General features: G+C 41.4%; 3 protein-coding genes across 3 annotated transcripts; all 3 read left to right on the top strand.

The window, feature by feature from the left end:
• The first annotated feature begins 19061 nt into the window (after positions 1-19061).
• LOC121986581 (wiskott-Aldrich syndrome protein homolog 1-like) lies at positions 19062-19997 on the top strand. The gene has a single exon (XM_042540542.1). The coding sequence runs from the start codon at positions 19062-19064 to the stop codon at positions 19995-19997; it is 936 nt and encodes a 311-aa protein (XP_042396476.1).
• A 15425-nt stretch (positions 19998-35422) lies between these two features.
• LOC121984280 (thaumatin-like protein) lies at positions 35423-36371 on the top strand. The gene is made up of 2 exons (XM_042537142.1): positions 35423-35503; positions 35603-36371. The coding sequence occupies exons 1-2, from the start codon at positions 35443-35445 to the stop codon at positions 36277-36279; spliced, it is 738 nt and encodes a 245-aa protein (XP_042393076.1). The 5' UTR covers positions 35423-35442; the 3' UTR covers positions 36280-36371.
• Positions 36372-36544: 173 nt separating this feature from the next.
• LOC121984279 (splicing factor ESS-2 homolog) lies at positions 36545-38365 on the top strand. The gene has a single exon (XM_042537141.1). It carries the CDS (start codon positions 36636-36638, stop codon positions 38178-38180), a length of 1545 nt encoding a protein of 514 aa, XP_042393075.1. The 5' UTR covers positions 36545-36635; the 3' UTR covers positions 38181-38365.
• Positions 38366-72089: the final 33724 nt, after the last annotated feature.

Here is a 72089-nt window from a genome sequence, read left to right on the forward strand (position 1 = left end):
GGCGAACCAAGCACAAGAATCTCAAGGTCGCTTGGGAAGAAAGTTTTTTATCCGAATTCGAGATAAAGACTAGCACTGATGGCTAGTCACAAAGAACCGAGCAACTCGGAAGCTAGAATCGATGAAAGGGGATCCACATCAGATGAATACAGTGATTTGGAGGAGAATCCACTTTTAGATCTGACATGGTAAGTGAGGTATGTCTCTTACCTCCTGATCAACTATATTTAGGAATAAAGTCTATGTCCAAATCTTTATGTAAACTTAAAACTAAGAATATAAATTTGAAGCAGGAAAATATGAATTTGAAAATAATTTTAGCTAAAGAATGCCCACTAGAAGAATTTGATAAAGTTAAAATTTAAAATGTAAAATTAAAAGAATAAATAAAAATTTTAAAAAATTCTATATGTTCAAATATTACTACTTCAAATTTAAGAAATTATCAAGGGCTAAATTGATATTATAAATTCCAAAAGGGTCAAATCAAAAAAATAAAAAGTACATTTTAAGAAAATTTCTGATTAATCCAGTAGGTAGGAATCTATATTAGGTTCTAAAATCATACTTAGGTTAAATTTTTATGCACGTTTTAATTTTAACTTGCTTTAATATTTTTAATTGCATGCTTAAAATTATCTAGCTCTTTCAAATAATTTTTTTTTTTATCTTTTCTATTCGAAATTAATTTAGATCTTAACTTTTTGGTCAAAAAATAATTTTATTTCTTATCCATAGAAAAATTTTGAAATTTTGTGATCGTTAATTAATTTTCTATGAATTTTTTTATCAAAATTTTAATTTTTAATATTAAATTTTTTTTCAAAAAATAAATCATCAAAAATTTATTTTTTCAATAGATATGCTTCTTATTTTACATACTTAAAAAATTTTATAAAATGTTTCAAGCTCACAATCTATTTTTAAATATTTTTAAAAAAAATATATCTCTCTATATAAAATAATTCATTACTGTCTATATTAATTTTGTTTATTCTTGAAAATTTTATCATAATTCTATATTATTGTGTGTATTAGTGACAAATATTTTTAGAATTTTTAAAAAATATAATCAATTTTTAAAATTATTTTTCTAAAAAATTAGTGTTTAATCGTAAAAATTTAGATTTACAAAAAATAAATTTCACATATGTTTTTAAGTTGTAGTCATTATTTAGGCAACCCTTAGAATTTTTTTATCCCAAATTTTAATATGATTAAAGGAGGAAAGAAAATTTTAAATCTAAAGAGATATAATTTTTTATATTAACCATCAATTTTTGTACTAATTATTTCAATTTTTTTATTAATTGTTTCATTTTGCATATTAAATGTTTTAACTTGCAAATGTATTTACCTTTTTTTTTTTTTACTCTAACTTAACTTAGATTGTTTCATATAAAATAAGAGAGATTGTAAGTACCTGTAGTGATTTTGATGTGATCAACTAAGTCAAGTTAGGTCCTGTGTATTTGATCCTTGTGTTTAAGTATGTAGGAGCTTACGATCACATGAAGTCAAGCAGAAGACACGGTAGACAAGAAAGATGATATGAGAATCGAGTCGATGGGTTCGATGCATTCGAGCGACAAGAAGTTACTGAAGAGTACACTGTTGGAGCAAGAAGGATACATGGAGTGCTTCTGAGAGACGAGAAGCTAGAGCGGAAGACTATTTGTGGAGAATGTCAGAGTTGGATTCAGATGAACTCAACTTTAGAAGGCTAGAGGATTACCCAAGTGACCGGAGAAAGAGCCAACGACCGGAGAGTCGTTGAACAGTCAGCCAGAGGCTAATTGCACCGGGTGCTCGAACATTCAATGATTTGACATTTGGTGAGTTAGAGTCAGCACTTGGAGTTGGCAACGACTCGACATTCGACAACTCAGTATTTGACAATCGATGACTTGACATTCAACAATCAACAACTCGACATTCGACGGTCAGAATTTGCCAATCGACAATCAAGCATATAAGATAGTCCATTTCTCCAACAAACACCGTCATCTCAAATAGTGTTTCTTTTCTGGTTTGACAGTCTAAAATTATCAGGTTACTCAATAGATAAATTTGGACTATTTTCCCTCTATCAAGATTGGGCAACATGAATTTGCAGGGAAGGCTTCCACACAGGTAAAGTCCTTCGTGCAGCTGCTGTTGTGCGTGCGTGTGGGTGTGTGAGAGAGAGATCGGCAGCTATTTCTTAAGCTGATTGTGTGTCTGCCAGTGTCATCGTCGTACTTGACCCAAGGTCATCACGAGGGAGGTAAATCATAATATCCTGAGCTAGCTTGTGGCAGGTGGGGTGAGTTGTACAGGGACCGGAGATTTACGCCCCGACTACCCTGTGTTTCGACCCCGCAGATGCTGTTGTGTGTGTGTGAGAGAGAGAGAGAGAGAGAGAGAGAGAGGCTGCTATTTCTTTAGCTGATTGTGTGCCTGCCATGGTAGTTTCGTCTGATAATGTTCTCAGAACATGGTAAAGTTCAGACTTTTTAAGAAACTCCACTATGGGAAGACAGTGAGCCATGGAATGCTTGAGGGCTAAAACCAAGTTTCTTACACTCGATATATGAAACTTGTTCCTGGAGGTCTCACAAAACTTGAGTGAATTCTGAGGAATATCATCTCTAGCAAAATCCCTTGTTGGATGACGAAGGGATTAGAAATATTGACCTTGTCAACCTAGATTCCATGTGAAAACCCCTTCACTTGGTCAAAGTAGACTATATGTGGCACCTTTCCAACTCGGTTAAAAGCATTTGAAATCGGCTGAGTCTAGAAGAGTATTCAAATGAAGTCAAGTTTTTCTGTAGGAGAAGTCGGATGTTCATAAGGAACTCGATAGTATTCAAAGTCATTTGACCTACTTGGTAAAAGACTCGGCATTGCTTAGGTTTGCTTGGCCCAGCTCAAAGGTAGGTCAGTAGGAAGTATGAGAATTCATCCGAGTCGGAAGGCAGCTTCATCTAACAAGACATTCAAATAGAATTCGGACTTGATGGAGCAAAGAGTATGTTAAGTACGGAAGATATGTCAAATAAACAGTTGAAGTTATTTGCGCGAATGACAAGGGTAAGGTGTGCCGCTTGCAAATACAGGAAGAGACCACTGTTACAAATGTGGAAGTTAATCTTTTTCTAAGAAAATAAGTTTTCCTCGTTCTTGGGAGATATCAGTACAACTCATCGACCGGCCACCGACTGCTGACTCAACCCCTATCGACCCACTAGCCCTGACAGATGACTCGTCAATACCTGACTCATCCATACCTGATCCGCTAAAGCTCGACTCATCAAAAATCAACCCGGTTAAAAGACAATAACTGATTCATCAAGAAAGTCGACTAGATACAACTAGGCAAGAAGCTCATCCTCGTTCTTGGACTAGAGCATTGGACAAAACTTATTTGAAACAGCCTCTCGGTTAAGCTGTTAAGGAGGAGGATGACAAACCTACAGAGCCTAGGAAGATTTTGTAGGGTCGATTGTACGTGAGAGGGAGGTATTTTAAAATTTTCTTTTCAGTTTTAAAATTGAGTGCACAACCAAATAAAACTAAGTATAAAAGTAAAAAATAGAACACAGTTGATTTTTTCTTGGTTTAAAATCTTTGGTGACTTCTATTCTAAGACTCAGGCCCTTTGGATCTATTGACGAGTAATTTACTATCAAGCCATAATTGAATACACAAATCGAAGGAGAAAGTGTAAGAGCACCTACACTTTTCTTTATACAATAATTAACTATAAACAGAATGTTACTCAATACTTAGACAGAGATCTGAATGTACTCATGTGTTGATGTTGGTCCGTCTGCAGTAGTCAGATGTATCAGCGTCGCAGCACAACAGTCGATGTCGAAGCAACCAAATAGTCAAGGATTAGCGTAGAAGATTGATGTATTTTTCACATCTAACCTCCTTTTATAGATGAACATGTTCTTATCAGTTCCATTAAATAAATTTTTCGATTTTAGATCTCGCGGATAATTTTGTAGAGAAAACTAATTAAATAATTCAGATCTTATTCATTGCTTCGTTCGGTCTGATTTGGTTCGATTTGGTTCGGTCTGGTTCAGTTCAATCCGGTTCGGACATATTCAATTTGGTCCGATCTGGTCCGGTTCGGTCTGGTTCAATTCACTTCATCCACTTGAAGCGCTTCCAATTACTAGTTCGACACAGCAATCTTTTGGAGGTCATATCTTTTGACTCCGAATTCAAAATCATGCTCTGTCAGTGGTCATGCATGTAGAATTTGAAGATCTGTATATGTATTTATGGCACAAAGTTAAAAAATATATATATACACACAAATAGTTTATTTATGAGTTAGATCCTGCCTTATCAAGATCAGGATCTAGTCATAGACTCAGCTTAGACTTCCAAAATGGATCTAAGCTAAAGTCCCGCTGGGACTCGTCCTCACTGGATCACTCTCCTCCAGTTAACTTACCTCACTTACCATTTGCAATCTCTTGACTTGCTTTTGACCCATCAGATCTTCCTGCCAGAATCACACATGCATCCAGACTTCAGACAGTCATCTAGAATCGAACATCTCGACTGGACTTCAACTAGCTATCAGGTCCTGCAGATCTAGTTGAACTTCCTGCCAGAATTGCACATTTGAACTTTAGCATGGTGTCAGGTCCTCTAGACCCGCCAATTCCATGCACACTCTATAAAGAGGTTAGACACACATAACATCTAATTTTAAATTATTTATCATTCATCAAAATCTAAGTTTGATCATTGATACTTACTATACTAACAAATTTAAGGAACAAGTGCTTGCAATTTGGATGGTTTCACTAAAAATTGATTCGACAACTTTGTTTGGTGTATGGTGTTTGTTTAATGATCTCATGACTTTCAGGAGTGTGTTTTAATGATAACAAAGAAAGTAATTATGGAAAATAATCTCGAATTGATTTCAATCAATTGAGATTTATCATATTTGGCATTATAATCAAAGATTGACAACAAAAGATAATATTTCCAAATTTATTATATTCACTACTACGATTATTATTATTATAATTGTATGTCATATTTAATATTTTCATTATTAATTAGACAATTTGTATAAATAAACCTTTGGCTTTATCAATATGATCATCTAAAAATAATTATTCTTTATTTTCTTTTATTTTTATCATGGTATAGAATCATGATCTATTATACATATTTCTTCTTTCTGCATGTTTCTCGACATTTATTTCTCATCTTCAATATCTGAATCTCTGTTTACTAATTCTTTTCTTTCAATTTCCCTTACATTCTTTTTCTTTCTGTCTTTTTTTCTCTCTGTCTTTGTTTTTCCTCTATTTTTTCACTTCCATTTTTTTCTTTCTCTATTTCTATCCTCTGTTTTGGTTTTTTACTCTTCTCCTTTCCATATTTTTTTACCTCTATCGCCACACCAAACAATAAGGTGTTCCATCGCCACCCCTTCTCCTGCCGTCTAGCTCTACCAGTGAGCCAACCCATCAACATCACTACCTAGCAGCTTTGGAAATTACTAGACGGTTTCTACCACTGCCTAACCAAGAAGTTGTGATCTCCTTGTGCCACCGGACAACAAGTTTCCAGCTGCCAAAATTTCTTCTAGCAAGCCACAGCCGCAAACAAGGTATATTACTATCAAAGGATGAGTTATTTTATTTTCGATGTCAAATACTCAATGACATCATGGTAGTCAAAAGTAAAGTTCAGACCGATGTCAAATTTATCACCTCATTGGTCATACTGGTATTTATTGTTCTAAAAGATTTGATTGGTCTTATAGTCAAAGAAGATATCAAATTTGTCTCAAAGTTGGGCATATTGGTATTCAATGTCCTAAAAGATTTGACTCAAATTTTTCTGGTGGTCTTGCAATATTAGGACAACCAACTATTTCACAAGAAAAACTTGCATCTTCAAATCGACCATCTTCTAATATAGTTTCATCGACTCTTGAGAACCCAGGATGACATCCGGATTCAGGAGCAACTCATCATATTATACCAGAGTATGATATTCTCGCAGAAGCTTCACCTTATCATGGACCTGACATGGTACAAATAGGTAACGACTCAGGTTTGCAAATTATTCACCTTGAAAACACATCCTTTCACTCATGTGGTCGAACTTTTTGTATGCACAATACTCTTCACGTTCCTTCTATGACCAAAAATTTATTTTCTGTACGTCAATTTGCTTTTGATAATAATGTATTCTTTGAATTTCATCCTCATCATTATCTTGTAAAGGATCCCATGACAGGAACTACTCTACTCTACTCTGAGGAAACATAAAAGAGGGCCTCTATCATCTTCAACCCACTTATACTAATGCTTTTGTTGGAGAACGCACCAATAATTTTCTTAGCATGCATGTCTTGGTCATCCATCTCTACGTTTTGTTCAGAATATCATTAATCAGTATGATTTACCAATTTCTTTAGTATTCTCATCTCATTTATATGAAGCTTGTATGAAAGCAAAATCTTATAAATTATATTTTATGTCTACTCGCACCTCTAGTTTTCCTTTAGAAATTATTCACTCTGATGTGTGGGGTCCTACTCCTATTCTATCTAATCAAGGTTTTCTTTATTATGTTATTTTTATTGATAATTTTAGTAAGTTTACTTAGATTTTTCCTATGAAAAGAAAGTCTGATCTCTTTGATATTTTTTTTATCATTTTCAGAAGCATGTTGAGCGTTTTTTTATCGTAAAATACTCTCTCTTCATTCTAATTGGGGAGGAGAGTATCAAGCCCTTCATCATTATCTTACCTCCTCGTGCATCCTTCATCGAGTCTCTTGTCCCCACACTCCTGAATAAAATGGATCCACTGAGAGGAAACATCGTTATATGATTGAAACTGCTTTAGCACTTCTTAATCATGTCTTAGTTCCACTTAAATTTTGGGATGACGCTGTCTAAACCTCAATATACCTTATCAATCATTTGCCCACTCCAATACTTCAAAACAAAAGCCCATTGGAAACACTTTATAATCGCTCTTCAGATTACTCTTTCTTCTATATCTTTGGTTGTGCATGCTATCCTTGGTTGCAACCTTACTCTAAACATAAATTAAACCCTCGGTCTCAACAATGTGTTTTCCTTGGTTATAGTAGTTTGCATCGTGGGTATCGTTGCCTTCATATATCAACTGGGCAGATATATATTTCTCAACATGTTGCTTTTGATGAGTTTCTCTTTCCATTTGCAGTTGTTCCCTCGGACACTCCCTCAGATAATCAAAGTATTTTTTTGATTTCCCCTAATAGTATATCAAAACTATCGCAGGTTGCTCTTGTTAGTACGGGAAGCATCCAACGATCGAACCTGAGTTTTGATAATGACAAAGGGTTCAAAGTTAATGTTATTTGTGATCTAACGAGTCTGCATGATATTGCAGGAAAGTCCTAAGTGTACTTAGGTAAAAGTCCTAGTTGCGGTTAGGAAGGTGGAAAACCCTAGGGGCGATAACCCTAGGTCCTAGGGGGTGGTAACCCTAGACGAAAAGTCTTGGCAGGTCAAAGGCTTCGGGCAAAAACCCTAGAGGCGAGGACTCTAGTTTGAAATCTTGGTATCGCGAAACGGGTGGAAGACTGGACGGGTCGTGGAAAGAACATCCAATAGAAAGTCCTGGAGATTCAGACACTGAGCAAAAGTCCAGTTGGTCTCGAGGATCAATCTGGAAAACAGGTAAACTCTCTTGAGTGAAGTAGGTGAGGACGCGTTCCCCGATGAGGGAACAGTAGCGTCGATTCGACCTAGGGTTTCCAGAGGTGAAATCCAAAGTTAGAACCGGACAATCCGGAGACTGTCAAAATAACTTTCTATTTATCCTATTTTTTTGTATGAATCTTGTTTTGCAGGGTATACTGTGTTTGTAAACTAACATGCCTTGCAGGACGGAAATTGCACAAGAAAGCCTCAGATGAACAGTCCCTAGGCGTCCTCCATGGAGCTTAGAGGCACCCTGGACGCTGCTTGGAGGGCGCCCTCCATGGAGCTTGCCAGCTTGGAGGCGCTCTAAGGCGGATAAGCAAAGAAGATGGAGAACTTATTGACGCTGCGATTTTGGTGGGATTGGGGGTGCCCTCCATGCTGTTGGAGGCGCCCTCCACGGGCTATATAGGCCTAGTTTGAGCAGCAGCTTAGACAACACTTCAAATCGCAATCCGTCTTCCGTGTGCTGCTCAAAGAACGATCCGACAAAGCTATAACTCGACTCCGACGACTAGAAGCTTCAAATATTCTATTTTTATTGTCGATATAATTTTCGTTACTGCTCTAAATTGTACTTCAAAGTTGTATTTTCCGAATTGATAGTGATTGCCCGAAGTAACACTCAATGAGCGTGGGCCTTGGAGTAGGAGTCACCACAGACTCCGAACCAAGTAAAACCCTTGGTGTTTCAGTATGTTTGTGTTTTAATTTTCCGTTGTGTATTTACTCTGAGTTTTTTCGAGATGAATGAATAAGTCACGAGCACTATTCACCCCCCTAGCGCTTTCGATCCTACAACTCCAACAAGACATAGTCAAAGTACAAGGGAAGATGGAATTTTGGGCTCTGCTCTATCTCCACCAAATTTTGCAAACTCAACATCTAGCAATGTTCTGCTCTCTAGTCCTAATTCCCATTAATGACCACTCATCTCCGAGTAGTTTTGATAATGATTCTCCTCGTCATATGCTTCCTCTAAGCGAGATTTATGCTCAATGTTCACCAGCTTTCACCTGCTATCCTCTTCCACATACTCTAATTGCTTCTTCAAGTTTTGTTGAACCAACTAACTTTACACAGGCAGTCAAAGACCTAAATTGGCGTGCTGCGATGATGACAAAGTTTGATGCTCTTCTCCGTAATTAAACATGGGTGTTAGTTCCTCGTACTCTATCTATGAATATTGTAGGCTCTAAATGGGTTTACCGAATTAAGTATCACACAGATGGATCCATTGAACGCTATTGTTGCAAAAGGTTTTAGTCAACAACCAGGCATTGACTTCAATGATACTTTTAGTCTGGTCGTCAAAATTACAACTATCAGATTATTACTATCTATAACTGTTAGCTCCAATTGGTTGATACAACAATTAGATGTTTCCAATGCTTTCCTTCACGGTCAACTTGAAGAAACTATTTTTATGGAGCAGCCACTAGGTTTCATCCACCAGTAACTTTCAATCCATGTTTGTAAACTTCAAAAATCTTTATATGGTTTTCAACAAACACCTCATGTGTGGTTTCATCGTCTATCTAATTGGCTTCATATTCAGGGTTTTTCTGGATCAAAAACTGACTCTTCGCTATTCTATAAATGTAATAAAAAATTTACCATATTTTTCCTAATTTATATGGATGATATTTTAATAACCGGTAGTGATCAACAAGACATCTCTTTTTTCTTCCATCTTCTTAATCAAGAGTTTCCGATTCGGGACCTCGGGAAGGCTCATTTTTTCCTTAGCATTGAGTTCCTTCCACATGCTGAAGGTTGTCTTCTCTCTCAGAGGAAATATATCACTAGACTCCTTCAACGAGTTAAAATTGATGGCACGCGTCCTATCTCCACACCAATCATTGAAGGAGGTTTTAATGCTCCTTCTTCCTCTCCTTTAATGGCTAACCTTCAGATTTACCGAAGTATTATTGGTGCCCTATAATATGTCACCATTACATGACTTGACATTGCTTTCGCAGTTAATTATGCCTGTCAATTTATGCATTCTCCCACCGAGTATCATTGGGAATGTGTTAAGAGAATTCTTCGTTATCTTAAATGCACGATTTTACATGGTCTTCTTTTATATCGTTAGTCCTCACTAGAGTTGAATGCCTATAGTGATGCAGATTGGGTCAGATCTCCTAAAGACAGATGTTCAATTAGTGGATATGCAATATTTTTTGGACGAAATATTATTTCTTGGCTCTCAAAGAAGCAATATACAGTCTCTCGTTCTAGTATTGAAGCTGAATACAAAGCTATCGCCAATGCGACATCCAAAATTATTTGGCTCCAATCCATTCTTTCAGAATTACATTTTTCTCCAGCCGTTATACCTAAAATCCGGTGTGATAATATAGGAGCAACTTATCTTGTGGCAAATCCAGTCTTTCATGCTCGTTCCAAGCACATGGAGATTTATTTCCATTTTGTTCGCGAGCGTGTGGCGACTCGACAACTTTTGGTTTCTTATGTCTCTACGGAAGATCAAATTACTGATATATTCACTAAGCCATTATCTTGACAATGTTTTACTAAATTAGCAATTAAACTCAACGTTCGAACACTTCCGTTAAGTTTGTAGTAATGACAACTGATCCCGTCTGGAAGCTGAGTCGGATGAAGGCGGGCCTCGATGTACTGGAAGTTGACAGAAAGTCGTCGCGGCGTCGGATCTACCTGGCACCTCTCGGAAAGGTTCGCACGGGCGGATGACGAAGGAAGATGACCAGGATGATGACACCGCGGCTCTGCGCACACTCAGATGAGCCCACGAGTTGTTAGAGACCAGAAACCAGGGAAAAAGTCCCCGGGTCAGACTCTCCGACGCTCAAGTCAGGTACTTTTTCCCCAGAAAGCACAGAGAAAGGATGAAAAGTAAAGACTAGTGAGAAATGACGAGTAAGCGTCCCTGCATAAGGGACAAAGCATCTCTTTTTATACTGCAACAGATGTTTCTGAGGTCTGGCAGATGTCAGGGAATGTCGGCTATCAGGCTTTATCTAGCGGTGAATGACACGCGGCACCTCCTCATAGGCTAGCGACATAACCAAAGGAGTAATGAGCCCCAACTGTTAGCATATTCCCTGACACACTGATTATTCTCTGACAAGCAGTTACGATTCCCTGGCGTGTTTGTCCTATAGTGCCTAGACGCCCGGTCTACATTCCGCGGTATGTACTCCGGCCTGCTTCTATATGATGTTATCTATGGTTCGTACATCCCGACCTGTACGCCCTACCTGTATCCCGACCTGCTTCTGTCCGCTATTATCCATGACTTGTACATTCCGACCTGCACGCTCAGGTCTATCTCCCGACCTGCTTCTGTCCGCTATTCTTCATGGCCTGTATGTTCCGACCTACATACCCAGGTCGGTATCCCGACCTGCTTCTGCTGTTATCCATGACTTGTACGTTCCGACCTGCATGCCTAGGTCTCTATCCCGACCTGCTTCTGTCCGCTATTCTCCATGGCCTATACGTTCCGACCTGCACGCCCAGGTCTGTATCCTGACCTGCCTCTGCTATTATCCATGACTTGTACGTTCCGACCTGCACGCCTAGGTTTGTATCCTGACCTGCTTCTGTCCACTATTCTCTATGACCTGTACGTTCCGACCTGCACGCCCAGGTCTGTATCCCGACCTACCTCTGCTGTTATCCATGGTTTGTCCGTTTTGACCTGCACGCCCATGTCTGTATCCCGACCTGCTTCTGTCCGCTATTATCCATGGCCTGTATGTTTCGACCTACACGCCCAGGTCTGTATCCCGACCTGCTTCTGTCCACTATTCTTCATGGCCTGTACGTTCCGACCTGCACGCCCAGGTCTATATCCCGACCTGCCTTTGCTGTTATCCATGGCTTGTCCGTTCCGACCTATACGCCCAGGTCTATATCCTGACCTGCTTCTGTCCGCTATTATCCATGGCATGTACGTTCCGACCTGCACGCCAGACCTATTTTGCGCCAGAGGCATTCTTTCACTTACCTTTACCTGGCCGGTGGGCTCAGTCCTCAGCTGTACCTGGCCCGTAGGCCCATCGCTATCAGGGCTGGCTCTTGTCTGACTTGTAATCTTAACCTTTGACTGCTCCATCAGCTAAGACTTTGACCCTGGCCACGCAAGCTTGACTTTTGACCACTACGGGGGCAGGACTTCGGCCCTCCACATAAGCTTGCCTTCTGACCAGCCACGCAAGCTGGACTTCTGACCTCTACGTAAGCTTGACCTCTGACCAGCCACGGAGGCTGGACTTCTGACTTCCACATAAACTTGACCTTTGACCAGCCACGGAGGCTGGACTTCTGACTTCCCAATAAGCTTGACTTCTAATTATCCTGTGGTCTTGACTCCTAACCACATCATCTTACTGACCCCACAATCATGCGCCATATCACAAGCCTCCCCCTCAAGTCTAGTCGAAGGAGGCTCTAGTCCGACTGACTAGACCCAAGTCTCTTTGTTACCTGACCTGATTCTTTTATCCTCTGCCGACCTGTTTTCCATCTATCTTCAGAATTTCTTGCCTTCCTCGGAGATAAACTGGATGGTTCTGCATGCATATTGATTCTCAACTTCCGCGCCTACTTTCCTCCTATAAATTTTACACTGTTTTCCAACCGTCCACTCAAGTTCCGAGGAAATCCCTTCACCTTATTTTTCCTTATAAAAGGTCCAAGCACACTCTTCTCCTCTCGGCCTCAAGTTATCCTCTTGTTACTAAAGTATCTTGTCTCCATGGAACCTGCAACAGAACCTAGAGAACTTTCTTCTTTGCTTCGGCAAATTACCCACCTGATGGAGTTATTGGCTCAGAAAAAGGAAGCCTCGCTTCAGCAAATTACCCATCTGACAGAGTTGCTGGCTCAAAAAGAAGAACCCCTGCTGGAGATGACTACGAGCAGAGATCTTCAAGTGTCCCTTATTCATGAAATGGAAAGCCTTTGGCTGGCCGCCAAATCCAGAACACGGGCCGAAGTTGCCCTCAAGCTGAAAGCTCAATCGGACTTCCAGAGCCAAGTTCACTATATTATCTATTTGAAGATGAAACACGAGGACGAGATGACTCTCCTGAAAGAGGAAGGACAGATCAAAGACGAGACCATTGGGCAACTAAAGCGTGTCATCGATCTTATTAAGGAAGATCTAACTAGAGCTCAAGCTCATATGGCTAGAAAGGATCAAGCTTCTGGATCTGGAAGCAATGTAAACCCTTAAAAAATGTACCCCTGATTAACGAAATAAAACCTATTTCTTGAGTTCCACTCATGGTGTAGCCTCACACCCTATTGTTCGGGTATTATTATGTTTCTATAGAACACCTACGTTTCTCTAATATTTCTAGCAAAAATAGCAAAAATAATAAAGATAACTTGCTTACCCCATCTTCCTCTTACCCCATAACATATGAGCCCCCGTTTGGAGCAACTGAGACGCTTGAGAATGTGTCGGCAACTTGAGAATGTGCCTGTGAAATTTCATATTTAGCAAGAACCCTTGAAATATGGCTTACCGACCAGTCAGGCACGAGAACTTGGCTTGTTGAATTTTGCTTCGGCGAATATAAGGAGTACTGACCGAGAAAATCATTGTACCGATCGAGAAGGTCGTTGGGCGTGAGAGCATAGCTCACTTATAACTCGCACTGGGGCGAGAGTCTGGGACAGCCGACCGGGAAGGTCGTTGGGCGTGAGAGCCTTGCTCACTTATAACTCGCACTGGGGCGAGACTCTGGGACAGCCGACCGGTAAGGTCGTTAGGCGTGAGAGCCTTGCTCACTTATAACTCGCACTGGGGCGAGAGTCTGGGACAACCGACCGGGAAGGTCATTGGGCGTGAGAGCCTTGCTCACTTATAACTCGTACTGGGGCGAGAGTCTGGGACAGCCGACCGGGAAGGTCGTTGGGCGTGAGAGCCTTGCTCACTTATAACTCGCACTGGGGCGAGAGTCTGGGACAGCCGACCGGGAAGGTCGTTGGGCGTGAGAGCCTTGCTCACTTATAACTCGCACTGGGGTGAGAGTCTGGGACAACCGACCGGTAAAGTTGTTGGGCGTGAGAGTCTTGCTCACTTATAACTCGCACTGGGGCGAGAGTCTGGGACAGCCGACCGGGAAGGTCGTTGGGCGTGAGAGCCTTGCTCACTTATAACTCACACTGGGGCGAGAGTCTGGGACAATCGACCGGTAAGGTCATTGGGCGTGAGAGCATTGCTCACATATAACTCGCACTGGGGCGAGAGTCTGGGACAGCCTACCGATAAGGTCGTTGGGCGTGAGAGCCTTGCTCACTTATAACTCGCACTGGGGCGAGAGTCTGGGACAGCTGATCGGGAATTCTTATGAAAACCCGTTCAGGACCATATGTTACCGACCTGAGGGTGATTTCCCGACCAGGACAGATGTTGTCAACCTGGGGGTGATTTCCCGACCAGGACAGATGTTGTCGACTTGGGGGTGATTTCTCATATAGGGATTGCTTGTAGGGACCGCTTCGACCTCGTCTGCAGGCAAGGGATATACAGCATCAGATGTATTGTGAAGATAAAAATATTAAAATTTTACTCAGCCCCTGGGAAAAGGAGGTCTTGTGACCTTGCCACATTCGAATTTATTTCCCGCCACTTTTCTTCATCGCTTCCCAAGAAGATCGCATAGCAGACGTTTCTGTACGCCCGCTTCCTCTCATGATTTTCTTATCACGTCTATCATTAATACGCTTCCTAGAGGGGTGACACATGTCCCATGCCTTTATTGCTTATGTTGTATGACGCTGTCGACTCCACTCCTTTTTGTACACGAATTCCCATAAGGGCATGTCATTCTGTGATCGGACGGCATTGGGCGCTTACCCAAAAATATACTCGACTCATCGTTTGATATTCCCTAGGAAAACCCTCTTTATAAGCCCTAAAGGCAGTCCGTCGTCGTTGCCTTGAGCGTTTCGACTACCCTCGTCTCCTCGTTGCTTCGCTGTCTCTGGTGTCTCAGCCCTTCCCCTTCTCGACTCCTTACGCCTGGTGCTCCTCCTCCTTTCGACTGACCTCTTCTTCGACCTTCCTTATCTTTGATAATGGCGGACGGTAAGGCCTCCTTTTGGTATTCGTGCTACATTTCTGACATAGATGACCATGACCTGTCTGTGATTCAGTCTAACCTGAGACTTAGTGAGGATTACGAGCTTCGAGTTCCCACACCTAGCGAACATCCATCATCCCCTCCTGAAGGTTTCATGACTATTTTTAAAGATCAATTTCTGGGAGGCCTTCGTTTTCCCATACATCCCTTTATCTCCTCCCTGAGCCGCTACTTTGGTATCTGCCCCTCTCAATTTGCTCCCAACTTCTTCAGAGTTGTATGTGGCACTGTTATTCTATGTCGCATATACCAAATCCCCTTGACCGTTCAGCTATTCCATCATTTTTATTCTTTCAAACGCTCGGAACCAGGGGTATTCATGGTACAGACTAGGCCTGGTTATAAGTTCTTTTCTGACATGTCCTCTTCCAACAAAGGGTGGAAATCTCGTTTCCTCTTTATTAGATCACCTGAACCCTTGGTCGAGCCGACCCAATGACGCTCTGACATTCCTTCCAACCTCCCTGTACACCAACATCAGCCTTCCTGCGACGCCGCTTCAGAAAAACTTCAAGGCGTGAGCGTTCGCTTGTCTATAATACTGTTGGAAGACTTTTTGTATTCTTTCGGACTCAGCCCAGTTCAGGCAGAGATAGGGGCTCTGTTAGGTAAGACCCTGTTTTCCTTCTTGTTGTTCTTCGCTAACTGAGGTATTTTTCTTTTACTTTGTAGAGGCCACTATGCTTCGTGCCTACTCCTCAAACGTAAAATATCAATCTCTTGCTGTTTTGAAAGCCTTGAGTGCGGAGTTGAAACAGGGCTTGACTGCTTCATCCCAGTCTGCCCCTTCTACCTCACAATCTGCCCCACCTGCGCCAGCTCGGGAGGAAGCTTCCCCAACTCTTCCCCTGGATGCTGCTCCTGCGGAAGACCTTGTCACCTCGGAATAGGCCGAGGAAGAGCGAGCTACTTCTCCCCCCTGCTAAATGTCTACGCCTCCAGTGTAAAAGGAAGAAGGTTACTCCTGCGATTCAGGAGTCTCCTCCACCTCTTCCTTCAAGCCAGCGTTCATTCGTGACCTCTCAATCTTCAGAGGCCAAGGCCATTACTCCCGACCGGGAAATGACTCTGGGACCAGAGGTTCCCACTCTATCGCCTCGAATATCAGCCCAAACACCCGATCGGGCTCTGACCCCTTAGCAGGCCTCTCTTCCTGCTCAGGCTTTCTCTTCCGGGCAGATCCCTTTTCCTGTATTAGACCAGCCCGGGAGCTCGGCCACTGTATCTGCCTCGCTTCTTGTAGCCACTCCGGCCTCCACTTCTCGATCTCAGGGGAGAATCCCCAAAAAGTATTCCTTCACCACTTCCTGGCATCTGCCCTCCTCCGTCGAGCCCGATGCTGCCAAAGAAACTGCAAAAGAGGCTCCTCCCACTATTGGCCTGGTTCAGATGCAGGGCGAGTTGGCCGCGTCCTGGCGGTCTAACAATCGGAAGTTTTGGAATAATCTGCCGATGGAGGGGTTGGATCACGCCTCTCACCAGATAGTCTCTGTGAGTTTTTCTTTTCTCAAGGCTCTTCCTCTAGAATTCCTTATAATCCTTCACTTTGCGTCTCATGCAGGCCTGCTCCACCGGCCTAAGTGCGATTCAGTATGCAGCAAAATTGCAGAGGGAGCATGAGGAGATGAAGGCTCACTTTCAAGAATTGGAGCTGCCGCTCACACCTCGCGATCCACTCAACCCGACCTCCGGGGATCTGGCGGGATATTTACGCTTGATTGGGGAGTCTGCAGAGTCCGCCCGAAACATTTCCCATGCGGATTTTGATAAGATAAAGACCTTGGAGGCGTCTCTACAGACCAGCGAGTCCAAACTGGCTTCTGAGGCGGAGAGGCGTCGCTTGCTGGTAGTTGAGTTGGATGAAAAGGACGCCCGATTGACCACCCTATCCTCTGATCTGAAGAGTCTACAAGAAACCCAGGAGACTCTTCAGAAAAGTTTAATAGATGTTCAGGGTTAGCTAGCTTCCAGTGCCGACCGGGAGAAGGTCATTCAAAGTCGTTGGGAGGCCAGCCAAGCAACCGTCCAATCAATGCAGGTCGATATTTTGAAAGCCGAGGAGAATGCTTCCCAAAGTCAGAAAGATTTGGCTTTGGCCCAAGCCGATGCTGAGAAGGCTCGGGCAAAGCTGGCCAATTATCAAGCAGGAGAAGCTGATCGTCTAAGAGCGTATAGGTTATCCTACGTCTCATCTCTTTTCTTCCTGAGGAAGATTGGAGGTTTGATGAACCTTATGCTATGCTGTGGCACAGCCGGCGGGGCTCGTCAAATGTTTGAGCAGGATCTGCTTCGCTCCGCCCCTTCAGAAGACTTCTTGGATACTGCTCGCCTGATGAACGAGCTTCCGGCTGGGTCACTTCCTTCATTCAAAGATGACGACGACTTATTTCTCCTTCCCGAGCCTCCTGCTGATACTGAGCCTTGATGTGGCACTGTATGCTGAACTTTAATATAAAAATGAAACTGCCAAACTTTCGTCCAAACTATTTTCTTTGTAATTTCGGATTTGTCTTTGCCTTGGACTATTTAACCTTCTTATAATATGTTGACCTTCTTATGATATGACATGACTACTTGTCTTCGATCTTCCCTTAGCTCGTTATCTTCTTATCAGTTGTCTTGTATTCTTCCAGACCGATATGAACCATGGCAATATGGAGGTGTACTTCGACCCTCTAGTTCAAGTTTTATCTAGCCCCGATCGGGATTCCCTTTTTTCTCTGGTTCAAATTTTATCTTGCCCCGGTCGGGATTCCCTTTTTTCTCTGGTTCAAATTTTATCTAGCCCCGATCTGGATTACCTTTTTTACCCCGACCTGTTTTCCTTGTCTTTTTCTGCTTACTGCTCAACTTGGCTTAGCAAATCACCCTGGTCTGCGTTTATATCCCGACCTGTTTAACTTGCCTTTTTCTGCTGACCACCATGTGTCAGCCACACCTCCCGGTCTGTTCTTTCCACCGTAATCCAGGTCAGGATAATTCCAGAGCGGGAAATCAAGGGTTAAGACCAGATCGGGAAAGCGAGGACACTTTTCCATGAGACATAACCGTTGCGTCTTTTCCCGAAATCCATCTCCTCATACTTCGCGCCGACACTTTTCTCGATATACCCTTGGGCGTTATTTTCAAAGAAGATCCATCAGCCCTCTTTGCTCCCGCCAATTATTATGCACCAGTGGATGATGCCTGACGAAATTGCCCCTCTGCTCAGCGGCTATAAATAATCTCCTCTCGCTTTTGCCTCGAGACTTTTCACGTCTTCTTTTTCTTCTCGCCTAAATCCCTTACTACTCCTGAATCCCTGTTTTTGCGTCGATAGCTTCCCGCTTGATCTTTTCTCCTTCTGTTTCTTTTCACATGACATCCTCCTCTCTTCTGTCTTCTCTAGCGGCAACATATTTTCCTGGCTCATCCACTTTCGACAAACTAGATCGGGATGACCTGCGATATACCTACGGAGTTGGGGATAACGCACATGTGATCATTCCCACTGGCATACACCAATTTTTTGCTCCTCCTGATGGATATTGCACCTTCTTTAAAGAACAATTTGTGGTCGGCCTTCGTCTTCCTCTTCACCCCTTCTTTTCTAACGTGTGCCGCCACTTCAAAATTCCACTAGGACAACTGACGTCGAATTCTATAAGGATCCTCTGTGGATTTGTAGTGCTCTGCGACGTATGCGAGCTCTCCTGGTCTGCCCCTTTGTTCCGCTATTTCTTCACCCTCCGGCAGCATAAAGAAGGAACGTTCCGCTTCCAGCCTCGTCTTCGGACTGCTTTTTTCTCACCCCTACAACCTTCTGAACCGAACTGGAGGAGCAAATTCTTCTTCATTCGATTTCCCCATGAGGTAGAGTGGTCCCTGCACTGGCAATCGTCACTTCCCCCGAGCCCGCCACTGGGGGATTTTCACCTTGATACATCCTATATAGAGGCTTCCTCTCGCTTTGCGGGATGACTATTGAACTTAACACGCTTATTGTCTGAGGAATTGCCATCATATTTCCGTCTGAGCTATCTTACTCCTGAGATGCCTCACTCCCTGGTTAAGCTTCTCTTCTAGTTCTCTTATAACTTCATGCACTTTGTTTTTCTTACTGTAGTTGACCTCCTACTCTATCTTATACAGCTGAGGTCTTAACCCGTGCTTCAGAGGTTCAACCTCTTCCTATAAGTGACATGGAGATAATGAGGCGCGGTCGAGTTATTTTAGAAATGAGATCGCTCCCCTACTCGACCTCAACCCATGTCGGTGTGGCTTCTCCTACAAATCCCCGACCTCGCCTTCCTCGCAGAGCCTCATCTACTGTCCGACCTACCTCCTCTGCTCGCCCTACTCGTCCCAGGACTGCACCTACATCCCGGCCTGTCGCCCTTGTTCGTCCCTGGGCCCCGCCTATAGCCCGACCCTTCACCCCAACGCCTCTTCAATCAATTAATCCTTCTCGACCAACCTCTAGCCCTGGTCGCGGCCGCGGTCGAAGGTCAGCCAACGTACCTTACGCCAGCCCTGCCTTTAGAGAAGCTTCTCAGGCGGCTCATCAGGCACGTTCTGTAAACGACCGCTTGGATCGTGATGCCCCTTCTTCTTCTCGGCGTAGGATTCGGCTACCTTCTGAAGATTCTGACTCGGACGATCAACCCTTGGCTCAGAGACTTCGCCGCAGAGCCCCCGATCCCCTCCGAGACGTGGGCCCTTTCGATGTTCCTCCGCCTCCTGTTGCAACCACCACCCCTCCTTCGCCTCCTATTGCAACCCCGACTCCTATCCCGAGCCAGGCAGATGCTCCTCTTGCTCCCCCTGTGGTTCCGACCGAGCCTCTGCTAGCTCAACCTTCCACCTCGCAACAGCCTCAGAGCACTGAAGCTGGCCCCTCACATCGCCCTTCACCAGCTACTTCACCTCTAGAGCTTTCTCAGGTGCCCCCCTCAGCTCCTTCTGGGTCAGCTACTGGGCCTTCTAGCTCAGCTGCTGGGCCTTCCCAACCACCACCACTTGTTCCTCACTATTATCATACCACTGCTCCTTTTGAGACTGAGTTAAGGTCCCGGCAAGATGTTCTCACCTGCTCCTTGACAATGAAAGGTCATTTTTGTTGGATCGAGACGCGCTAGAGGGGGGGTGAATAGCGCTCGTGGCTATTTGTTCGATTATCGGAAAACTATCGGAGTAATTAAAATGCAGCGGAATAAAATAAACACAAAGAAACAAAGGGATTTATTTCGTTCGGAGCCTAAGGCGACTCCTACTCGAAGGCCCGCGATCCTTGATCGCTTCCGGTGGGCAACAACTATAAGCTCGATAAGAATTACAGATTACAAAATGTAACAGCAATTAGAATAACTTTGTACCGACAACTTAAAGAAGAGAAAAACGAAGCTCCGGGTCGTCGGAATGTTGCAACAGCACTTCGGAATGACTTTGTTAGCAGCACGTTGAAGAAGGAAAGCTCAGAACTTGATTCATTGAGATGCTGGTCGAAACCCCCTTATAAAGGGTGTTCAAGGCGCCTTGAAGGCTGTTCAAGGCGCCTTGAAGGCTGTTCAAGGCGCCTCCATGCTGCCTAGTCTTCCACGTGGATCAGATCTAAACTGGTCGAACTTCATCCCTTGGAGGCGCCTTATACCCTGCTCAAGGCGCCTTCCAAGGCGCCTTATACTCCCTTCAAGGCGCCTTCGATGAACTTTCGCAGCCAGCTCAGCTTTAGCACCCGAGGCGCCTCCAAGCTCCATGGAGGCGCCTCGGACACTGTTCATCCGAGGCTTTAGGTTGCTCCTTTGCACCTGCAAGATACGTTAGTCCCAAACAATATCCTGCAACACAAAGTTATCACAATAAACATGATAAATGAAGTATAGACAGTCTCCGGACTGTCAAGTCTGACTGCGTTTCCATCCAAAACCCTAGGTCGACCAACGCCTATTCCCTCTAGGGAACGCGTCCTCACTTACTCCACTCGGGAGATTACCTGTTGCCAGTCGATCCTCCGGATCGACTGGACTTTTCGACACGCCTTCGGACTTGCTGGACATCCGCTTCCGGCTAGTCCAGTCTTTCACCTGGTTCGCGACACCAGGACTTTCCACCTAGGGTTACCACCCCTAGGATATTGGTTACGCCATCGACCTGCCAAGACTTTCCGCATAGGGTTACCACCCCCTATGACCTAGGGTTACCGCCCCCTAGGGTTTTCCCTTTGCCTAACCGCAACTAGGACTTTTCTCCACCTAGGGTTACCACCCCCTAGGGTTTTCACCTGCCTAACCGCAGTTAGGACTTTCCTGAAATACTCATTCAACATGTTAGATAACAGATAATCTTAACTTTGAATCCCTTTGCCATTATCAAAACTTAGGTTCGATCGTCGGATGCTTCCTGCACCAACAATCTCCCCCTTTTTTATTATGGCAACAAAAATTCAAAGTTAAGAAAATAATGCCATTAAAAGATAAGCATGAAAATACAAGCATAATTATAGTTAAGTGCAGAGCTAAATTAAGTGCAGAGCTCCCCCTTAATATAAAGACTCCCCCTTAATAAAAGCTCACTTTTTAAAATTTGAATTTCTTTTAATTTTCTTTAATTCTTTGAATTTTCTTCTACTCTCCCCCTTTGCCATATATCAAAAATCAGTTGAAAGTAAGTTTTAAGATTTTAAGAAAACAATCTTTTTGAGAGAAGGAAGAAGAAGGCTTGTGAAACTTAGTTAAACGGAATATTTTTCACCTAAGTTTAAAAGGCTAATATATGGATGATTTCGAATTATGCCTTTAGCCACTTTTGAGACTTAGTTGTATTTAGAAAGACATACCTAACTAAAGTTAAAAAAAAAACTTAGCTAGATTTTTTTTTTTTTTAATTTTGGAGCCAAATTGTTTGTGAAGAAATTTGAAATCTCAATTTACTTAGCAAAAGTCTTTTGAAAGCCATGAGTTAAATTTTGTAAGTAAATGCAAGTAAAGAAATATGCTTTTTAATACTTTTAACTTAGAAAAGTATTTTAGCATTTAGAGTTAAAATTTATAAGGTGGCTAAGTTTGACACAGTTTGAAGGTTGCGATATGAGTCACTTTAGCTAAGCCTTTTGCAAACAATGAATTTTGAGAATGTAGGTTCAGTTTAAAAGGTACTTAGCGTTAAAACTTAATTTTGAAAAGATAGGAGTAAGAATTTGTTATTTTTTCTTTCCTTTTATACTTTTTTTTTTTTTGGACAAAGAGGGAGTGACTAAATGTTTAATTTAGATTATTTATTTTAGTTGGTCTTTAAGTCCAAGCATGAGGTTAAATAGATTTTAAGTTATCTAGATTGTTTTGTTCAGGTATCAGAGCCCTAAAGTATGAGCATGCTCAAGCTTCAAATCTCCATTTCCTTCAGGGCTAATTCCATATTCTTGTAAGTCTCGTAAATTTAGGGGAGCAAGATTTTCAAGTTAGTTTTTCAAGTATTTTTCAAAGGATTTTTTGAATAGTTTTTCAAGTATTTTTCAAAGGATTTTGAAACTAGTTTTTCAAATATTTTTCAAAGGATTTTGAAACGATTTTTAAAAGTATTTTTAAAATAATATTTTAAAAGAATTTTGAAATGATTTAAAAGAATTTTGAAATGATTTTTAAAAGTATTTTTGAAATAATATTTTGAAAGAATTTTGAAATGATTTTTAAAAGTATTTTGAAATGATTTTTAAAAGAATTTTTGAAATAATATTTTAAAAGAATTTTGAAATGATTTTTAAAAGAATTTTGAAATGATTTTTAAAAGAATTTTTGAAATAATTTTTAAAAGAATTTTGAAATGATTTTTAAAAGAATTTTGAAATGATTTTTAAAAGAATTTTTGAAATAATATTTTAAAAGAATTTTGAAATGATTTTTAAAAGAATTTTGAAATGATTTTTAAAAGAATTTTTGAAATAATATTTTAAAAGAATTTTGAAATGATTTTTAAAAGAATTTTGAAGTCAAGTTTAAAAGATTATTAAAATAATTTTGAAAAGATTTTGAAATTGAGTTTAAAATAATTTTGAAAGAATTTGAAATTAAGTTATAAATAATTTTGAAAGATTTTTGAAATTGAGTTTAAAATAATTTTGCAATATTTTTGAAATTGAGTTTAAAATAATTTTGAAAGATTTTGAAATTAAGTTTAAAATAATTTTGAAAGATTTTGAAATTAAGTTTAAAGTAATTTTGAAATATTTTGAAATTAAGTTTAAAATAATTTTGAAAGATTTTTGAAATTAAGTTTAAAATAATTTTTAAAGATTTTTGAAATTAAGTTTAAAATTTTGAAAGATTTTGAAATTAAGTTTAAAGTAATTTTGAAAGATTTTGAAATTAATTTTAAAATAATTTTGAAATAAAATTGAGTTTAAAATAATTTTGAACTATTTTTGAAATTAAGTTTAAAGTAATTTTGAAAGATTTTGAAATTAATTTTAAAATAATTTTGAAATAAAATTGAGTTTAAAATAATTTTGAACTATTTTTGAAATTAAGTTTAAAGTAATTTTGAAAGATTTTGAAATTAATTTTAAAATAATTTTGAAATAAAATTGAGTTTAAAATAATTTTGAACTATTTTTTAAATTAAGTTTAAAGTAATTTTGAAAAAATTTTGAAATTGAGTTTAAAGTAATTTTGAAATATTTTTGAAATTGAGTTTAAAGTAATTTTGAAAAAATTTTGAAAAGATTTTTAAATAATTTTGAAATTCATTTTGAAAAGATTTTTCAAATAAATTTTGAAATTCATTTTGAAAAGATTTTTCAAATAAATTTTAAAAGAATTTTGAGTTTTGAATTAATTATCAGTTTGATTTTAATTACTTAGTCATCTCACCCGATCTAAATTTTCAATTAGGGAATCCTATAATTGTTGTGAGATGAATTGAAGTTCTATTTAAGGGTTTGGTTTAACTTTGTGTTAGATTCAGGTTTAGCTTTGGGTTCAACAAGTAAGCATTCTTTGGATAAACTTCTGGTCTATGGTGAGTCACGAGGACTCATTAAAGTAACCATGCCTTCGAGGTTTTCCAAATAGTTCTACCCATTGAACTTAATACTAAACCTTGGTCTAACTAGTTAGGATCCATTTAAGGGTAGCTTCGGTCAGTTCCACTTGGCCAAATGCACCAGGTCGAAGCCATATCTTCCTAGACATGCGATGCCCAAGCTTCCCTAACGTACTATCATCCAAAAATTTCACCAGTACTGTGGGTCAAGTTAAACCTAGCCCATTTTGATCTAACCTTAATTACCCTGTCCGGTAGTCTACTCTTGTTTACCCATTTCGGGTAGATTAAGTTGGGTTACCCTGTCGGGTAGTTCAGTTGGGGGTGCCAACGAGTCTGGATCCTCCATCTATTTTTATTTAACTTAAGTTGAAATTTACTTTTAATTTTGAATTAATTTCGAATTGAATTTCGAATTTAATTTAATTTCAAATTTTTAATTGAATTTTAAATTTTGAATTTGAATTTGAATTATGTTCTTAATATTGTTTTTCTATTAGCTCCCCCTGGATCATAGCCTCGATATGGTCTATCAAGGTAATAGACTTGATCCTTGGGGACCCAATAGTGACCAGTTCCAACTTGATTAACCAAGTTGGATTTTGGCACCCATGCTTGGAGAATTTTTCTATTATTTCTATTAACTAGCGATAAGTATGATTTGTATTTTATTTTAGTTTTAAATCCAAGTCCAGTTTTATTGTAAACGGCTCGCTGTTTTCCAAGAATCAGATCCAGATTCTTGGAGCCCAAGGTGAACCGTTCCAACGTGTCCTTGAGTTCTTTAATTTGAGCTTTCAAATTGGAATTTTCTTCCTCAAGTTGTTGGACTTGAGTTGAACTTTCAATTTGAACTGACTCAGTTAAAGAGCTCGAGTCAGTCGCTTCCTTAAGGGTTGTTACCTCCTTTTGGAGCGACTTAACCCGGACGTTGGATTTAGCCAACTTTTTTAGCAAGTAAGGGACTATATTTTTTAAATCGTCTAATTGAGTTTCGGCGAGTAAGGCACTTACAGTGGGGTTAGGTCCTTCGAAAACGAATGCGGATTCGTGGCTTCGCTCGTACTCTGTTTCTGACTCGCTCTCCGTTTCGGATTCGAACTCAGACTCGGTGTCGATAATGTTCGCTAGTACTGGTCGAGCGAGAAGGCTCATTTGCTCTTCTTCGTCCGATTCGGATTCATCTGATGACTCGGACCATGTTGCCTTCAGTGCTTTCTTCGTCTTGCTTGTTCCTGCAAATAATGCAACACCTTCCTCGGCCGGAATAGTATTAGTCTGCTCAAATAATTTATTTATTAAAAACATGCTTACCTATTTTCGTATCAGGAATACCTTCGTGTAGCTCAATCAGATTCTCCCACAGCTCCTTAGCGCTTGAGAATGGGCCGACGCGATTCAGCTCCTTATTCGTTAAACCACACTGAAGTGTATACGTTGCTCTTGCGTTTGCTTCTACCTTTTTGATAAGGTTCGCGTCCCAGTTCTTGTACGGTAGTGGCTTGCCGGTGCCGTCAGTTGGCAGTTGAAACCCGGTTTTGACGATCATCCAGACTTCAAAGTGAGTCTGGAGATACGCCTCCATCCGACCCTTCCAATCTCTGAAATCATCTCCGGAGAAGAGCGGTGGATGAGCAGCGTTGTAGCCTTCTTGATGAGCCATTTTAGAAAGACAATCTCGCAAAATAAACACAATAAAACTTGTTCCAAGACTTAGTCTTGGATTAGTAGTGCGGGAGAGAAATAAAGATAGTGATTCAGGAATTTCGAGAAAAAATAATAAAATATTATTAAAATAATATTAAAAAATATTACCACAAATTTTTGAAAACGCAATATTTCGCTAATTCCAACCAATGGTGAAAAGATGAAAATGGATTTTTTGAAAACAGTTTTGGAGGGAAAAAAACGAAAGGCGTGGTTTCAACCTATACAAACGACAAAGCCACGAAAAATGCTTGAATGGTTGTTGCACCAGTTCAAAGCGACCCCGCTCTGATACCAATTGTTGGATCGAGACACGCTAGAGGGGGGGTGAAGAGCGCTCGTGGCTATTTGTTCGATTATCGGAAAACTATCGGAGTAATTAAAATGCAGCGGAATAAAATAAACACAAAGACACAAAGGGATTTACTTCGTTCGGAGCCTAAGGCGACTCCTACTCGAAGGCCCGCGATCCTTGATCGCTTCCGGTGGGCAACAACTATAAGCTCGATAAGAATTACAGATTACAAAATGTAACAGCAATTAGAATAACTTTGTACCGACAACTTAAAGAAGAGAAAAACGAAGCTCCGGGTCGTCGGAATGTTGCAACAGCACTTCGGAATGACTTTGTTAGCAGCACGTTGAAGAAGGAAAGCTCAGAACTTGATTCATTGAGATGCTGGTGAAACCCCTTATAAAGGGTGTTCAAGGCGCCTTGAACGCCTCCATGCTGCCTAGTCTTCCGCGTGGATCAGATCTGAACTGGTCGAACTTCATCCCTTGGAGGTGCCTTATACCTGCTCAGGCGCCTTCAAGGCGCCTACTCCCTTCTTGATGAACTTTCACCATTCGACTTTTGCACCGCGCCTCAAGCTCCATGGGCGCCTCGGACTCATCCGAGGCTTTAGGTTGCTCCTTTGCACCGAGATACGTTAGTCCCAAACAATATCCTGCAACACAAAGTTATCACAATAAACATGATAAATGAAGTATAGGCAGTCTCCGGACCGTCCGTGACTTCGGTTTCCACCAGGAAACCCTAGGTCGACCCGACGCCTACTGTTCCCTCGGGAACGCGTCCTCACTTACTCCACTCGGAGATTTACATTGCGGTCGATCCTCCGGATCGTGGACTTTTCGACACTCGACGCTCGGACTTTCTGCTGGACATCCGCTTCCGGCTAGTCCAGTTTTTCACCGGGTTCGCGGATTTTCCACCTAGGGTTACCACCCTAGGATTTTGCACAAGCCATCGACCTGCCAAGACTTTCCGCATAGGGTTACCACCCCCTATGACCTAGGGTTACCGCCCCCTAGGGTTTTCCCTTTGCCTAACCGCAGCTAGGACTTTTCTCCACCTAGGGTTACCACCCCCTAGGGTTTTCACCTGCCTAACCGCAGTTAGGACTTTCCTGAAATACTCATTCAACATGTTAGATAACAGAGAATCTTAACTTTGAATCCCTTTGCCATTATCAAAACTTAGGTTCGATCGTCGGATGCTTCCTGCACCAACAGTTTTTCCACCTTATGGGATGACAATATGCAGCAGATGGAACTCTTACCACCACCTGCCCAAATGGATAAATTCTCTGAGCTGTATATCAAGGTAAGCTTCCCTAATCATTGCAGCTATTATCCTCTCCGCTCTTATCAGATATTTCCTTTATGTCCTAGGCCTGCGCAAAATCCTTGATAATAAACCAATTCTTCCATGCTGCTCATCACAAAAATAAGGTGCTACGGGATATGGTAACAGAATTAGAGCTTCAATTAAATGACTCTGCGCAGGCTAGTCATGCCTTGAGAGCTGAAATAAAGGATCTGACCAGAAAGAAGAACCATATGGAAGTATCCCTGGCGCATACCAACCACAAGCTTAAGGGTCTTCAAGAAGAAAAAAGTCAGGTTGATGTTGTGCACTAGCAACACATGGATCAACAAGCTTTGGAGCATCAACGAGCTATTGATCAGTTGACCCAGAAGCTGCGTGTTGTCGAAACCTTAGCACAGGAGCAGGACAAGAAACTAAAATCACAGACGACCCAATTAACGTCTCAAGCAGCAGAACTTCTGACAGCCCGGACTGAACTGGCTCAGGCCCGGACTACTGCTGAAGGAGTATCTACAACCCTGACTGTTTATAAGGAAGGGGAGAATGATCGATGCAAACAGAGCCGCAACCTGTACCTGCGTTCTCCAGAGTTTTGTACACAAGCAGGACAACGCTTCTCCACATCTGTTATCTATGGTGCGGCCGGGGCTTTACGATAACTTTATGAATATGGCTACTTGAAATCAGCTCCTCCTACTGAGTTTTAAGATCATGACCGGATCTTTAAAGAGATCCCGGATGATATTTTTGCCCCTTTCAAATGATCCTTATTCACTGCCTGTACATAATGTAACTTAAAGACTTCCTATGAAATACTTTATTTCCTTTTCTTAATGCACATCTATTTGCACCTTGAGGTTTACTTTGCTAAAAACTTTTAGTCTGTCGAAAGAAATATTAAGATGTACAATTTCTGCTTTGGCATATCCTCTTACCGCACTATCTGGTCTATTTTTGGCCCCGACCTATTACCCCGACCTGTCAAACATTTATCAGCCCAGTTTCTTCTTCTTTATATGACTCTTTAAACTCGGTAAGGCCACAAGTAGTTAGCACTCCACGGTCGATCTAACTTCTTGCCCTGATTATCTTGAAAATAATAAGTTCCGGACGACAATTTTTTGATGACTTTGTAAGGCCCATCCCACTGCGGTGCTAACTTGGCCACATCTCCCACAGGCTTAATTTGCTTCAAGACCATATCTCCTTCCCCAAAGAATTGAGGAATCACTCTTCTGCTATAATTCTGCCTCATTCTTTGTCGATAGGCCTCCAGCCGAGCTGCTGTCCTGTCACGGGTTTCATTAATGAGATCCAGTTCAGTCAACCGTTGCTCTGCGTTTCCTTCATCGTATAATGTTCTCCTGACTGATGGCACTCCAATTTCTATGGGTACTACTGCTTCGTTGCCATAAACCAGATGGAATGATGTCAGACCGGTACTTTCTCAAGGTGTTGTACGATAGACCCATAGGATGCTCGATAGCTCTTCCACCTAGTTACCTCCCACATGATCCAACATAACCTTCAAACCTCGTACTATTTCTCGATTAACCACCTCGGTCTGGCCATTGCTTTGCGGGTATGCCACTGAAATGAAGGCTTGCGTTATGCCAAATCCCTTACACCAGGCCTGGATTTTTTGCCCTTGAAATTGCCTCCCATTATCTGATACCAATTTATGCGGAATGTCGAACCTGCAGAGAATATTCTTCCACAGAAACTGGATGACCACATCTTCTGTGATCCTGGCTAGGGCCTCTGCTTCCACACACTTAGAGAAATAATCCACCGCCACCAATAAGAAACGTCTCTGACCTGGAGCCATCGGAAATGGTTCCACAATATCCATGTCCCATTGATCAAAAGGACAAGAGACTATAGATGTTCTCAGCAGAGCCGTCGGTCGATGTGTTAAATTTTGATATTTTTGGCAGGACAGACATGTATTTACCAGCTTGTGAGCATCCCTCTGTAAAGTAGCCCAGAAATACCCGGCCATGAGTACCTTGTGAGATAATATCCGACTACCTACATGACTGCCACAACATCCCAGATGTATTTCTCACAAGGCCTGGTCTGTCTCCTCCATACCCAAGCATTTGAGTAAGGGTCTAGAGAAAGACCTCTTGTAGAGCTGATCCCCGATCATGACATAAGCATGGGCTTGTTTCCTGACCAGCCGTGATTCTTCTGGGTCAGCCGGTAAGATACCCTGCCTAAGATAGCTAATCATGGGCGCCTGCCAATCAATAGTTGCTTCCCTATTATTTTGCAAATCTATCTGAGCTATAAGGAAGGTTTGTGTCATTGACCGGTCCAACACCCAAGTGGTTAAGGAACTGGCCATCTTTGCTAGCTCATCTATCTTCTCATTCTCCACCCTGGGGATCTTGGTTACTGTGATTTCTACAAATTCCTCTTTCATCTTCTCATAAGCTTCCCGGTATACTTGTAATTTATCACAATTTATCATAAAGTTGTTGGCTACTTGCTAAGTTACTAGCTCGGAATCTGAATAAATGATTACCCGGGCTGCTCCTACGTGCCGGGTTACTTGCAGTCCTGCCAACAAAGCCTTGTATTCTGCCTCATTGTTGGTGGCTCGGAAATTCAATCGGACAACTAATTGGAGTATATCCCCTTGGGGAGATATCAATAAGACCCCGACCCCGCTTCCTTGATGAGTTGCAGATCCATCACATAGACCTTCCAGGTTTCTTCAGAGTTGGTCTAATGAATTTCTGTTAAGAAATCTGCTAAGGCTTGCGCCTTAATGGTTGTGCGCGGCTGGTATTGTATATCGTATTCCCCTAACTCCGTCGCCCACTTGATAAGCCAACCTGTAACTTCTACATTAGTCAGAGCTCTTCCCATGGTGCTATTGGTTAAAACTGTGATAGGATGTGCTAAGAAGTAAGGTTTTAACCGTCGAGCCATAAGGACCAATCCATAAACCAACTTCTCGAGGGTCGTGTATCGAGACTCGACCCTTTTTAATAGATGACTGAAGAAATACACTGATCGTTGTACATTGTCATGTTCTTTAACAAGCACATCCCCTACGGCCTCGGGGGTGGCAGATAAGTAGACCCATAATGGTTCTCCAATAACTAGCTTGAATAGAGATGGCAGAGCCTCCAAATACTTCTTCAGCTCCTCAAAAGCTCGGGTATATTCTTCATCCCATTGGAACTTGGAGGCCTTCCTGAGCACTTTGAAGAAAGGAGCAGCCCGGTCTGCAGATCTGGAAATGAATCTTGACAGGGTTGTTATTCTGCCGTCCAGCTTCTGTGTTTCCTTTAAATTCTGGGGAGCCTGCATATCGCGTAGTGTCCGAACCTTTTCTGGATTAGCTTCTATTCCCCGCTCGGTCACTAAGTAGCCCAAGAACTTTCCTCCTTTAGCCCCAAACAAGCATTTCAAGGGGTTCAGCTTCAGCCCATATTGCCGGAGAGTCTTGCCGATTTCTTCTACATCCTTGATCAGGTTCACGGCTAAAGGGGACTTGATGAGTATATCATCCATATAAATCTCCACATTGCGCCCGATTTACTCCCGGAAGATTTTGTCCATCATTCTTTGGTATGTGGCTCCTGTGTTCCTGAGACCGAAGGGCATGACAGTATAACAGAAGGTACCATCAGCCGTAATGAAGCTAACCTTTTCTTGGTCCTCCGCCGCTAAAGGTATCTGATGATACCCCTGGTATGCATCCATCATGCAGATCCTTTCGCAACTGGCAGTGGAATCCACCATCTGATCGATCCGGGCAGAGGATAACAATCCTTGGAACTAGCTCGGTTGAGATCTCGGAAGTCTATGCATACCCTCCACTTATTGTTGGGCTTCTTTACTAAAACCACATTAGAGAGCCAGGATGGGAACTGCACTTCTCGAACGTGGCCTGCCTTCCTGAGCTGATCCACCTCGGCTCTGATTATTTTGTTCTGGTCGGCTGAGAAGTTTCTTTTCTTTTGCTTGACTGGTCGGGAGTCCGGCAGTAGATGTAACTTATGCTCCGCTACCTCAGGCTTGACCCCAGGTAACTCCTCTGTAGATCAAGCGAAGACATCCCGGTTACGGATCAGGCATTGGACTAACTCTTCCTTGAGAGGAGAAGGAAGGTCGCTTGCCAAGCGAGTTAGACTTTCAGGTCGTTCAGCGTATAGTTGCACCTCCTCCCAGGGGATGAGTTCTTCAGCCATAGGCAAAGGTTCTTCTTGGACAGCATGAACGCTCCCATCTTGCATCATTTGATTCTTCCTGCCCTCCACCCGTACCATATCAATGTAGCATCAGCGAGAGACCCTCTGCTCTCCCTTGACTTCCCCAACCTGCTCGCCAACCGAGAATTTGATTTTTTTTGATGAAATGTAGAAACAGCGGCCCTAAATCCATGCAGGGCGGGCCTTCCCAAGATGACGTTATAAGAGGAGGGGGAATCAACCACTATAAAAGTGCTCCTCCTGGTGCACACTAATGGCTCGGTGCCCAAAAATATGGCCAGCTTGACCGAGCTCCCGGTGTCAACGAAAACCCGAGCCACTCGGCTATTGGCGATGATGGCTTTGATGATAAGGGCATCGTCATGAGGTAGCTCCAGACCTTCCAGGTCTGCCGGCCCGAAGCTGATAACAAGCCCAGAAGCCTGCTCCTGGCTGCATCCAACAGTGTGAACCTCCAAGCGACGCACATGTGACTTGCTTGCTCTCCCCGAATCTCCATCAGTTGGCCCTCCAGAGATCATGCCAATCTCTCGGACGGCGGCATTGCCTCTATTCTCTACTTCTCGCGCTCCTTCTGGCTCTTTCCCCCGACCGGATTGATGAGTACTGGATCCTGCTAGGTCGGGGAGGGGTTGCCCGGCCTGTCCAGCCGCGGCTCATTGCTCTTCCATCATCTTAATTACTTGAGGAGCTAGCTCGGGCGGCAGTAAGCCTAACTCGGCAGCCCGCTTGAAATCCCGGGCAAACTGGAAACAATGATTAGTATCATGAGTACGACCTCCGGCCTGGGATGGAAGGTAGGTCGGGCTTCCCGAGCGCGCGGTAGAGGTTGAGGAGGTGGTTGAGGCACCCTTCTTTCCGGCTTATTGGTAGAGGGAGGTGGTCTTTCGGCTTTCCTCCGGGCCACCTGTGCTTCTTCTACTTTGATGCAGCAAGCAGCTTTTTCCACCATCTCATGAAAATTCCGAGCGGGATTTTTGATGAGATCTCTGAAGAATTCTTCTTCTCCTAATCCATGAGAGAAAGCGCTCATCAGAATCTCCAAAGTGGTGGTGGGGACATCCTGGGCCACTTGATTATAGCGGTTGATATAATTTCTTAGGGGCTCGGTCGACCCTTGCTTAAGAGCGAAAAGACAGTGATTTGTCTTCTGATATTTTTTACTGCTGGCAAAACGCCGTAGGAAGGCCGTCTTGAAGTCCAAGAAACAAGTGATAGATCCTTGTGGTAACCCATCAAACCATTTTAGTGTCGAACCAGCTAGAGTATTCAAGAAAATTCGACACTCGACAGCATCACTGTATTGGTGCAACAGGGCTGTATTTTTAAACTTGCGTAAATGCTCTTCCGGGTATTTGCTCCCGTCATACTCCTCGATCGACGGGGACTTGTAGCCCTTAGGCAATCTTTCATTCAAAATCCTAGCGGAGAATGGTACTCTCTCATCCGGGTCTTCTGGGAACACTTCCGGTATGATGAGAGCCTTCCCTTTCTTCGAATCTCTAGGCAAGGAACTTTCAGCCATGGAGACTTGAGGTTGTTCTTTCTTAAGGCTGAGGCCATGGGGCTCTGGCTGATAATACCCCACGTCAGGCTCGTGATAAGGAACCTGAGGAAACCCCTCGGGTTGTTTTCTCTTAGAGCCCCGATCTGAAATAGGGAGGGGCTCCTTGGAAGCTTCAGCAGGAGCTTGGCGCGGAGGCTGCTCGCCTCTTGGCCTCCTTGAAGAGTTCATATTCTCCGGGTCATGGTGACATTGATGCGGCGGACTCCTCCATCTTCACGTTCAAACAGGTGATTGTGTTCCCACAAGGTGATCCCGTCCGGAGTCGGATGGCGGGCCTCGATGTATTGAAGTTGACGGAAAGTCGTCATGTTTGTCGGATCTACAGCATCCCTCGGAAGGTTCGCGCAGGCGGATGATGTGAAGGAGACCGGAGATGATGACCTGCGACCATGCACCGAGTGTGGCCCAGCCACGAGTGAGACCGAAAACCGTGGGAAAAAGTCCCCGGGTCAGGTCCTCCGATGCTCAAGTCAGGTATTTTTTCCCCAGAAAGCACAGAGAACGGACGAAAAGTAAAGACTAGTGAGAAATGATGAGTAAACATCCCTGCATAAGGGATAAAACATCTCTTTTAATACTGCAACAGATGTTTCTGGGGTCTGGCGGATGTCAGGGAATGTCGGCTGTCAGGCTCTATCTGGCGGTGAATGACACGGCACCCTCCTATAGGTCGGCGAAACAACCAAGGAGTAATGAGCCCGATGTTAGGATATTCCCACGACATGGTCTGTCTCCCGACCTGCTTATGTCCGCTATTCTCCATGGCCTGTATGTTCCGACCTGCATGCTCAGGTCTGTATCCTGACCAGCTTCTGCTGTTATCCATGACTTGTACGTTCCGACCTGCACGCCTAGGTCTGTATCCCGACCTGCTTCTGTCCGCTATTCTCCATGGCCTGTACGTTCCGACCTGCATGCTCAGGTCTGTATCCCGACCTGCCTTTGTTGTTATCCATGACTTGTACGTTCCGACCTGCACGCCTAGATCTATATCCCAACCTGCTTCTGTCCACTATTCTCCATGACCTGTACGTTCCGACCTGCACACCCAGGTCTGTATTCCAACCTACCTCTGCTGTTATCCATGGCTTGTCCGTTCCGACCTGCACGCCTAAGTCTATATCCCGACCTGCTTCTGTCCGCTATTATCCATGGCATATACGTTCCGACCTGCACGTCAGGCCTATTTTGCGCCAGAGGCCTTCTTTCCTTTACCTTTACCTGGCCGGTGGGTTCAATCCTCAGCTGTACCTGGCCCGTAGGCCCATCGCTATCAGGGCTGGCTCTTGCCCAACTTATAATCTTAACCTTTGACTGCTCCGTCAACTAAGACTTTGACCCTAATCACGCAAGCTTGACTTTTGACCACTACGGGGGTAGGACTTCGGCCCTCCACATAAGCTTGCCTTTTGACCAGCCAGGCAAGCTGGACTTCTAACCTCCACATAAGCTTGACCTCTGACCAGCCACGGAGGCTGGACTTCTGACTTCCACGTAAGCTTGACCTCTGACCAGCCACGGAGGCTGGACTTCTGACTTTCCAGTAAGCTTGACTTCTGACCATCCTGTGGTCTTGACTCCTAACCACATCATCTTACTGACCCCACAATCATGCGTCGTATAAAAAATAAAGAAAATAATTATAGAAAATAATATTGAATTGATTTCAATCAATTGAGATTTATCATATTCGACATTATAATCAAAGATTAATAGCAAAAGATAATATTTCTAAATTTATTATATTCATTCTTACTACTATTATTATTATTATTATAATTATATGTTATATTTAATATTTTTATTATTAATTAGAAAATTTATATAAATAAATTTTTGACATCATCAAAAAATAATTATTCTCTAATTTTTTTATTTCTATCATTTCTATCATGTTTTTTTTTATTGAAGCCTCTGTCATGTTGACATTGACTGTTTTTTTTTATCGAATTAATGAAGAAATATCTTGACTCTTGCTCTTAAAACACTAAATTGGTCGAATAACATGGAATTGCATATGACTTTCTTTACCAAACTTAATTGGAAGATAACTGAGTGTAGACCAGAAATCATCTCCTGATTAATAATGTAACCAAGGCAATCATGATGCAGAAAAACACCAAGGCAGGAAGCATCTGATCATCTTCATGTCTGAAACTTTAATCTTCCTTTTCCCTCTCTTTTTATTTTTTTAATGAAAATTTGCCACTGGCAATCGCCATTGCCTTCTTCTTTGCGTTTATAAAGAAAAAGGCAGATAAAAGCCAATCAATGGTGCACTTATTGAAGGAAAAGCACTGTCCAATGGTGATTACGAAATTAATTTCGAAAAAAAAAAGATTCATTAAAATGCATCTAATTTTCGAGCTTTGGCCACTATAAAAACAGAGTTCTAGCTGGCGACTGGAACAGCGGTGTTAACATCGAGAATGGCGACGCAGAAAGTGCTTGTTTTGTTCTTCTCCTTTTGGATGTTCGTCTCGTCGTCGTGTCAGTGTGCATGGATCTCAGAATCAGAATAACAATAACTTCAAAATGATGTTAATTTGACGGAGTACTGATCATGTTTCTGTGTTGTCGTTGTCGCAGACCAAATCCAGCTCATTCTGGTGAACAACTGCAACCACAGCGTGTGGCCGGGCACTCTCGGCAACGCCGGCCACGACCACCCCAGGGACGGCGGCTTCCACCTCGCCGCCTTCGAGGAAGCCGTCTTCGACGTGCCTACCGGTTGGTCGGGTCGGCTGTGGGGCAGGACGGGCTGCTGCTTCGACGAGCGCGGGCGGGGATCGTGTGCCACCGGCGACTGCGGCGGCAGCCTGCGCTGCGCCGGCCCGTGGGGAGTCCCGCCGGCGACGGTGGTCGAGATGACACTGGGAACGGCCGCCTCGTCGCTCCACTTCTACGACGTCAGCCTGGTGGATGGGTTCAACGTGCCTTTGTCGATGACGCCGGTGGGCGGCGGGGCCGGGTGCGGCGTCGCGGTGTGCGACGTGGACTTGAACGCCTGCTGCCCGGCGGGGCTAGTGGTGGAGAGGGGAGGGCGGGTGGTGGGGTGTAACAGCGCCTGCCTGGCTCTCCGGAGCGACAAGTATTGCTGCACCGGCGAGTACGGCTCGCCGGCGAGGTGCAGGCCGACTCTATTCTCGCGGATCTTCAAGTCCCTCTGCCCTCGCGCGTACAGCTACGCCTTCGACGACGCCACGAGCTTGAACAAGTGCACGGCGACGCGGTATCTCGTTACCTTCTGCCCTCCGGCGAAGTAGGATCGCCGGAATCGAGCAACGCCTGTGTTCAATATCTTATTCCAGTACTCTTGTAGTTGTTTTGGTAACACTGTTTTAAATAATTTTAATCAAAATTATTTGTTAAAATAATAGTTAAAAATTATTTCTAAATTGATAAAAATTAATTCAATATTATTAATTAGTTTTATATTATAATTTTGATAAGAATTATTTTATGTTATAATAATTTCCATCAAAATTACTGTAAAAGACCTTCCTAATATATTTATTTTAATATCTACCCTTGCTTTGATACTCTTTCTCCACGGGCACAACGCGCTGCCCCAATCCATCCGCATTCCCTTTCCCTTCGAAACCCTAATCGCAGAGCAACCATGCTTCTCTCCCCCGGCCATTCCCCTCGCCAGATCTCGACTCCCCCATCCGCCTCCACCCTACACACCGATGGAGCTACGCCCTCCTCCTCCTCCTCCTCCACCGTCGTCAACCCTCGGAAGCGTGGCTCTACCGTCCTCGACGAGGAATCTTACGTCTCTGCTATAGAGCGCATAGTCGAGCGCGACTTCTTCCCCGACATCCCCAAGCTCCGCGATCGCCTCGACTGGCTCGAGGCTGTCCGATCTGGCGACCCCGTCCTCATCCGCGACGCCCAGCTCAAGATCCTCGAGCGCCGCGCAGCCGCGGCTGGGGGTTCAGGCGCTGCCACCGCCTCCGCTCGCCGTTCCAGGACCCGCACCCCTGGGTCATCATTCTTTCCCTCCTTCTCCGCCACCCCCTTCGGTTCCACGCCTTCGACCCATCATGCCTCCGGCGACCCTGCCGCTCAGACCGCGCCTGATGATCCCTTGGCTGACATCGACACTTCTCTCTCACTGGATGACTTCCTCCGCCGGTACACCAGCGAGGACAACGAGAGCTTTTCTAAGATCTTAGAGAAAGTCAATCGAAAGAAGAGGGAGAAGTACGCCCACTTGCTGGAAGGCGAGAAGGAACCAGCTTTACTAACCCTAGAAGAGGAGAAGAGAGACCGGATAACTGATGGGTACGGCACCTCTGGGCAACCTGTGAGCACGTTGGAGGATTGGAAATACACGGCTAAGAATCTCCTCATGTATAATCCTGAAGAAAAGGGGGAGGCGCCACTGACGGAGGAGGAGCGGGCCGAGCGCCTGAAGGGTCTCACCAAGGAGATCGACCGCTCCAACACCCGGTTTCATGGGAAATCAGCACCCGAATCCAAGCCGACAAAGGACGAGGAAGCGGCTGCCATCCTTTATACCCCTGTCGCTGGCAACACTCCTGCTGGTGCTGCGTGGTCGTTTACTAATCGAGACGCTGAGAAATCAAAAAACTATGACTTGGAAGATTTGAGGAAGACACCAAACCCCATGTATGTGGATTCCACGAAGAAAGCTGAGAATGGATACAGCTTCGTCAGGACGCCTTCCCCTGCTCCAGGTGTCGATGAATCCCCCTTCATGACGTGGGGAGAGATAGAGGGAACACCGCTGAGATTGGACCTCGAGGAGTCACCTGTTGATATAGGAGGAAGTAGTGACGGGCCTCATTTTCGAATCCCACTGCCTTCGTCTCGAGATGTGAAAGCTCATTCCTTGGCGAGGGAAGCTGCACGAAAGGTGAGGGAAAGGTCCAAGATGTTTAAGAAGCCGCCACTGCCATCACCTGCCAGAGGAGGTAGTGCCAGCCCAAATGTGCGAACTCTTTCTCCAGCTGCTCAGAAGTTTGTGAGAAGAGCCATTGCCAAATCTTCTAGCTCCGTGGATGAGACTCTTCGAGCAAGCTATCGTGGGTCTAGCCCATTTTCTAGCACTCCTAAAGAGAAGTCAAGGTTCTCTAGAGATGGAAGCTCAGCATCAAGATCTCCTCCATCAAGGCCGGGATATGCTTCTCCTTGGTGATGTAAACTTTCTCTCTCCCGAGTTCTGCATAACAAAAAATGATTGTTTTTCTTTTCTCTTATGCCTACTGATATATATATATATATCATAGACACATGACAAGAATTTTTCACTTGTTCTATCGCCATAGCTAAATTGCACTGGTAGTGTCACTAGGAATTTGTGTTTACAAAATCTTTGCGTAAGAAGATTGCCTGCTACATACTTGCAAAAAACAGATTTTGAAATCGAACCATTTACTAATGCAATTACCTATTTGCATGCTGGCTGTTTTCAGTTAACTTTTTGTCATGTAAACTAAATCAATCTCTTGATTCTGAATTTTATCAAAATTAGTTTGGCAACCATATTTCTATCTGATTTTTTACCTTGTATGGTAGAATGTTGAATGTTCTCTTGTGAGCTATCATTAAGCTTGTTTTTGCATTTTTCGTTTGATCATTGCATCCAAATCAATCCAAAGATGGATGGTTGAAGTTGTTTAAACTTGTGATTCTCATATAGATGACAATTAAACCCAGAAGCATAACTAGTTCAGTGAGGTTCCCTATTAGCTTAATAATTACATTGAATCAGTGGTTTCTCTTGTCTTACTCATGAAGAATAAAATATTCACCCTTAAATTTAATTCATTGGCATTGTACACTTTTTAGGTCATTCATATGCTCTCACGGTTTAGTGTAGGAATAAGAAATGTTGGATTTGAATAAGCAGTTGTGAAGTAATATGAATTTGTGAATTTCTACATCTCTTCTCCTTATTTCCTATTACTTCCTCTTTCTGTTCTTGTGCGCACTCGCAACACCCCGCTCGCCAACACCCCGCTAGTTTTAAAGAGATGATCATGGTAGCTCACTAATCTTAAGGTCAGGGTACAAAGGAAGGAGTGAAGGAGTTAATATTCATTCATGTATTGCTTTTACTAGGTTTACGATTTCTTTGTTCCTACTTGTTCTTGGAGTGTTGGTATTATGCAAATCAGGTAATGTAAAAGAGGAGTTCCAAACTTGGCAGCAAGGCAGGAGGCCGTAGTAAGTCCAAGGGCACAACTTCGTGAGCAAAACCTGTAAGGAACTGCCCTCTCTAAGACCTGTACGACTTAGATGTCGAAAACTTGGGAAAGGGCAATTCATGAGTGATATAATAACTCCCGAACATCCGGCTTAAAGTACCTGGATCTTACTTCATCTACCACGGTTTCCACAAAACATTTAGTCAATAATTTTGCTATAGTCCATGACAAAATCTGTTTATCCTCCCGAGTACATCTGTAAAACTTTAAATTAATACTTGAAATGTGGCAAGACCTAGAGAAAGAGGTCTCCCAATTGAAAATTGCTTTGAAAAATCTGACAATTGTTTATACAGAAAATAGACCATTAACAAAGCAGGAAGTTAAAGAATTAGTTGCGGAGATGACAAAACAACCAAAGCTAGTTGAAAAAGAAGTTTTACGGCTGATCGAGGAGCTTAATAAGAAGCTTGAAAGAGTGGAAAGCTTGCTCCATAAACTGGAGAAGTGGACCACTTCATGAGCAACTATATTATTACAAAAAGCACGTCTTCTTACAAGGATGTGGTCAAAGCCACACAGAGCAGATCGAATCCCCTGTTGTCGGATTTGTGAAACCAAGTGAGTTCCAAGGTCTTGTTTCTGGAAACTCAGCAATAATCAAGCAGAATAACATGCAACTTCAGCTGCTGGTGCAAATAGCTGAAGACCTGAAGGACATAAAGGCGGATCTAAAGACACTTATCGAGCAAACAAAGGGAGGAGTTCAATCCACCTCCATATCTGACGATTTAATTGATAAACTAAAGAATTTGTCTTTACGCCCTGCAGAAAACCCCAGAGAAGGAAGAGACAAGCTGAGAGTCTTTAAAGACCCTTACAAAATCTTGAAGGAAGAGCAGGAGAACCTAAAGAATTGATGGCAACAAGGGTAATTACTGAGCAACCTTCTAGTTCAACTCAGACTCCCCTCTTTGAAGACCAAATTCGAGAGTACCAAAGAAATCATAGGAGGATGTATAATCTGCAGCAAGCAACAAGAAGACTTGGCAAAAGCCTAACTAGAGGATCCACTCCAAAATATACTCTTGAACAACAGATAGATACTTAGGCTCGGTTGAGGTTATCTATGCAAGAAAGGGTGGTCATAGTCCCTGCGGAAGTATTGTACCACTACATAAGGGATGTCACACATCATTGAGTTTACGTGCATCGCTCTGAAGAGGCTATATTGGTAACTGAAGGAAACCAGTTGAACCGAATGTTTATACAAGAAGAAAGTTATAGCCAATTTCAAAGAAGCAGGATGTAGTATATACATCTCAGTGTCTTACAGGTACGAATTCAAACACTTTACAGGCAAGAAGAAGGAACGATGGCTTTAATTGTCTTTAGGGACAATCGGTGGATAGGTGATCAAGCAATTTTAGCAACCATGGAAGTTGACCTCACACAAGGAAGCCAGCTAATATACATAATACCTAACATAATGTTAACTATTAGTGATTTCTTCAGAAATATTCATGTTTCAATTCTTACCAGAGGCTATGAACAATGAAGAAATGGTGAAGCTAACCTTCTTATTACTAGAGGGTTAGTCGAAAGGCTTTCTAATACCCCTAACGTAGGCTTTGCCTACGAAATATAGAGAGTTGCGGATTATTTGACTAGTCGAGGAGTACAAGTACTACCGGGAAGTAGGTATTTCACTACCCGTCTACAAGGATTGAACTAGATTATCAAATCCACGCAAATATGCATTCCCATGCAATCCTCTGAAGTAAATAGTAGAAATTTGATGGATGGAAGGATTTCTTTAAGCTTCAATAATTACACGGCTGCACCTTCATCAAGACCACCTCATTATAATACAAAAGACGAGGAGATGCAGAGTGATGAGGAGTCTTTTTAGACACTAACAGTCCTAGTGGAGCAAGCTCTTGGCGTTCTTGTCTACACAGATGATGAAGGATACCATGATCAACCAACAAAAGAATCTCCTTTTGTGCTGGTACAAAAAATTCATCATAATGCAATTTTACCCCAGTAAAAATCTAGTGGTGCTGCAAGATTTGACTTAGCAGTCAGTCAACGATGCGTCATAGAGCCAAGAGGACGAGGCCAAGTTCCAACAAGCCTCAGCATGGAAATCCCTTGGGAGAGCTATGGACGCATTGCAGCACGATCTAGTGCAGCATGAAAGCTTGGACTCGATATAGGAGCTGGAGTCATCGACTATGATTATCGAGGAGAGATAATTATTCTGGTCTTCAATCACTCTGATATTAAAGTTACCATCCAGTCGGGCGAGTGTATAGCCCAAATTATCTTTGAAAGGATTATTCACCCGGATATTTATGACCTTCCAAACTTGAGTACAACTACACGAGGAAATGGGGGTTTCAGTTCTACATCCCAAACACCGGCTATTTTCTCAAAACTAATGCCAAAGGAAAAGCATACTACCTTGGTTCTCGTTAAGGATCACAACCTCTCTCAGGAAAGTCTAGATGAAGTCCATGTAGGAAATACAAGTCCAGGGGCCTTTGTACTCCGGTCCATGGATACTTCCCTAGATAATCTTGGGTCTGAGGATGATCTCCTTGACCAGATTACCTATATGGCTTCTATCACCCACTATATAAACAAGCCAGATCAACATAACCTACCAGCTTGGGATTCTTATGACGACACTGATACTGATGATTGGATAAATCCATTTGCAACGAAAGGTGGTGGGGAATCATAATTAATTGCAGCAAGATATGAGATGGAGTATCCCAATCTAAGACGACTTGTGGAGAATCATACGGAACAACAACCAGTTTACTCCACCAGTACAGTCATCTCCCCGTACAAGAGACCATGATGGGACCACCTGGTTATCCACCAACAGTAAGAACGGATTCAGGCCCATCACAACCCATTTATGAGCATAGAAATTCCAACCCAAGATTTCGAATAGATACAAGCAATGAGATGTGGGCATTACCATTAGCCCAATAACAAGGTGGAGCTATCTTCGTGATCCCAGAACAAATTGGCTTATTTCATGACGTATTCTCAAGATAGGAATTTATTACAAAGAATCACGTTGCAAGTCGGGGCTTCACAGAACCGAGGGACAAAATTGAATATATGGAAAACTTATTGGGTGAAATTGAGAAGCTTGCTTGGGTCTAGTGGAGAATGAACTATCCGACGAAATATAATGTCCTGATTGATACAGCCGATGGAAGAGAGGGCACTCAGAACATTCTCTCCCAGATGAGAAGGGTGTTCTCTTCAGAAGACTCAACCACAGGCTCAACAGCTATCCAAGATGCAACATACAAAGACATTGAGAAATTATCTTGCGGCAACAAGAAAAATATTGTCAAATATATGAACGACTACCTTAAGCTGGCATCAAAGACTGACAAATTATTTACTGGGCCTGAATTATCAGAAAAATTTTGGCTCAAAATGTTAGGAGACTTAGGAAACAAAATCAAAGAGGCCTTTGACACAAAATACCCGGGCCTCATGGTTGGAGTGTTTCCAAGGGTAATGTTTGCTTACAAGTTTCTAGAGCAGGAGTGTAAAGACGTTGCTTTGAGGAGGTCTCTTAAAGATCTCTCATTCTATAGTTAGATCCCTATTTCGGGTTATTTTGGAGATTTCTAATCTTTTGAAAAAAGGAAAGGAGCTAGCTACTGAAGTTGCTAGTGTGTTATATGAAGAATCTACTAGTAACATAATAGCGGCTCAGGAAATCAACTCACTAAAGGCTATCTTGGGCACTGAAGCGATAACTTGTTGTGTGGACAAAAAATCAGTACCAAAAGAAGCTCTAGAAGAAAATGCATTCATGGTAGATTTCAGTGGAATTAACTCTTAACAGACCGCCAGATTAAAACTCAAACCAGGGAAAATGTTTATAGGGGAAAATATATTTAGAATCCTCTATACTTACATCTTTCCAATGACCCTTGGTGATAATATTCAGATGATCATAGGATGCAACTTCATTCGGGCAATGCATGGAGGCGTTAGAATCGAAGGGAACGTGGTAACATTCTATAAAAACTTGACCATGATTAATACCTTACCCTCTGTTGCCATAGTTGCAACTATTGAAAAGCTAGAGCTTGAGGAGGAAGAATACATACATATAAAAGAAATGATGTTTTATTCTTCTGAAGAAATGTCAAAGAAATTCCAAGAGCAATTTAAACCTTTATTGATAAGGTTAAAAGATCAAGCGTTTATAGGAGGAAATCCCCTACTTTATTGGACCAGGAACCAAGTCTTATGTCATCTGGATATCAAGAATCCTGATTTTACAATAGAAGACAAGCGACTGAAAAACTTAACTCCCCAACAAAAGGAGGTGTTTGCAAGACATACAAAAGCTTTGTTGGAACTAGGAGTCATAAGGCCAAGTAAAAGTAGGCACCGGACGACAACCATTATTGTCAACTCCGGAACAACTATTGATCCGAAGACAGGAAAAGAGACTAAAGGCAAAGAAAGGATGGTGTTCAACTATAAGCACCTTAATAACCTTACCAATAAATCAATATAGCCTGCCAGGAATAAAAACAATCTTCCAAAATGTTAGTAACTGCAAGATTTATTCTAAATTTGACCCTAAAAGTGGATTCCATCAGGTTGCAATGCACTTAGACTCCATCGAATGGACATCATTTTGGATTCTAGAAGGTCTTTATGAGTGGTTGGTAATGTCATTCGATCTCAAGAATACACCAGTTATTTTCCAGAGAAAATGGATAATTTTTTTAGCGGTTGACTTTTTCGGTTCGGATCCTCTGCTTCGGTGTTGCTCGTCTCGATCCCGATCTTCCGCTCCGGCTCCGCTCCCTTGGGTGATTTTGGCCATCCAGAATAAGGCTCACCCGAACCCAACTTTCGTCCTTCTTGAGCAACCTTCCGCTCCGGCTTCTCGTCCCTCGAAAATGTTGCGCGCCTCCTTCTCCGCCCGCGTAGACTTCCGCAGCACCTCGTCCCTTAGATGCACCGAGTCCGTCGGCTCTCTCCCGTGTCGTCCTTCTCCCTAACTACGTCTTTTGCTCGACTTCCTGTGCTCATAAGCTCTTGCACACTTAGACACAAGGTTAAACACAACATGACTTAATTTAACTTATTTGATCACATTAAAACTACCTTGAGGTATCAACAATCTCTCACTTTTTGATATAAGCAACCCAAGTTAAGTTAGGGTAAATTAACAAAAACATAAAGACAATTAAAGTGAAAAATTAAAAAATTAATTTTAATCTACCAATCTACCTCCCTCCAGACTTAATATTTTTCTTCTCCCCCTTTGATCACATAAAAATGGGGTACCAAGAAAAATCTAAGGGTAATTCTGATTTTCAAATAAAAAAAAACTTATTAAGTTTTAAAAATTTTGAAACTTATTTTGATATTAAAAAATAATTTTGCAATAATTTCATAAACTTTAAGTGTTGCAAAAAAAAAATTCTAAGTAAGAAAATTTCACGCAGAAAAATTTTCTAAGTTTTTGTGCAACATATAAAATAAATTTCGGTAAAGTAAAGTTTATAAAATAACTTAAAAACTTTAAGTTAAATTGAAAAAAAATTAAGAAAATTTTCTAAGTTAAACAAATTTGTAGAGAAAAATTTACGAATTTTTCCAAAAAAAATGAGTAACTATTTAAAGTATTATCTAATTTCAATTTTAATGTTCTATCAGTTAGTCAATTAAACATTTTATTTCAATATTTGACTTCTAGGCTGTGGCGAGGCACTAAGACTTCTTAGTTATTGGAGCAACAACCACTTTCTAGACAAAGCCTCATAAGAAAATTAAACGTCTAATGTACTCTCTGAAAGCCCTAAGTCCAATTAAACTTTTAATTAAGACAAGTCTTTGAAACCCAATATAAGTTCCAGCCTACTGGATTAATTAAAAATCTTTTAGGTATATATTTCTTCGAAATTTTCTTAACTTGTCATTTGTGATATTTAAAATATCAGTTCAAATTATATCTTTTATTGTTTTGATTAAATGAACATGCACTATTTTTCAAGTATGTTATTTCTTTTTATAAATTACCATTCTCCAATTTTATTTTATCAAATTCTTCTAATTTACAAGATTTTGCTAGAATTAATTTTAATTTTTTAATTTCTTTTCCTAATTTGCAACAATCTTTAGATAATAATTTAACGAATCTAAACATTTCTATCGGGAAGAAGAGATTGTACCTGACTTACCTTATTGATCTCGTTGTCTGTGGCTCCCCCTGAACTGCTGCTTTCTTCCGATGTCGCTCCCCCTTCATCGATGCTCAGTTCAGATGAGTTTACTTCGTGTTCATCTTCTTGATGACTTGCCATTAATGCAAGTTCGGAGAAAACCTCAATTTCCGATTCGGACGACGTTTCGTCCCACGTCACCTTTAAAGTCTTGTACTTGTTCGTTTGGACAGACTTCTTTCCTTTATCCTTATGCTTGTTTCTTAACTTAGGGCAGTTGTCCTTAACGTTCTCTTCTTTGTTGCAGTGGTAGCATCTGATTGTCCTTTTTTTCTACCCTACGGATGATTAATTTTTCTTGATTTAAATAACTTTTTAAAATGTCTTACTATCATTACCATTTCATCGTCATCGAGAGAGGATTCAGACTCATGTTCGTCTCTCGTTGCCTTGAAGGCGATGTTGTACTTCGGCTCATTCGTACCTGCACATCTCGATTTATGTATTTCAAAAGTTGAAAATAATTCTTCTAAAGTAATAGATTCTAAGTTCTTAGAGATATAAAAGGCATCTACTAGTGATGCTCATTTTGTATTTCTAGGGAATGCATTAAGAGCGTACCTTAGCAAATCTCGGTTGCTTACCTTTTCTCTGAGATTCGAAAGTCCGGTGATGAGCTACTTAGTCCTCAAGTGAAGGTGTACGATCGTTTTGTCTTCTTCAAATTGTAGGTTGGTGAGCTGGTTGGGAAGTAAGTCCCATCTCCCGAGCTTGATTTCGGACGCCCCTTCGTGTAGTTCAAGGAACTTCTCCCAAATCTCCTTTACTGAGTTGTAGGTGTTGATCTGGTTGACTTCTTATGGCGGAAGGACGTTCAGCAGATGAAACTCTACTTTGCCGTTTGCCACGTAGTCAGTCTACTCTTTCTTTGTCTACTAGTATTTTTCCTTACCCTTAGGTGCTACAAAATCGAACTTCATTATTAAAAGTAATTCAAAGTCGATTTTAAAAAATACATGCATTCTCTTTTTTCAGCTAGTGAACTCCCCCTTGAAGTTCGATGGGTATATGCTCGGTCCGACCATTGATTTGGTGCTTCGATCGGTTGTTAGTCCTCCTGAAGGGTCTTAACTCCGATACCACTTGTTAGGACCGTTGGCTAGCTAGAAGGGGGGTTGAATAGCCCTGTACAAAATTAAAACAAACGAACCCTTCTTGAACTTAAAAGAACACTTGCATAAAATAATTAAATGATTAGAAAAAGAACGAGGCTCAGAGTTTTTATTTGGTTACAATCGGGGAGGTTGTTAATCCAAGGAAATGAATTGCATTACATTCTCCTTCAGGTGGAGAAATCTCTTTACAACAATTTACGCACAAAAATGAAGAAGCTAAACAAAGAGGAAAGTGTGTACAAGTGTTGTGTTGGACTGTTGGGCTGGTTAGAAGGGGGGTTGAATAGCCTTGTATAAAATAAAATAGAAAATACCCTTCTCGGACTTAAATGGACACTTGCATAAAGATATAATAGAAAATGAACTAAAAAGAAAGAGACACTTGAATTTATTTGGTTACAACCGGGGAGGTTGTTAATCTAAGGAAGTGAAATGCACTAACTCTCCTTAGGCGGAGAAGCCTCTTTATAGTAGTGTAAGCACAAAAAATTAGAAGCTAAATGAAAACTAGAGCGTGTACAAGTGTTGTTGCAAGAATGCTTGTTATTGTAACTTCTTGGACCAATGCTATATTTATAGCCTTTGTCGGGGAACCTGGAAGGGTTCCAAGCGCCTGGAGGGGGATAAAACCTTATCCCCTCCGCAACGGATCGCGGTCAAATGCGATCTGGATAGAATCGGGTTCCGGACGCCCGGAATTGTTCCGAGCGCTCGGACCCTTAAAGTCAACATGGTTGACTTTTTTTTGGTCCGAGCCCTCTGCTCCAGTGCTGCTCGCCTCAGTCCGGGTCTTCCGCTCCAGTGCTTCTCGCCTCGGTCCGGGTCTTCTGTTCCGGCTCCTTTCGCTTGGGTGATTTCGGGCAACCGAAATAAGGCTCACCTGAACCTAATTTCGGCTTTCTCCTCGAGCAAACATCCACTTCGGCTTCTCGTCCCTCGAACGTCGTGTACGTTCTTCTCGTCCACCTGTTTACTCTTCCACGGTGCCTCGTCCTTCAGACACATCGAGTCCGTCGGCTCTCTCCCGTATCGTCCTTCTCGCTAGCTGCGTCTTCCGCTCGACTTACTGTGCTCCTAAGCTCCTGCACACTTAGACACAGGGATAAAAAACTAACAGGATCTAACTTAACTTGTTTGATCACATCAAAATAACCTTGGGGTTCTAACATGTTGCTCAGTAATTCTTGTTGTTGTCTAGCTTTTGGGCCAAGACTGTATTTATATCCTTGGTCGGACGCCTGAAGCGTTCCAAGTGCCTGGAGTGGGATATAATTCTATCCCTGACGCAACAGTCAATATCCACGTTGAAGTGGATAAAAATGGGGTCCCAGGCCGCTCGGACCTATTCCGAGCGCTCAGACTCCGGGCGCCCGGAATGGGTCCGGACGCCTTCCTCCGGTGTTGCTCACCTCGGTCCCGGTCTTCCGCTCCGGCTCCGCTCGTTTAGGTGATTTTGGCCATCCGGAATAAGTCTCACGCGAACCTAACTTCCGACTTTCTCAAGCAACTTTCCGCCCCGGCTTCTCGTCCTTTGGAAATGCTGCGCGTCTCCTTCTCGTCCGCCCACGTACTCTTCCGCAGCACCTCGTCCCTCAGACGCACCAAGTCCGTCGGTTCTCTTCCGTACCGTCCTTCTTGCTAGTTGCATCTTTTGCTCGACTTCCCGACTTCCTGTGCTCCTAAGCTCCTACACACTTAGACACAAGGTTAAATACAACAAGACCTAATTTAACTTGTTTGATCACATCAAAACTACCTTGGGGTACCAACAGTATCCTTCATCATCTGTGTACACAAGAACACCATGAGCTTGTTCCACTAGGATTGCTAGTGTCTGAAAAGACTCATCACTCTGCATCTCCTCGTCTTTTGTATTATAATAAGGTGGTCTTGATCAAGGAGCGGCCGTGTAATTATTGAAGCTTAAAGAAATCCTTCCATCCATCAGATTTCTACTATTTACTTCAGAGGGTTGCATGGGAATGCATATTTGCGTGGGTTTGATAATCCAGTTAAGTCCTTGTAGACGAGTAGTGGAATACCTTCTTCTCGGTAGTGCTTACACTCCTAGGCTAGTCAAATAATCCACAACTCCTTGTATTTCGTAGGCAAAGCCTACGTTAGGGGTATTAGAAAGCCTTCCGACTAACCCTCTAGTAATAAGAAGGTTAGTTTCACCATTTCTCCATTGTTCATAGCCTCTAGTAAGAATTGAAACCTGAATATTTTTGAAGAAATCATCAATAGTTAGCATTATATTAGGTATTATGTATATTAGCTGGTTTCCTTGTGTGAGATCAACTTCCATGGTTGTCAAAATTACTTGATCACCTATCCATCGATTGTCCCTAAAGACAATTAAAGCTATCATTCCTTCTTCCTGCCTGTGAAGTGTTTGAATTCGTACCTGTAAGACGCTGAGATGTATATACTGCATCCTGCTTCTTTGAAGTTGGCTATAACTTTCTTCTTGTATAAACATTCGGCCCAACTAGTTTCCTTCAACTAGTATAGCCTCTTTGGAGTAATGCACGTAAACTTGATGATGTGCGTCATCCCATCTAGAGTGGTACAGTACTTCCGCAGGGGCTATGACTGCCCTTTCTTGCATAGATAACCTCAGCTGAGCTTGAGGATCTATCTGTTGTTCGAGAGTATATGCTGGAGTGGATCCTCCAATTAGCCTTCTGCCAAGTCTTCTTGTTGCTTGCTGCAGATTATACATCTTCCTATGATTTCTTTGGTACTCTCCAATTTTGTCTTCAAAGAGGGGAGTCTGAATTGAACTAGAAGGTTGCTTAGTAATTGCCCTTGTTGCCATCAATTCTTTAGTTTCTCCTGCTCTTCCTTCAAGATCTTGTAAGGGTCTTTAAAGACTCTGAGCTTGCCTCTTCCTTCTCTAGGTTTTTCTGCAGGGCCTAAAGCAAATTTTTTAGTTTATCAATTAAATCGTCAGATATGGAGGTGGATTGAACTCCTTCCTTTGTTTGCTCGATGAGTGTCTTTAGATCCGCCTTTATGTCCTTAATGTCTTTAACCATTTGTACCAGCAGTTGAAGTTGCGTGTTATTCTGCTTGATTACTGCTAAGTTTCCAGAAATAGTGTCACGCCCCGGGGGAGTCCCTGTCCGAAGAAATTTCGGCAGCATCTCCCCTGTACGGCTGAAAATCTGAACCATTTCTACAGACATAATATACCTCAGCCACAGGCGGCTAGAATATACACACAACCACGCAGTTTATATGCAGTCTACTCGGCTGATACAATAAAAACATAACCACGCAGTTATATGTAAATCTAACAACCCACTTGGTTGTACCAAAACCAAACATAACGAAAAATACAATGGACAACACATACAACTAAAAATGAAAATTGCTAGCCGACTAGGCTTACACCACATAACAAAACAACACTCCAGAAACAAAATCAGAACACAAAGCTAAATGCACAAATTTTATATACCAAAATAGAAATAAACATAAGCGGAGGTAGGTCTTCTGATGTGACGTGGGAACCGGCAGGCAGGATACTCCAAGCGACTCCCTAAGCAACCTGGTACTTGAAAAAGATAGTGTCCACGGGGGGTGAGTTCAACAACTCAGCAGATACCTAGTTGACATGTATAGTAAACAATAACAAATAGTAATAACTATGGAGTACAGTCTCCTGGACAAAAGCTGGAAGATGCACAATAGAAAAGGCTAAAGAGAACTGTACTCACCAGAGTCTCCTATCAGAATAGTCAGGTCGTCAGATTGAGAGTATCATAAATCATGTATGCATGCCAAACATATGTATCCATCCAAATGCAGCATATAAGTGCAGCAAACACAATCAGTAAATGCATAAATGCGTATGATGTCAATGTCATGGTCACCCCTGACGCCAGTCAGCCATCTCACACACGATGGTGAGACCGAGTGGGTAGGGCTGTGATAACCGTGCACTCTGTCGTCACTGCTCCTGATGAGTGACCGAGTGGACGGAATGCTGTCGGAGTACACCTATCCTCCTACCCCAAATCATAAGTGGGGGAGCACAATGCTCTCATCTCCCGGTAAACGATAACGAGGAGGAGTCTCTGCCAGCTACTACGCTGTGTCGCATTACCCATGAGCGGACCAACGGAGCCTAACAAAGTCCAACCATCTGCTGGCTATCACGCTACTACACTAAACCAGCGGAGCCTAACAGAGCAGAACTGTCTGCCGGCTACCACGCTGAGTCACCGGACCAACGGAGCCTAATAGCAGAACTGCCACACACCTGCCTGACATATCACTAACCCATGAGTGGTGGTGTGTGCAAATCCATGTAACTGGCGATATGCTCGACAATAATGGAGCAGACTATCGCACAGCATGCAATCATGCGAGATGATGCATGACACTAAGCATGGAAAAAATCCTGAACAGCATAGCAATATCCATATATATATATAATGTGTACCATAGGACAATGAACCCAATCAAAGGTACACAGATCCGATCAGGTATAAAAACCTAGATCCTGAACATAATAAACATATGATTGTGTCACTACCCCTATAAGCATGTATAATCAGGTAGATACTAATATGAAGTGCATAATAAGTAAACAAAACAAGCATATAACATGTATCGGGTAGTGACCAACCGAAGCAAAGACGAACATAATCATTACTAAAGGTTATAACCTACTAAACTTATCAACATGATATTATCAAAGATAAGTCAAGGTACCTACCTCCAATAAGAAGGTCCAATCTTGTCCAAGTCCGACGTCGAGATGCTCGTCTCGCGTCAAAGTCCTGCAACCACATAATGCATGGTACAACTAGGTCAAATATGAACTAGTGAGCTAAATCTATCATGAACCAAATAGCTAACTTAACCCTAATCTAATTAGGGATCCATTCTCGTTAGTTCAATTAAATTTAACTCAATCCATGAACCCTTATCATCCTACACACTCACCAAATTTATCATAGCTAATGGTGGCTCACGACTGAAAGGGTTTTCACCATCGAAAGATGATCTACTGCTGCACACTCTTTTCCTGCTAACATAATAATTCCGAATCAACTAATCCAATCTATCATTTCAGAAATGAAATGAAATTCTACACACTTCTTACCCCAATCCAAATATGTAGCCACTCCATGAAGGATCCAATGGTTGTTGTGATGAAGAGGAAGCTCTCCAGGCCATCCCACAATCCTTCAGAAAAGAACCTCACTGCTGGAATCAAATGGATCAAGAACAAGATCAAGCAGTGGAGTTTACGGATCAAACAGCAACCCAACTCACCTTGTTGTTACCCTACCTGAACACCCTTACTCTGAAGAGGAGATGGAGCCTAGGGCACAGGGGAGGCCAGCGACACTTGGCAGAGGCTAGTAGAGCAACTGCCGCGCTAGTACAGAGAGGAACAGGAGGTTCGTCGACGGCAAAGACAACGTCGGGACCCTAGGGCTGAGACCGGCTGCGGTGCAATGCCAAATCTAGGGCACGACAGAACTTGGTGGCCGACGACAGTGAGGTGCAGAGGTGCGGCGGCGGCTGTGAACCCAAAACTAGGGCACGGGCTCGGTAAGGGAAGAGAGGAGAGATGGCCGGCAATAGTCGGAGGGCGCAAAGTGGATTGCGACCGGCTGTTGTCGCTAGGGCAGAGGAAAGGGGGCTCTTCCCGACGATCGGTGCTAGGGTTCGGGCACAGAGGAGGAGACACTTCGGCGAGGCGTCGGCGGTAGGGCGCCGACATTGCTCCGTGCGGCCTCAGGTGATGGCAGCGCCTGGTGTGGCTCGGAAAGGTGGAGAAGGAGAGGCCGACGCTAGGGCTGAGGTGATGCGGCGTCGGCTGTGGCGACCGAGGGCGACGCGAGTAGGAGGTGAAGAGCGATTGGGATCTCCACGGCGAGAGGCACCGACGCTCAGATCAGAAGAGGGAAGAAGAAACCGCCTCGTACGGTTAGGGCACAGGCACAGGGGAATTCAGCGAAGAAGAAAAGGAAAAGAAAAAAATATATAAAAGGAAAAGAAAAATCAACTTTTCCTCGTTAAAATGGGGTAGCCTAAATAGGCTTTCCCGGGCCCCATAATTGATCCCCGTAACCTACACCATACGATCTCCAAAAAATTCCCAGAAAATTTCTAAAAAATTTGGAAAATTCCCCTATGGTGTCTCGCCTATTTTTGGTATTTTACATTCTCTCTCACTAATAAAAATTTGGTCCCCAAATTTCGTCATCTATCATCAACAAGTAATAGCAAAAACTAACACAGTATAAATGCTGAATGGAACCATAACTTACATACCTCTAGTGAAAAGGTGGGGATATCTATATCGAGCTCAGATCGTATCCTCGAGCTCCCAGGTAGCCTCCTCATCGGAATGATGATGTCATCCAACTTTAACTAGTCAGATTGTCTTGTTCCGCAACCGACGCTCTTTCCGGTCCAGAACCCGTATCGAAACCTCCTCATAAGTGACGTCAGGCTGAACAGGAACTGAGATATCTGTCAGCACATGTGTCGGGTTGGGTATGTATCTCCTCAGCATAGACACATGGAATACGTCGTGAACACCTGCCAAGGACGGTGGTAGTGCCAGACGATAAGCTACTGCTCCAATCCTCTCCAATATCTGGAAAGGTCTAATGTATCGCAGAGCTAGCTTACCTCCGAGGCCAAAACTCTTCACCCCTTTCGTGGGTGAAACTCGCGGAAATACATGGTCGCCTGTAGAGAACTCCAGGGGTCTGTGTCTCCGATTAGCATAACTCTTCTGGCGGTCCTGCGCCTTTGACATCCTCCGTCTGATAGTACGGACCAACTCTGCCTCATGCTAAGCTCTATGAGGTCCCAACAACTGGGCCTCCCCAAGCTCATCCCAAAGGGTGGGTGTCCGACAAGGCCTACCATACAACGCTTCAAACGGTGCCCTCTGGATAGCTGAATAAAAGCTATTGTTGTAGGTGAACTCTACCAATGGCAAATGGTCCTCCCAACTACCTCCAAAATCCAATACACATGACCTCAACAAGTCCTCTAGAGTCTGAACGGTCCGCTCTAACTGTCCATCTATCTGCGGATGAAAAGCTGTACTGAAACGGAGCTAAGTGCCCAAGGCCTGCTGCAGACTCTGCCAGAATCGAGACGTGAAACAAGGGTCTCTATCCGAAATGATACTCAAAGGAACATCATGTAATCTGATGATCTCCCGGCAATACAGATCTGTCAATCGATCCAGGGAATCCGTCTTCCGGATCGCTAAGAAGTGTGCGGATTTGGTTAATCAATCAACGATTATCCAAATCGCGTTATGGCCTCATCGTGTCCTTGGCAAACCCACCACAAAATATATCGTAATATGTTCCCATTTTCACTCAGGAATAGGAATCCGCTGAAGTAAACCGGCAGGTCTCTGGTGTTCGGCCTTCACCTGCTGACAGACAAGACATCTCGCTACAAATTCCGCGAAGTCTTTTTTCATACCGTTCCACCAATAGGAACACCTCAAATCTTGATACATGAAGGTCCCATCTAGATGGATCGCAAATCGAGAGCGATGAGCCTCCTGAAGTAGCTCCTGCAAGACCAGGTGAGACTGAGGTACGTATAATCTGCCTCGAAAGTATATAATACCCTCCTCATCTCGTGTGAACTCGGTCTGCTGTCCAAAAGCAATCTAGCTGCCAATAAACTACAAATGTTGATCACCAGCCTGGCCCTCTCGGATTCTCATATTGATCGACGACTGAGCAACCATGGTAACCAGTGTTGGAGTGCATACTTAAAAGTTTAGCTTTTGTACACATTTATTTTAAAATAAAGAATCACATTGGTCAAATGTTTACATTTATTTGTTAAATGTAATTGTTCAATTAATTTATATAGTAGATAACATGGAGTGTGGAGTCACACTTAGAAGATCATGTTGTCGGTTCTCTATAAATTATAAACAGTTGCTCACGACTAAGATGGAAAGGAACAAACCATCAGAATATACGTAGTGTAATTAAGTATTAGTTTATCTTGACTAATAAATTACACTGATACACTTTAAGTGTATTGAGTAGGATCATTTAGGTAAGTTCTTTTTGTACTGACTTAGTAAAAGAACTAGACCTTAGTTATTATGGAAGTGTGTGCTCTTAATCCTAATATAATAACAAACATGTATATTTAATATTTATTTCTTTGACTTATCAAAGGATAAGGTTTAGCACGTTAAATCAATATGCCCGATAAGTTGGGAAATGATATTACTTATAATATGTGTTGTTGATTATAGAAGGAATCTGTGTCCTAGTTATCTAGGTTGAGAATGTCCCCAAGAGGAGCTCATAAGGATTGTCATGTTAAACCCTGCAGGTGGACCTAGTCCAACATGACAATAAAGTTGAGTGGTACTACTCTTGGAGCTAGATATTAATTAAATGAGTTGTCAGTAACTCACTTAATTAGTGGACATTCGTAATTTTAAACACAAAGAGACTAACACACTCATGATAAGAAGGAGCCCATAATATAATTTGGGATTAGTGCGGTAATAACTCTCTAGTGGAATGAGTTATTATCGATGAACTTGAGTTGTGTGTTCGGGGCGAGCACGGGATACTCAAGCTCATCGGAAGGCCAAAACCAATTTCTCCTCTAGGTCCCTGTTGTTGCCTTAATAAAGCCTCAAGTCCATCCAAAGAAAAGCCTATCTTGGTGTCCAAGAAGGAGTCGGTTCATTGCTTGGTGACCAAGCAATGGCCGGCCACATATTCTCTAGAAGTGGCCAGCCCTTGCCTTGGGCAAGGGGGTCGGCCGCAATATTTAAATTAGGAAGGTTGTTTTTGAATTTTTAAATTTCCTCAGATATTTACAATTTGTAAAAAGAGAGATTTTAAAAATTTATAAAATTTTCCTAATTTAAATTAGGCCACAAGGTTTTAAAAGAGAGTTGTAAAATTTATAAAACTTTCTTTTAAAAAGAAATATTATTAGAGATGTTTTAAATTTTAAAACTTGGTTTTAAATTTTAAAACTTTCCTTTTAATATCCACATTAGCATACAAGGAAGAGGTATAACTAGTATTTAATTTCCGCATCATACTAGTTAATTTTTCTTTGTATAAATACCAAATACAAGAGACATTCGATTCTTGTTTTTCGAATTTATTTTCGATGTTGTGTTCTTTTTCTTTTTCCTTGTGATTTGATTGTTCCTTTTGGTTAACCTAGAGTTATATAAGGAAATTAAATATTAACTTTCCTTAAAAGGCTTTGTCTAGTCGGTGGTGGTTGCTCCCATATCCAAGAAGGTCAAGTGCCTCGCCATGCAGTACTGGAAGCCAATTTTGAAAACTAGTATTTAATTGAATTTATAACCTAGGTGATTTGGATCAAACGTGTTAAGTTCCGCAGGAGATACAAGTTTAACTTAAAAGAACACATGGTATCTAGGAAAGGTTCAGATCACGTACAAAATTTTTGTACAGTGGAGCCATTGGGTTTTCCGAGTAGCAACCAACAATTGGTATCAGAGCTAGGGTTTTGTCTCTGTGTATTTGGTATTAGTTTAATTATGCACATGTCATACATAATTTAGGCAGGTTAATAGTAGGATGTGCTAACTTTGTGGATGCAAGATCCAACTATTATAGCTTATAGTTATTATGTGTGTGATTGGACCCTTGGACATGTCAAGGGCATTTATTATGTGTGCATGATTGTATTATAAAATACAGCAGGAGCTGTATTTAATTTTATTAGGATTTTATTTTTTGATCTAGTTACATGTACATTACGTTTATGGAATATAGGATCGATGGATGTAAATCTTTATTTTATGTTCGATCTAGTTCACATGTACGTTCCTTCGAGGAATATAGGATCTAAAAATGTAAAATTCTATTTATGTCGCGGATCGAATCTTGCAAGGCGTGGAACCTTTTATGGACCAGAGACGCAGCGGAACAAGGAGCAAGATGGATGCGACAACTAGACCCGGTGGCAGTGGCCAAAGATGGCAGCAGCTAGGGATGACGACACACGGAGGACAACAATAGATAAAAGTCATAATAGTTGAAAATTAGTTTTTCTATTTATTGCTTTTATATTGTGTTGTGTGTGAATGTTAGTGTATATGTTTAGTAGGCTAGCATCATCAAAATTCCTCACTTTAAATAACTAAGTGGGAGAGGGATTTGTTTTAGTGAATTCCACGGTCTCCATTACTGGTTTGTAAGTGACGCAAACAAACTTGCGCGTTGGCTCTGAGTGCCTTCCTCCATATCGGATGAGTTTGTTTGCGGATCACTAGACCAAACTTCCATTTCGGATGATTATAGGAAATTAATTAAGAGCGTGTGATCTTCCCCATCGGAAGGGGCACAATCTTATTAATGGACTTAGTGTCAAGTAATGGTATACACTTAGGCACGTCTAATATTATCCTCCCCATCGGAGTCACTGCTATTATTTGTGTGACCGAAGGAAACCAACTATTAATTTTATTTGTCAAAAAGTTAGGTTGACAAGATAATAAAATTAATGGGATATACCCTCCTTTTACAAATGTTGAACTTGTATACGTCCACACTATCGTGGCATACAAAATTCACGGTGTTTTAAGGTGTTGGTTAATTTAAAATAGTATTGTTTGAGGAATCAATATTATTCTAAATTTAGAGTTCTGACCAAAATTTATTTTGTGATTCTTAGGATGACTTTCAACCCACTGGCCATTATTCTAAAAGAAAACAGACTTACTGGTCCCAACTATATAGATTGGAAAAGAAACCTGGACATTGTTTTAACTGCTGAGGGCTATAAGTTTGTACTGTCAGAGGAATGCCCAGAAACACCTAGCAATGATTCTACCCCAGAGGAGATTCAGTATCATAGTAAATGGGTAAAAGCTGATGAGATGGCACGGTGTTACATCTTGGCTTCGATGTCAAATGTATTGCAACATCAGCATCAGGACTTACCAACAGCCTATGATATAATGAACAATCTCAAGGAACTCTTCGGACATCAGAATCGGGCTGCTAGGCAAGAGGCAATGAGAAAACTGATGACAGCTACCATGACTGACGGGACTCCCGTGAGGGATCATATTCTCAAGATGATGGCTTACTTAAACGAAATATAAATTCTTGGAGGGGAAATTGATGGGGAAACTCAGGTCGATATCATCCTCCAAACGCTGTCCAGAAGTTTTGAGCATTTTCGCCTGAACTATAATAGGAATAAAAGGATGTATTCATTGGCGGAACTTCTGACAGAACTTCTGACAGAACTTCAGGCAGCCGAAGGGTTGTTTCGTCAAAATTCTCAAATTCACTATACTGAAAATGGTTCTACTTCTAAGCCGAAAGGCAAGAAGAAGAAGAAACAAAATGGCTCAGCAAAGAAGGTGAATAAACCTTAAGGTGCGGGACAAAAAGATGGAATAAAGAAGCCGAAGGGCAAGTGCTTTATTTGCAAGCATACTGGACATTGGAAGGCGGACTGTCCTCGTAGGAAACAGAACAATAAAGGTATATCTCATACTCTAGTAGTTGAAACATGTTTAGCGGTGTTATCTACCAGCACCTGGTGTGTAGATACGGGAGCCACTGATCATGTCTGTAATTCTTTGCAGGGGTTCCAGGAAACCCGGCGACTATTTGATAGAGAGATAAATGTCTACATGGGCAATGCTACTAAGGTGGCGGCTGTTGCAGTGAGAGACATCTACTTATCATTTGATAGGAATAGGAAATTGGTTTTAAGGAATTGTCTTTATGTACCCAGTTTTAAAAAGAATTTAATTTCAGTTTCTAAACTGTATTTGGATGGATATTCAGTTTCCTTTAGTAACAATGTGGTTATAAAGAGAAATAAAGTGATTATCTATTCTGGTGCATTGGTTGGCAATTTATATACTTTAAATCTAATTTCTCACACAAAGCAAAATATGGAAATTAATAACACATCTTCTAACTCTAATAAGAGAAAAGAACCTTCGGAAATGAACCAAACACATCTTTAGCATCTAAGGCTTGGTCATATTAACTTAAATAGGATTCAAAGGCTTGTAGCCGATGGACTCGTGGGTCTATTAGAGTTGGAAAACTTTCCAACGTGTGAATCCTGCTTGGAAGGTAAGATGACTAAGAGACCTTTTAAGGCCAAGGGGTATAGAGCCAAAGAAGCGTTAGAATTGGTTCATTCTGATTTGTGTGGTCCTATGTCTATCCAGGCTAGAGGTGACTTTGAATATTTTGTCTCTTTTATAGACGATTATTTAAGATATGGATACATTTACCTAATGTGTCGCAAGTTTGAGTGCTTTGATAAGTTCAAAGAGTACAAGGCTGATGTGGAGAAACGTCTAGGTAAAAGTATCAAGACACTACGGTCTGATCGTGGTGGCGAATACCTCTTAGGAGAGTTTAGGAATTACTTATCAGAGGCCGGGATTCAATCCCAATTGTCCGCACCTGGTACACCCCAACAGAATGGTGTGGCAGAACGAAGGAATAGGACTCGTATGGAGATGGTTAGATCGATGATGAGTTATTCAGAATTACCAAATTTATTTTGGGGATACGCTCTGGAAACAATAGCACATTCCGAACTTAGTACCTTCTAAATCGGTATCTTCTACCCACAGAATTATGGAATGGGCGGAAGCCCGATCTAAGACATATTCAGATTTGGGGTAGTCCAACACATGTCTTTGAAACAAGATGTTGATAAGTTAGAATCTCGTATGAAGTTCGTATGTTTGTGGGGTATCCAGAGGCGATTTATTTTATAGTCCTAAAGACCAGAAGATCATTGTTAGCACCAATGTCCAGTTTTTAGAAGAAGACTATATAATGGATCACAAGCCCAGTAGTAAAATTGTTCTAGAAGAACTTAGAGAGGACACGTCTACTTCGGTACCAACAGTACAAGATGAAGTACCACAAGAGACTGCAACACGTGTCACACATTATACACAACCACAGACGGTGCCTCGTCGTAGTGGGAGGGTTGTAAGGCAGCCCGAGAGATTCATGTTTTTGGGTGAGTCTTCGGACTTGATCCCAGGCAAACATGAACCAGATCCCTGGACATATGATGAAGCACTCCAAGATATAGATGCAGTATCTTGGCAAAAGGCAATGAATTCCGAAATAGAATCTATGTATTCTAATAAGATCTGGGAGCTTGTAGAACCACCTGATGGTGTAAAAGTCATTAGATGCAAGTGGATCTATAAAAGGAAAAGAGGGGCAGATGGGAAGGTAGAAACCTTCAAAGCAAGACTTGTTGTGAAGGGGTACACTCAGAAAGAGGGAATCGATTATGAGGAGACCTTTTCGCCGGTAGCTATGCTTAAGTCTATCCGGATACTCTTATCCATTGCCGCTCATATGGATTATGAGATTTGGCAAATGGATGTCAAGACAGCTTTCCTTAATGGAAGTCTTGAAGAAAACATCCATATGAAGCAACCAGAAGGGTTCATTAAAAAGGGCAAAGAGTATCTAGTGTGCAAGCTTAATCGGTCCATTTATGGACTGAAGCAAGCTTCAAGATCTTGGAACATCCGGTTTAATGAAGTAATCCAGTCATATGGATTTATTTAGTGTCCGGATGAGTCTTGTGTATACAAGAAGTGTAACGGAAACATGGTGGTATTTCTTGTACTATACGTAGATGATATTTTGTTAATTGGCAACAATGTCAAGGTACTATCGAACGTAAGGATATGGTTGTCCAAACAATTTGATATGAAGGACTTAGGAGAATATGCACACATCCTTGGGATCAAAGTTATAAGGGATCGCAAGAAAAGAATGTTGTGCATATCCCAAGCTTTATAAATAGATACAATCCTTGCTCGTTTTAGCATGCAAAACTCCAAGAAAGGTTTCTTACCTTTTAGGCATGGAGTAGCCTTATCTAAAGAGATGTCTCCAAAAACATCAAAGGAGATTGAGGACATGAAGGCAGTTCCTTATGCTTCGGTTGTAGGAAGCCTTATGTATGCAATGTTGTGTATGAGACCTGATATCTGTTTTGCCGTGGGCATGGTTAGCAGATATCAAAGTAACCCTGGACAAGGACATTGGACTGCAGTAAAGCATATATTAAAGTACCTGAGAAGGACTAGAGATTATATGCTAGTTTACCAAGCAGACGATTTACTCCCTGTGGGTTACACGGATTCGGACTTCTAATCAGATAGGGACAACAGTAAGTCTACATCAGGCTATGTGTTTACTTTAGGAGGTGGAGACATTGCATGGAGGAGTGTTAAGCAGAAATGCGTCTCAGACCCAACCATGGAAGCTGAGTATGTGGCAGCCTCTGAGGCAGCCAAAGAAGCTGTATGGCTCAGGAACTTTCTAATGGGCTTAGATGTGATTCCTGGTTTGCCCAAGATCGTCACAATTTATTGTGATAATAGTGGAGCAATTGTGTCGAGGCACGACCCAGAAGTGACTGATCTCCTGCAAGGAGTACAATTGGCATGAGGTCTAGTAGAAGAGGAAGGTAAGGCTGGAAGAAAGGGCAATGTATCCTCAGGAGCAAAGGGTAGTTCCTTTGATCAAGACATAGCTGAGGGAAGAATCGGAGATGTAGGAATTAGGAGTAATGGGAGATTGTTGGAGTGTATACTTAAAAGTTTAGCTTTTGTACACATTTATTTTGAAATAAAGAATCACATTGGTCAAATGTTTACATTTATTTGTTAAATGTAATTGTTCAATTAATTTATATAGTAGATAACATGGAGTGTGGAGTCACACTTAGAAGATCATGTTGTCGGTTCTCTATAAATTATAAACAGTTGCTCACGACTAAGATGGAAAGGAACAAATCATCAGAATAGACGTAGTGTAATTAAGTATTAGTTTATCTTGACTAATAAATTACACTGATACACTTTAAGTGTATTGAGTAGGATCATTTAGGTAAGTTCTTTTTGTACTGACTTAGTAAAAGAACTAGACCTTAGTTATTATGGAAGTGTGTGCTCTTAATCCTAATATAATAACAAGCATGTATATTTAATATTTATTTCTTTGACTTATCAAAGGGTGAGGTTTAGCTCGATAAATCAATATGCCCGATAAGTTGGGAAATGATATGTAACACCCACTAAGCTTTTAAGATAAATAAGAGAATGATGAATTTTGCCTTAGAAAAATAATAAGAAGTGAGTTGAAGCAAAAAGAAATAAAATGAAATAAAAAGAAGAAGAGGTCAAGGATTGAACCTTGAACCTCTTATACTATAATTTATAGAATTAATTAGTAGAAACCAATTGGGATAGAGAGAAGATATTGATAGCAAGGAAAGGGAATGCATGATAAAGATAGGAGTAAAGATCTAAGAAGAGAAAACAAGAAAAGAGCAAGAGAAAGACAACTTGCCTTCCTCCCTTCCTCTCTCTTTTCCCTCTCTTGCCGTGACCTTAAATGAAGAATTAAGGGGATTCATTCCCCCTTGTTTCATCATGAATGATGAGAATAAATTAGAAAATAAAATAAATAAAAGAAAATAGAAAAAAAGGCTAAGGGAGAAGGAAAGCAAAAACCAAGTTTGCTACCTCTTTCCCCTTAACATAAAAGAGAATATGTGAAGGGAAAATTCTATTTTCTCTCATTTTTCTCATTCTCTCCTCTCCCTCACCGAACCCTCAGTCCCCTCTCCTCCATCTTCGGCCCCAAGCCAAGGTTTTCTCCTAAGAAAGCCTAAGATACAAGGAGGACTTAGCAAGGGAATCAAGGAAAGGGAACTAGAAGAAGAGGCTACTTCTTCCATCACCACACCTTAGATCCACAAGCGAAAAGGATGTAAGCTTCCCCTCACCTGTGGTACAAGGCGTTTTATGTACTTTTCGGATTTTATGAGGATTAGAAAACCTAGAATAGAATTTAAGAAAAATTCGGCCAAAGAAGAGTTTTCAAATCTAGGAAGGTTTAAACAAGTCCTCATTTCATGATATTTTTTCTATGCTATGTAGGAAGGTTTTCCTTCATGTTTTTATACCTATATGATGCTTGGTCAGTGGAGTACCTAACCCTAGAATTTTGGCCAAAAATATTTTAAAGAGGTTAGGGAAATCATGGTTTAACCAAACTAGTACAAGATTCCCTCCATGAATAACTAAGGGTCTTTTGTTGGTTTTTCTTGCTTAAAAGTTACTTGGAACCAAAAGAAACCCACTCATATGTTTCGGCCAAGAAAAGAGCTTAGGGTTAGGAAGACCTTTAAATTTAGGTAACCATGTTTATATGATAGAATATAGAGTTCTCTTAAAGAATTGCATGTCGAATATTGCTAGAAATTCATGAACTCTTCATTAAGATTTTCGGCCATGATAAGATGGATAACTTAGAAAAGCTTAACCAAAATTTTAACATGCTCAAGACCTCTGTGATATTAAGATATGAAAGTTGTTTAATGCCCCCATGCTTAATTAGGGTATAGAGAATTTAGTTACATGATATATGACATGTAAGATCACAAGGGTCCTAGCTTGTTTATGAACCAAATTTGTATATGATGGTCTTAGTAATTTTTGCCATGAAACTTACTTAGGTTTTCCATGCTTTAGGCCACTTAAAACCTAGTTTAGAGATTAGTAGGTTTTGGCCATGAGAAAAAAAATAAAAGAAAAAGGAAAGAAACCTAGGAAGCCTAAAGACACAATTCACATGTATGTTTATTATGCTTGTCTTTATACATGTTATGAAACTTGTATGACTTCCTATGCTTTTAGGCTATTTGAAGCAAATTTAATTACTGATGAGTCTCGGCCAAGTAGGGTTTAAATGACCTAGAGACCTTAGAATTGAAACCAATTGTGTTAAAAATGCTTCTTATGGAAATATGATAAGATGTTGATTGTGTCACATGCTTGTATAATTTTTCCATGACCTAAATGGACCATTGTATGTTTCGGCCATGAAGGGATAGATGCCCTAGAAACCCTAGAACAAAAATTAAATATGCTCATGTCACTCTACATGAAATATGATAAGTAGAAAGCCAAAGTTCTCATGCTATATGTTGTTTAATGACCTAAAATGAGGCTAGGGTAAGTTTCGGCCATACCCATTGTATGATGCCTTATTATGAATTTATACATGATGTTAGTTCAAGTTCATATGCTTGTATGCTTGCTTTTAGCCCTAATGAATACTTGTTAAATTTCGGCCATGACATATGTTAAGGGCTTGAAGAACTTAGGAACTAGCTCAAATATGCTTACTATGTTACTTGGAAAAAAATGCTATAAATATGGTTTAAGGTTTCCATGCTTTCATGACATTTGGGACCTTGTTTCACACCTGATAGGGTTCGGCCACATGAAGTTTAGGGACTTGGAGAACTTAGAAACCAAGTTAATCATGCTTATAATGCTTCCTATGAAATTGATGTGATGATAATTTAGGTTCCACATGCTTGGAGGTTGTTTTTACCTAAATTGAGATCTAAGGGGGTTCGTCCATGATAAGAACCCAAGGGATTAGGAAGCTTAGAACCCAAGCTAACTATGTTACCATGTTTCTTATGATAGTATAATCACATGATACACCCTTATGCTTAAATATGTATGCTTGTGATTTATACTTTCCATGATATGATAGGTGCTTAAAATATGCATGCTTTTATGACATGCTATGTGGATAGAAATATGCATGCTTTTATGACATGCTATGTGGATAGAAATATGCATGCTTTGATGATATGCTATGTGCTTAAAATATGCATGCTTTTATGATATATTATGTGGATAGAAATATGCATACTTTTATGATATGCTATATGGATAGAAATATGCATGCTTTTATGATATGCTATGTGGATAGAAATATGAATGCTTTCATGATATGCTATGTGGATAGAAATATGCATGCTTTTATGATATACTATGTGGATAGAAATATGCATGCTTTTATGATATGCTATGTGGATAGAAATATGCATGCTTTGATGATATGCTATGTGCCTAAAATATGCATGCTCTCATGATATGCTATGTGGTGAAAATATGCATGCTTTTATGACATGATGTATGCCTAAGTGATGCATACTTTTTATGACATGATGTATGCCTAAGTGATGCATACTTTTTATGACATGATGTATGCCTAAGTGATGCATACTTCTATGATATGCTATGTGACTAAATGATGCATTTTTATACATGCTACTTTACTTTGTAAGGCTTGTACCAAGGGTGGGCTCCTAATCAGCTCCTAGGCCTTTGGCTGTGTGATCCAGGCTAGTAAAAATAAAGGGATGAGCTCCTTAGTACGCCCCTAGGTCTATGGCTGTGTGATCCTGACCTAGTTCCTAGTATGATTCAAGACTTGCTACCTTGGATATACTTAGGAAGCGCGCTTATCTACGTGATTTATCTATGTGTGGTACAAGCCGGGGCCCTGATTATGTTGATATTATGTTCAAGTATATATGTAAGAAGAAATGGTTTTAAAGATCATGAGACATACACATGTTTTTCGGATACATGTTTTCAAAATCATATTGCATATACCTTATGATCATGTTGTGATGATGCTATGATTTATGATATGCCATGATTAGATATGATTATGTTATGTTTCATGCTATGCTTTAAGAGCTTGATATGTCATGCCACCTTATGATGACTTATGATATGCCATGATTAGATATGATTATGTTATGTTTCATGCTATGCTCTAAGAGCTTGATATGCCATGCCACCTTATGATGATACTATGATATGCCATGATTAGATATGATTATGTTATGTTTCATGCTATGCTCTAAGAGCTTGATATGCCATGCCACCTTATGATGATACTATGATATGCCATGATTAGATATGATTATGTTATGTTTCATGCTATGCTTTAAGAGATGATATGCCATGACTAGTTATGATTTTGTTATGTTGCATGATATGCTTAAAGAGTATAATATGTTATGCCATGACTAGTTGAGATCATGTTATATTGAGACATTCTTTGATCATGTGATGATTTTTGGTTTTAGTGAGTAGGAAAGGAACTTACTGAGCCATGAGTGCTCATAGCTTACTTTCCTTGTACCACAGATAAAGGAAAAAGTTGGATGAGCTAAAGGAGCCGCAGGAGAGGCAAGGAGATGTGTGTGGCAGTGGCTAGGTAACCAAATAAGAACCTGCTTTAAAAACTTTTAAAGAACTACGTTTTGGTATCATGAATTGTAGTACCTTATGTGTGACTTGATGTTATGTTTCTACTAATTTTGATATCATGTTATTGAGGCATTGATAGTATAGTTCGGTTTTGATGAAAAGAAAAACAAAAGAAAAGTTTTTATGAAACTAAGAAAATTATTTTAAGTCTTCTGCTGTTATTTGTACATAGAGTATCGTAGCCCCGTCCCTTAGGGTTAGCAGGGAGGGCGGGCGTTACATGATATTACTTATAGTATGTGTTGTTGATTATAGAAGGAATCTGTGTCCTAGTTATCTAGGTTGAGAATGTCCCCAAGAGGAGCTCATAAGGATTGCCATGTTAAACCCTGCAGGTGGACCTAGTCCAACATGACAATAAAGTTGAGTGGTACTACTCTTGGAGCTAGATATTAATTAAATGAGTTGTCAGTAACTCACTTAATTAGTGGACATTCGTAATCTTAAACACAGGGAGACTAACACACTCATGATAAGAAGGAGCCCATAATGTAATTTGGGATTGGTGCGGTAGTGCGGTAGTGCGGTAATAACTCTCTAGTGGAATGAGTTATTATCGATGAACTTGAGTTGTGTGTTCGGGGCGAGCACGGGATACTCAAGCTCATCGGAAGGCCAAAACCAATTTCTCCTCTAGGTCCCTGTTGTAGTCTCAATAAAACCTCAAGTCCATCCAAAGAAAAACCTATCTTGGTGTCCAAGAAGGAGCCGGTTCATTGCTTGGTGACCAAGCAATGGCCGGCCACATATTCTCTAGAAGTGGTCGGCCCTTGCCTTGGGCAAGGGGGCCGGCCGCAATATTTAAATTAGGAAGGTTGTTTTTGAATTTTTAAATTTCCTCAGATATTTACAATTTGTAAAAAGAGAGATTTTAAAAATTTATAAAATTTTCCTAATTTAAATTAGGCCACAAGGTTTTAAAAGAGAGTTGTAAAATTTATAAAACTTTCTTTTAAAAAGAAATATTATTAGAGATGTTTTAAATTTTAAAACTTTGTTTTAAATTTTAAAACTTTCCTTTTAATATCCACATTAGAAAAAAAAAGAGTTTGTAAAATTTTATTAGAAGTTTTCTTCTTTTAAAATTTTATAAAATTTTTTTCTTTCTTTCCCTTTTAATAAATGGTCGGCCACCTTGCTTGGTGCCCAAGCAAGGGGCCGGTCAAATAATTAAACATCAACAAATAGTTGTTTAATTAATAAATCAATCTAGGATTGATTAATTAAAAGGAAAGAAAAAGAAAAAAATTAAAAGGAAATAGGAATGAGTGTAATTTTGATAAAACTCTTTCCATAATTTTCCGTTGGGAAACTAATATAAAAAGGGGGAAAGGGGAGGCCTTGAAAAACATAACAATTGATATTGTGTTGTTGGAGATCATCAAGTGGCCGGCCCCTCTCCCTCTCTTCCCTTTGCTCTCTTTTGCTCTTTTGTGGTGGTGGTGGCCGAATTCTAGAGAAGGAGGAGAAACTTTCCGGGTGGTGTTCGTCTTGGAGGATTGTCACCCACACGACGTCCAAGAGGAGGCGAGGGATACGGTAGAAGATCTCGAGGTTTTTAGTATACAAGGAAGAGGTATAACTAGTATTTAATTTCCGCATCATACTAGTTAATTTTTCTTTATTTAAATACCAAATACAAGAGACATTCGATTCTTGTTTTTCGAATTTATTTTCGATGTTGTGTTCTTTTTCTTTTTCATTGTGATTTGATTGTTCCTTTTGGTTAACCTAGAGTTATATAAGGAAATTAAATATTACCTTTCCTTAAAAGACTTTGTCTAGTCGGTGGTGGTTGCTCCCATATCCAAGAAGGCCAAGTGCCTCACCATGCAGTACTGGAAGCCAATTTTGGAAACTAGTATTTAATTGAATTTATAACCTAGGTGATTTGGATCAAACGTATTAAGTTCCGCAGGAGATCCAAATCTAAACCTAAAAGAACATATAAGTTAAACTTGGAATCAAACGTGTTAAGTTCTGTAGGAGATACAAGTTTAACTTAAAAGAACACATGGTAGCTAGGAAAGGTTCAGATCACGTACAAAATTTTTGTACAGTGGAGCCATTGGGTTTTCCGAGTAGCAACCAACAACCAGAATACCCTGCTCTGTCTGTCCTTGCTCCTGAAGGCCCAACTCGGAGAAACCCTAACCAAGTCTGTGACTGAAACTCATTGGCAAGCCAAAGTCCTTCTGGACTTCCTGCTGAGTGCATCGGCAACCATATTAGTTTTTTCTCGGGTGGTAGCTAATGGTACAATCATAATCCTTCAGGAACTCCATCCATCTCCTCTGTCGGAGATTGAGTTCCTTCTGAGTGAACAGATATCTGAGACTCTTATGATCCGTAAGAATCTCAAAGGTAATACCGTACAGATGATACTGCCAAATCTTCAAAGCAAAGATAATGGCGGCTAGCTCCAATCATGTACTGAGTAATTCTTCTCATGCTCCTCTAACTGACGAGAAGCATAGGAGACTACTCTGCCGTGCTGCATCAGAACAGCACCCAAACCCTGAAGGGATGCGTCGGTGTAGAGCACGAATCCATCCTCTCCGGAGGGTAAAACCAAAACCGGAGTCGACACTAATCTCCGCTTCAGCTTCTGAAAGCTGGTCTCACAGGCTTCTGGCCAAGTGAACTTCACGCCTTTTCTGGTCAGGCGTGTCAGTGGCATAGCTAGACGGAAGAAACTCTCGACGAAAGGTCTGTAATATCCTGCCAGTCCCAGGAACTGCGGATCTCTTGCACTGATTTCGGCTGCTCCCAACTAGTGACAGCCTCAATCTTCTGAGGGTCTACAGAAATACCTCGGCTAGAGACCACATGACCTAGAAAACCGACTGAAGATAGTCAGAAGGTACACTTGCTGAACTTCGCATATAGCTGATGTCGTCGAAGAGTCTCCAAGACTATGTGAAGATGCTGTGCATGTTCCTCCTCGAAACGCGAGTAGGTCAATATTTCGTCAAGGAAAACGACAACAAACTGATCTAGATACTCCATAAAGATGCGGTTCATCGAATCCATAAATACCGCTGGAGCATCGGTAAGACCAAATGACATTACCAAAAAACTCATAATGTTTGTACAACAAACATTCTCAACCAGAGATCCCTGATAACAAGTCCGGAATCTGATCACTAACTACAAATCACCAAAGAATAGATCATCTAATGTGAGAGCTACGCCCCATCACAAGAAATACTACATATGTGGGAGCAACGCTCTACCACCAACAAGGTAACCTATATGGGAGCAGCGCTCCACCACAACAATCCAAAATATGTGGGAGCAACGCTCCACCACACACAATCCAAAATATGTGGAAGCAACGCTCCACCACAAACAATCCATAACATGTGGGAGCAACGCTCCATCACAACAATCCATAATATGTGGGAGCAACACTCCACCACAAACAATCCATAACATGTGGGAGCAACGCTTCACCACAAACAATACATAATATGTGGGAGCAACGCTCCACCCCAAACAATCCATAACATGTGGGAGCAACGCTCCACCCCAAACAATCTATAACATGTGGGAGCAACGCTCCACCCCAAACAATCCATAACATGTGGGAGCAACGCTCCACCCCAAATAATCCATAACATGTGGGAGCAACGCTCCACCACAAACATCCCATAAGTGACCAAGACATCTAACTATCCAACTAGAGACTGCACAAGATCACTCTACTACATATCACTGTGGGCAGCCAGGGGTATAACAACCTAGTAAGCAAATCAAATCCATCGTTAACTATATCAACATCCTAGTGGATCACCCACCAATAGGAGAATTAGTTGACAGGGTAATATAACAAATGACATAATGTAGACACTCCACATCCTACATTCAACATAGGTAGAATCATCATGATGCCACTAACAATACACCTGACACACGTGCACAAACCACATAGGTATAATCGATATAATCCTCCAATTATTACACACCCAACACACTCATATCATAGGTATAAATCAGCGTGATACCTCCAACAATACATACCGAACCCGTATGCATAAATCAACATAGGTATAATCGACAATACACCTCAAACAACACTCACCTAACATATATACACCTATACTAAGAGTAAAATCAACGTAATACTTCAAACAAATCATAATAGGTACGAGTGTACCCACAACACAAATATAATCAACAAGATACATCCCATAATACACCAAACACATGTACACATACCATAACATAGATTTAATAGACATGATACCTTCAATAATACAATCAAACACTTACACCGAACTACATAGCTATAATCCACAAGGAACCTACAATAACCATTTCGGAACATGTATACAAATACCACTTGCAAATGGATAGTCTATCACAGGACTCCTACAACACATAACAATCATATGTACACGCAACAGAGATAGGAATAATCAGCATATTTAACCCAATCAACCTGACATTCCCAATGCTACCTTCTAAGTTATCCAACTAGGTACATATAGTCTAAAATTAAAGTACACATGGAATAGGATGCATCAATCCTCTATAGACTGACCAAACCGACAATGGTATACGGCTAATTCAGTATTTTCCATGTCAGTACAAAATATGTACTCAAATGTGCTCTAGATACCTGACTAAGCACAAATAACCCAAAGATTCGAACCTCTAAAAATAGAGTATGACAATCCCCTACTGATCGGACCAACAAAACTAAATCGGTCATCTACTAACTAATCAAGAATACATTAATCCTCCACAAGCAACTAAAGTATATCGATCCACGACTACCCAAATCAACAAGTGTAAATCAGACTTCTACTGACCGATCTAACAAGAGTAAATAAATTATCTACTGATGAAATTAACTAAGATAAAATGATATTCTACTGGCTAAGTCAACATGAATATGTAGATATTATCCACTGCCCAGTTAATAATAGCAGAGGTTGGTATGTGCCTCCATCTTCTAACCAACTAGTAGTAACAGAAGTTAAAACTACTGGTGGTATGATATGAAAATCACCAGAGACTATAATCCTGAATCTCTATTAAGGTCGACCAAGATCAGTGGTTAACCCATCACATGTAATATGTGCTACAACAACCAGATAGGTACTAAATAAAAAGTGTTAATACATGTCATAACTATCATAGTCAACAATGCATACTAACAAAAGATAGGATAACAGTATACCAACATACCTCCTATAGCTTGGAGATGTCCTGTTACTGCCATGTCCCAAAACCCGAAAGTCACATCGAGAAAACTAAAACACGAAATCCGAAACACGGGATATAAGACTCGTAAACCTCGTTCTGATAGCAAATAAATAAATTGGTATTAGATAAATCTTGAAATTCGTAACACGATATACAAACAAGTATCGCCAACTTGGCTCTGATACCAAATAAATTGTCACGCCCCGGGGGAGTCCCTGTCCGAAGAAATTTCGGCAGCATCTCCCATATACGGCTAACAATTTGAACCATTTCTACAGACATAATATACCTCAGCCATAGGCGGCTGGAATATACACACAACCACACAGTTTATATGCAGTCTACTCGGCTGATACAATAAAAACACAACCACGCAGTTATATGTAAATCTAAAAGCCCACTCAGCTGTACCAAAACCAAACACAATGAAAAATACAATGGACAACACATACAACTAAAAATGAAAACTGCTAGCCGACTAGGCTTACACCACATAACAAAACTAGAACACAAAGCTAAATGCACAAATTTCATATACCAAAATAGAAATAAACATAAACGGAGGCAGGTTTTCTGATGTGATGTGGGAACCGACAGGCAGGATACTCCAAGTGACTCCCTAAGCAACCTGGTACCTGAAAAAGATAGTGTCCACGGGGGGTGAGTTCAACAACTCAGCAGATACCTAGTTGACATGTATAGTAAACAATAACAAATAGTAATAACTATGGAGTACAGTCTCCTGGACAAAAGCTGGAAGATGCACAATAGAAAAGGCTGAAGAGAACCATACTCACCAGGTTCTCCTATCAGAATAGTCACGTCGTCAGACCGAGAGTATCATAAATCCTGTATGGATGTCAAACAATGCATCCATCCAAATGCAACATATAAGTGCAACAAACACAATCAGTAAATGCATAAATGTGTATGATGTCAATGTCATGGTCACCCCTGACGCCAGTCAGCCATCTCACACACGATGGTGAGACCGAGTGGGTAGGGCTGTGATAACCGTGCACTCTGTCGTCACTGCTCCTGATGAGTGACCAAGTGGACGGGATGCTGTCGGAGTACACCTATCCT

Source organism: Zingiber officinale, chromosome 5B (genome assembly GCF_018446385.1).
Source record: "Zingiber officinale cultivar Zhangliang chromosome 5B, Zo_v1.1, whole genome shotgun sequence".
NCBI classification, from domain to species: Eukaryota; Viridiplantae; Streptophyta; class Magnoliopsida; order Zingiberales; family Zingiberaceae; genus Zingiber; species Zingiber officinale.

Coding starts and splice junctions, on each gene's coding strand:
- LOC121986581 (XM_042540542.1), top strand. CDS start 19,062: ATGGAGATAATGAGGCGCGGTCGAGTTATTTTAGAAATGAGATCGCTC.
- LOC121984280 (XM_042537142.1), top strand. CDS start 35,443: ATGGCGACGCAGAAAGTGCTTGTTTTGTTCTTCTCCTTTTGGATGTTC. Junction 35,504..35,602: donor GATGTTCGTCTCGTCGTCGT/GTCAGTGTGCAT, acceptor TCGTTGTCGCAG/ACCAAATCCAGCTCATTCTG.
- LOC121984279 (XM_042537141.1), top strand. CDS start 36,636: ATGCTTCTCTCCCCCGGCCATTCCCCTCGCCAGATCTCGACTCCCCCA.